The sequence below is a fragment of the Juglans regia genome, chromosome 15 (genome assembly GCF_001411555.2).
Source record: "Juglans regia cultivar Chandler chromosome 15, Walnut 2.0, whole genome shotgun sequence".
NCBI lineage: Eukaryota > Viridiplantae > Streptophyta > Magnoliopsida > Fagales > Juglandaceae > Juglans > Juglans regia.
In genome coordinates this window covers 13,308,858-13,380,946 of record NC_049915.1, presented here as the reverse complement: position 1 = coordinate 13,380,946, position 72,089 = coordinate 13,308,858, and the positions used below count along the sequence as shown (strand labels likewise).

The window sequence follows — 72,089 nt, the reverse complement described above, 5'->3', positions numbered from 1 at the left end:
AAACATAGCGTCTAACATATAATCATAATTCACACATTCATAAGCATGGTTATAGAGCAACTTACCTGAAATTGCTGTAGTTATTGAAGCGTTGTTTGATTTATTTTTTTGCAAGAGAGTACTATTCGGTTAGCCTAAACAATTGGTTGAAAATTTTTAAAGAAAATGTACAAGCAACATAAGAAGTTAACTAAGCATCACTTGACTCCTAATATCTTATTTTTACTTTCATCTATTTTTGCTAACTCAAGCCATCTCACTCAAGGAAGTTAAGGACTCTTACCATTTTAAGACCCTCCTTGGAACCCATTGGGATTAAACCGAGAGCCTCAAGGGTTCTATCCTCGGATCTCAAGTCCCACATTGCTTGTATTTTCGAACCTAAACCTCATCTAACCATAGAAATTCACTCGTAAGCTTTGTGGGGCTAAAACCGAGCACCATACACTATGGGACTAACTCCATTCCTTGATAACACAAGACCTCTCTTTTGCACTAATAAAAATCTCATTTGACTCATCTTAAACCACCATTCCTAGATCACATTTCTACGGTTGTTGATGGTAGAGGTCTATTCTTTGCTCGATTACCTCATATTTCTATATAATGCACACATATGCTCATATACTCTCACACATAAATACACACGTTAACAAACAATGTAAAACCTGAAACACTTCAAGTTCCTGAACTAGGCTCTTGACTTTTCAAACAAGATCAATACACTTATACACTTGAAGAGACTGATTTTACTTATTACTCAAAACATTTTGAAATCCTACTTTTCTAATTCATACTTAAACTGATATTCACTAACTTTATCGCTTATGAAGAAACCAAAACCACATTTTATAAGAATCAAGTTTTTCGCTGAAGTTCATCACTACATCCCTTGGTTTAATCAAGATCAAGCACATAACCTTTCCAAACATATATCCTTGCAAATATATCAAGTCAAATTTCAAGGAACTGAGACCTATAGCCATTTAACACTATGCATACTACACACTTCAAATTTTCAAAATCATACAAACTGAGAATATCATCATCATCATTGCCAAAAGCTTAATCTTTTTGCTTTTAAAAATATGATGATATAACTTACAGATTCGAACATGATCATGCCAACATAAAAATTTCCAAAACACCTTTTCTTTCATGATTTCATATTAAAGTTTAAGAACATTAAATTTAGATGAAAATGGATCTTGGTTCTCATGTCCGTTTCTTTTTTGGTTACTACATAAAGCTTAGACATGGTCTCATTTAATAAAAAATATAGATCAAAGAAAGAAAATATTGTTTGTTCACTACCATATCTCAAAGAAAATCAACACTTTTCCCATCAAAGCAACCCATCAATCATATTTTTATTTTGAAAACATAAAGGTTTTGAAATTTCCAAAAAATATGATGAGAATAACTCACCCTCAGGTGATAACATGAGCCTACATCATTGACACAATGGACTCCATAACTCAACCATCATTTCACATTTCAACACATACACTGAACAAAGTTATAAACTAAAACAAAAGAAGAGGTGTAGAGGAAATATCCATACCTTAAGCCTAGAACTGAACTCCAAGGGTACTCTAACTTTGATGGTGATGAGAGTTCATTGAAATGGTGAGAACTTGCACGGTTAGTTCAAGAGATAAGGAGTGTTGTGGAAAGTGATTTTCAGAGAATGAACAAGTGAGAGAATGCTTGAGAGAGAGAAAGAGAGTGTGAGAAAATGAAAGGGAAAGAACTAGGGAGAGGGTGGTGCTCAACGCCCAAGGGGGTGAGAGAGAGCTCCTAGAGTTCTCTTGCACGATCCTCCATTGTCTCTAAAGTTGGCTTCCATCCATGTGTACAAGTGTAAGACTTGAAACACGTGTAAGATGTGGGAATTCAAATAAATTTGGTGGCTCTTGGTGGTGGCAATCTTTACCAAAAGGAGGAGATGGAAGAGATGAGGGTTTGTTCTTTATGGTTAAACTTGTCTTTATGTAAATCACATGTCCAAAAACTCTCAAACTTAACTAGAGGTGAGTTGAGGTTGAGTTTTTGGGTGGTTAGAACAATGGTAAGTTATTGTTCATGCTTATGTGGATGATGACATGGCATGGTCAAGGTGATGTGCCATAGACTTGATGACGTGGAGGGCTATCAATCGGTCCAAGTAAATGCTACATGTCAAGCATCTAAGTGATGTGTTGTAAACACTTAAGGAGGTGGATCCTAGTCACTTCCTCTTAGGGTGCTCTAAGGTCGCCACGTGGTACTTTGGGATTTTCCATGTAGGTGACACATGACACGTGGCACCATTTTTTTTTTCTTGAGAGTGGGAGTCCTAAATGTGATAAATTCGTTCTTCCTTTGATCTTAAAAGGCTTCAAATAGAAGTTATGAATTTTCTAAATTTAGAAAGTTACAATGGGTCTTAATACCTAGGGTTTCCTATACGGATCTCACATATAAAATCTAAAATAAACTAATCTAGGTGGTGACATATTTGCTTGGAACTAGATTCTTTCATCTAAGTCTAGCCCTCCTATTCATGTTATTATTCTCAACATATGGGTGGTTACATAAAATCATACTAAAATGAGTAGAAGTAAATAACACCATACCATAAACATAATTCAAACATAGTTTTACTTGAAAACATATTACATCAACAAGCATATCAAATTAAATCAATTAATACATAACATAAGCAATATAACTTACAATTAGCTTATCAACATGATGATTACTAACATGTGCATAAGTGTGCAAGATTGTGCACATAGTTCTGCTATCTGTTGCCATAAGGGGGCTGCTTAACTTATCATAACTATGGTGGACCATACATTTACATAAATGTCATGAAGTGTGTCTTCACACTCATCTATAACTACATTGGTACCATGCATCTCTTATAGCCATTCTTAAAGTTTAAACATTCACTTTCAACTTATTTTTCATCTTTATCTTTTGAGAATTTCATGACATGCAATCGCAAACATAACATATGAAATGCATAGGCTATGAATTATACGTAATTGACACAACTAAAGTAAAAACATAGTTGGCATAATAACATATATAGCATGACAACATGGCATAACGATGTAGCCTAATGAAACAAATTTACAAAATTAAATAATATGTTCTAAGTAATACACTTATCATTGCGTTTTATACTAATAAAAGGACTTCCAAAGATAGACTTTATATACTAGTATAATTTAAAAGACCTAGTTTACGATATATGGAAGTGTATGATCATGTTATTACTTAGCTCTAGAAAATGCTTCATAATCACCTAAGTTTGAGCTATATCAAGGAGTTTGCAACTATGATAGTAGAAAATCTCTTATTGGATTCTTTTTAAAAGACACAATAAAAAGATTTCAAGATTGTAGATGAGGGCAAGCGGCATAGTGGGATTATTTTTTCTTAAAGAAAAAATATAGGACTTGTTGGTATTGAATGAAGTGGTAACCTTTGTGCTCCCATATTTATAAGCTAGAGTTAGCTAGAACACAGGATTCTATGTTAACATGTACTATGGCCAAGTTATAAGGCTTATTAGGATTAGGATTCTTGGTTTTTCTTTGAAAGGAATGACATGTTGTTACAAAAAGAGGGTTCCTGTATAATTCTTGCATCTTTCAATATATTTTAGATTATTCTCAATGGATTAGTCAAAGTTAAAGAACATTTTTTATGAATATAAGATAAATTTAACTTTTGGATATTCAATTTACATAAATCTCTACATTGAAATAACTATTTTTTTATTATATAACAATAAAATAATGTAAGATGAATTTGGTTTTGTTATTCACATCAAATGTCTACATTGGATTATCTATTTATTCATTATATAGTAATGAGTAACTAATAATTTCAAAAATATTTAATTTTTTTAATTATTAATTTATTTAATTTTATCATATTTTACTATTCTACTTATTATATATAAATTAATAATCATATTTTAATTAAATTAATATATCACTAACTCAAATTAATATATCAACTGTGATAAAATATGTGATAGAAAGAAATGGAAAGAGAAATAATTGATAAAATATGTATTTGATGTATATATAGTAACCTTCAAATTTGAAAAAACTTTTGAAAATCACTGTAGCTAAATTCTAAATAATTAGAATTTAGCTAATCCATTGTGAGAATATTTTGCTCTCTAATAGTTAAATACTCAATGGATTTAGTTTTTAGCCAATCCATTAAGGATACTTTAAGGAGAGTTATTGCTGGTCTAGGGGCTATTCTTGGATAGAAATTGTTATTGAGTTACATAAAAATTGTTATTGAGCTATTTTATTTATTATGTGATGATTAAGTTCATGGTCTTTTATGACCATGATTAAGTTATACTTAGTGAAATTATGTAGAGTATCTTAATTTTTAAAATTGATGCAATGATATAGATTATACATATTAAGTATGATGATTTGTCTTTATTATAAAAGTGATAACTAGTAAACTCTTAACTAATACATTGAGACATTAGAATGTGTTGAAATGGAACACCATAGGTTACATGTCCATTAAATACTTTTGGATGATTTTATTTCTCAAAAGTCACGCTTTGAAAAGTTATTGATTTTATTTAATTAACGAAATCAAATATTATAAGTAAGTCATTTTGATTTGTCAAAGAATTAATTATTTTATATCATTATCTCAATAATATTGGATGGTAACATTAAAGTATTGTACGAACACTAATTATATTAAGAAATTTCATAATCTTGAATGAAGACACTCATATCCCCTTGAAGGTTAGAAAATCTCATTTAACTAAGAGAAATCAAAATTTACTACTCCTATTGCACTATTTAAAAAATTGCCCCTTAACTCTTGAAAATTTACAAATAAGCTCCTAAACTTTCAATAATTGCAAACAGACCTCAAATTTTACCAAATTTCACAAATGTTGTGTATTTTCTATTCTAAATCCAATTATGAACTTAGAATTTAAGAAATTATTCATCCACTATGAGAGCTCTATCTTGGCCGAGACTCTTAAATCCTAATTTTCACTTGGTTTATTTTTTTGTCCTTTTTGCTATGGGTGCTACCCGTCCCTTACAGGGTGAGGTAGCCTCCACCCCGCGCCTGCATGGATGGGGTGGCGATTTTCATCCCCGCCCCTAGAGTGAGGGGGCGGGGGACCTCGTCCTGGATAACGGGGTGCTGGTGGAAGGGGTCCTCCGTTCGTCCCTCGCACCCTACTGGGCCAAAAAGCCCAGAAACCTCTGAAATGAGCTTAAAATGGCTCAGAAACAGCTTTTGGACCATTTTGCGCCCATAAAAATAGAAGTTTATTTTTTTTTCAAAAAAAAAAAAAAGAGTTTAAAAAAGAAAAAAAGTTACATGAATAAAAATAATATATACATTCACAATTTTATATAATTAAGACTCTAATGAAGTACTATTATAGTAGGGGTGCTACCCGCCCCGTAGACCCGCCCCCTACGGGGCTGGGGCACCCCTTTCCCGCACCCCGCCCAGCATGGGGTGCATTGGGAATCTGCCCCGCCTCTTTTCATTTTAAAAAAATATTACTTTTATTTGATTTAAAAATTATTTATAAGTGTAAAAGTAATTAAAAATACATTTTTAGATCCAAATTATAAATTTAAATTTTGTAAATATGACTATAATTTAAAAATTATGTAATTTTTAAATTTGCTAGTGCATATTTTGTGTAAATTGTAGTGTATTAATTTTTAAACTATGTAGTTTTTAAATGTCAATGCATATTTTGTGAACAAGTCTAACAAATTGTAATATATATTTATATATACACAATTTTTAAAATATAAATATATATGTAATAATATATATATATATATATAAATGGGGGCGGGGGCGGGGGAAATGTGGGACGGGGTTGGGCCCTCCCCGCCACCCGCCCACGCTAGGAGGCCTAGATGCGGGGTGAGGGGCCCCGCCCCCGCATGGACGAAGCGGGGCAGCTGGGGCGGGGCCCCGCTGCCCACCCCTATATTATAGACTACAAATCTACTACCCAATAAACTAATAAATAATAGTACTAACTAAGCTATTACAAAAATAAATTGGAAAGTCTAAACAATTACAAAATTACAAAGAAAAAAGTATCAAAGGAACATTATATCAACATTACAAAATTACAAATCAAATACATAATATGTACAACTGATTCAAATTTCAATATTCTAAGAAATTAATAATCTAAAAAAAGAGGTGAGTTGTTTGGGTCTTTGACTGTGACATTTGGGGCGGCCGGATGTGTAGTCTTTTGAGACTTGAGCACATATTCATATTGCAGTAGAGGTAGACATCGTCTGAGTCGTCTCATGTGTTGCTACAACAATCAATACTAAAATTAATATTGATAAAATTGAAATGAATATAAATAAATCAAATTAATAAAATAAAAACAACAATTTTCAGATGGTCTAGATCCAAACTGATCATCATCCTCTTCATCGGTCTCTTTAAAATTTAAAACATCCGGAAGATAAATATTGTTTCCTATCTTCCAACTCTGTGTGCATATCAATGCCTCCACAGTTGTAGGAGACAATGAACTACGAAAATGATCAAATATGCGTCCTTCGGTACTAAAGGCAGACTTCGAGGCAACGGTGCTAATATGGATGACCAACATACAATGGGCAATCTCAGAAAGGATGAGATATTTTTTTGATGCTGCCTTCCACCATCTTAATATGTCAAAATCATCACCATCTTGGATAAGATCCCCTAACAAATAATTGTCTAACTCTGAAACCACCTCCGTAGATTGATGGACCAGTGTGAGATTATGTGCGAGGATCTTAGTCCATGCCAATCTACGCTTCTTTGTTGCCCCGGTGTCTAGAGGAGATGTTAGGGTAGGTGTAGGTGTAGGTGTAGGTGTAGTAGATGCAGTAGAATCCTTAATTGCATTAAACTCATCAAAAAATTTATAAAGGGTATCTCGGGCTATCTCACCAATAAGATCTGTCCATGCCTGATCATGCGCAAGTCTCAAATCATATAACATGCTTGAAATTTTTAGACGGGGATCAAAAATAACAGCCACATCTAACAAAATATTTAGTCTAGTCAAATCTCCCTAATATTTGTCATATTTGACCCTTATGGTCAATGTCATCCCCCTCATCCTTAGATTGTAACCCCTACACATGTTGTCTAATTCTTTTTTTACCCTACATATTTGTTAACAAAATTCATGAGATGTAAAGTGCAAAGAAGCAGATAACTTCAACGTGACATCGTAAAAAAATACGAGAAAATCAAAAAAAGTAGCAACTACCTCCCAATCATCATCATTAGGCTTTCCTAAACCTCCGTGCTCATCAAAATATTTGACATATTGAATGTTTTCATCACCTAATAATTGAAATGCTGCCTTATATTCTTGGACAGCCTTCAACATCAAGAAGGTTGAGTTCTATCTAGTAGGAACATCAGTACAAAGACCCTTCTTTGATGTTATGCCCACAATCTTCGCAGTAATCTTGAATTTCTCCAATCTAGAAGGAAAAGACCTCACAAAATTTATAGCCAGTCTAACTCGTGCAACCGAGTCATCGACATCTTTAAACCCTTCAGTCAAAATTAGATTCAAGATATGTGCAGAACATCTAACATGCAAATATTCACAACCCAAGAATGTCTTATTTGCATCTCTAAGATAAGTTTTTAGATATTCCAAGGCGACATCATTAGACAAGGCATTGTCAACCGAAATTTGACAATCGTCTCACACTTGTGATCAGTAATTTGAAAAGACTTAATAATCTTTTTATGAAGAATCCAATCAGAATCAATGAAATGAACAATCAAAGACATATAATTAAAATTTTGGACAGAAGTCCAAGTATCTGTAGTGAGGCAAACTACAAAACCCGCCAATTGGCCCCTCAAAACATCTTTATCTTTCCAGTACATCTTTTTAATATCCTTTGCCACAATGTGGCGAGAATGAAGTGTAAATCTAGGTTCCAATTCTTGGACCAATTCTTGGAACCCTCTCCCATCCACAAACGGAAAATGTAGCTCGTCTATAATAACCATACGAGCTAACTTCCTTCTACACTCATCAGCATTATACTTTGTATATCCCTTTAACGTTGGAACCCCACTACTCCCATCTGCCATTTTTTTTATTCCAATTTCTAGTCTAGATTGACTCTTCTCCAGTAAGGATCTTAATATTGGACTCTTCTTGCATTGTTCCTCTAGATGAACCTTTAACTGGGATGTACCATGTTTCCTATAGTGATATCCATATATTTTTTCACAATAATTACATTTAGCTTGGGGGTTATTGGGGTCACTACCTCTAGTTTGGTAAAATGAGACCAAACTACGGAAACAGGTCTCTTACTTTGTGTGGGCTTGGGGGCGAGGCAAGGTGTATTCCCCCTCCCATGGGTTGGACTCGTTGGAGTAGGGTTAGGATCTGGGGTAGGAGTACTGGTAGGGGCAGGGGTACTGGTAGGGGTAGGAGAGCTATCAATGAAATCTCTTTGAGAAGACATTCCTAATTCCACAACACAATAAAAAATTATAAAATCAATCAACACACGACATAAGAAAATCATAATAATACCTAACACATGAAAAAACAAGATAAAGTGCAAAGCCAACACAATTTAGGGGTTTCGGATTGAACCCCTTAATTTTAAATTTAGGGGTTCAATCTGAAACTCCTAAATTGAGTTAAGGGTTTCAATTCCTAACTCAATTTAGGGTTTCGGATTGAACCCCTAATTGATTTAGGGGTTCAATCCGAAACCCATTCTTGAAATTTAGGGGTTTCAATTGAATCCCCTAAATTTCAAGAATGGGTTTCGGATTGAAACCCTAAATTGATTTAGGGTTCCAAATCTGAACACACAAAGGCCAGAAATAGGGAAATACAAACTACAAAAAAAAAAAAAAAACAAAACAAACACACAGCGAATCAAACACATGCACAAATTTCTCCACAACATACAAATTCACAATTATTCTCATCCTCCATCTCCGATTCAACCCATCCTTCCTCCAATCCAAAACTAAAAAAATAAAATCTAGGGTTTTAGATTTCTTACATTTGAGTGGCGGCGAATGCAAAGTTTCAAAATAAGTTTGCATGAGTCAACGACGGTGGAGTGACTGGAGTCCCGTTGGTACTGCTCTTGCAATTGTGCGAGACGGAGAGAGAGAATAGATCAAGCGAGAGAGACTGAGAGAGCGCGAGAGAGATCGAGACAGAGAGAGAGTGAGAGAGAAGAGAGAACAGAAGGAGGAGGACCGGGGAACCTTAGGTCCTTAACTAAAGTCTAAAAGTGAAACGGCACCTTTTTGTCATGGGCAAAATGGTGCCATTTCACTTACTTATGGTGTTTATATATATAATTTTAATTATATATATATTAAGCAGGGTGGGGGAAAAGTAGAGCGGGGCTTTGCCCCCTCCGTCCCCAGCTTGAGCGGGACGAAACCCCCACCCCACATGGGCGGGTCAGCAGGGTGCGGAGCCCCGTTGCCCACCCATACTTTTTGCATACCATTTATGTCTTAGTCCAATTTTAACATTTAGTCATCTCTTAGGCCCGAGCTTAGTAACTTGTTAAGACACTATATTCACAATCATCATGGTCATATATTTGTCACATTAAGCAATCAACACAACACAACAATAATCATACAATCTGAAACCCTAAACTGATATTCTTAGCATTTCTCTTGAATTGAACATTAAAAACCTCAACGAATCATAAATCCTAACTTTTAACATGCTAAGTACTCATTCCTAGATGATGAAACACATCACTGAGCAAAAAATTCTTTTTATTCAAAAGGTGAAAATTGAACTACACACAAAACCTAGAAACTGAAATAAATCATCCATGCTCACCATAGTTAAGCCTTAGCTAGGTCTTAGCATCATTTAGATCATATCACACCCAACTTCAAGATTAAGACAAGAAACAAGGTAAGAACCTCAAAGCTTGCATCAAAATCACCTGTTCATAAATATTCATCAAGGACTCAACTCAAACCCTAGTTTCATGGCTCGAAGCTTTGTATTAATGGGAGTTAATACATATATCTAACTCCCATTAACAACAGTTCATCGGTTCCAATCACCAAACCAAGACTTTAGAGCTCTAAAGAATCAATTTATCAAAAGAACTTCATGCTAGCTTTCGGTTTACTAAACCTAGTAGTGCATGCAATCTCTTGAAGTGCTACAAGTTCAATCCAATGGTTGATACACTATTCATGTCAAAACATTGGAATTGAAATCCTCCAAAGAAACCTAAGATTATATGGCATTTCAAAACAAAACTCTAAGACAAGCAATACATGCTAACTGAATGCATCAACTCCAATATCATCAAGATTTTACCATTTAATTTTAAGGAAAATATTCAAACACCCAAGCCATTAAGTCCCTAACTTGAAGTAACACAAAATAGAAGATATGAGGTTAAGAAGAATGTAACACCTTGCACCCCTACGGTTAATAACGACGTCATTTTTAGACATCTCAGGGACCAAAGTGTTACTACTTACCTTAACTTAAAAATTTAAATTTTCTTAAAGATGCGCCAGATACAAAGATTCCTTACAATAAATAAAGTCATTTTGTATTAAAATACTCAAATTATAAATGAGAGTGCATAGAAGTATTTATTAAATTTCTCGAAGTATGTGCTATAAAAATCATAACTTAAAATATCTGTATATGATCTAGGTCAGTGTCACACCTCCTTAGACCAAGTCCCGTCCTGCAGCTCTATCTTCATAAATATTCAGAGCTGGGTGGTTTATAAACCATAAAAAAAAAAAATCTAAAATGAGTCAATGACTCAGTAGAAAACCCACCATTACGTAAACGTACTTTAACATAAGGTTTTTCATCAAAATATTTCATGCTTAGAACTTAAAATCATGATTGTTCATACGTATGCTATGACATGCGTGACCTATCTGAATTAATTGACTTGTCTGACTGATATGAATTATCTGACTATTCTGACTGGCCAACACACTTAACCCTGTGTACAAGCAGACCTGTTCATCCAGGTTGAATTTTTTCCCGCCTCTGGGTTTCAGCCCGAAACAAATCTGGGCTAGTACCCATATAGACAAACCCGGGTACACTCAGTCCAACTCGGTACCCGATTTTTTTTTTTTTGGTTTGAATGTTTTAATTTTTTTTTTGTTCATTTCTAGCAATAAATGGATAGAAACTCAAAAGAAAAATTCATATTATGTCAAATGAATAATCCATATTATGGTTTTTTTTTTTTTTTACTCTCTTCTCCACTTGGCTTTTTATTGGTGGCCAATGAACATGTAGACTTTGATTTAAAAAACTAAATAAATAGAGTTTGAATGTTGCATCAATATTTTTCTTTTCATGAAAAAATATACATAATATTTAGGCTTTGATTTTTTAAAAAAAAGGGTGCCGGGTTCCGGGTTTTTAAAAACCGGTTTCAATCCAGGTTCTGATCCGGGTTTGACCCGAGCTAACCCATTCTGGTTTCCGACACGATTTTGAAACCTGGGTTCCGGTCTGGGTATACTCGGGATCTCGAGCTGGAACCCGGATGAACAGTTTAGCGTGCAAGGTTGTGCACCGATCCCACATCTTGTGGCCAAAAGGGGAACCGCTGATCTAATCTGATAAAAATATTATGGTGGACCATGCTTTAGCTCGTGACTTGAATATCCACCTTGACTGCATTGATACCATATATCTGAATGACTATTTGATTAATCTGATCTTTATCTTATACTTGATGTATAAAAATTTACGTGTTTTATGTACGTGATATGTATGGGATGTATAATACATACATAACTATAACGTGGAGAATGAAACATGATCATAAATTATGATAAATGGCATGCTTGCAGATATCATAACATGCGTGGTACATAAATATTGGCTTTCAAAGAATTGGCTTTAATTAATAATGATATAACTAATTAATATATGTTAATTCTAATTTATGATCAAACTACTTACCTCGTAGTGTTGCTTTTAAATTTTTTCTTTATAGTTCATCACCTATACGAAGTAGTGATGTCACTAACTTTCTAAGAATTCATGCTATAATAATCTATCTAATTAAATAGATACTATGGAAGTAATTTTTATAACATAAATAAACTTTATTAAATTATGAGATTTAAAACTAAGCCAATATTAAAATAAGCCCATAGTAAGGTAAGCTCAAATCTTAAAATCAATCCACTTCCTATCATGAATTACATGTCAAGGGAAATAACGTGTCACGTGGTTATGCTTTATTAAAATGTTGGATGACATTTAGTGTAATAACTTTAAATCCAACGTGCTTAATTCATGGAAAGGAAAAAACTACTTTGCCCACCAATTCTTACCGCTCTACTCGACCGCTTGGGAAAAAAAATTTATTTTTATTTGAACTTAATGATTAAGGAAGTAATTTTAAGTGCATTGGTGTATTTTTTTTTATTTTTTAAAAATATCTAAATATATTAAAAAAATGTGAATAGAAAAATGACAAAAAAAAAAAAAAAAATTGCAAAAGCAACTAGCTAGCGATCAAAGTGAGCAGGCTACTCTAAGCGGCAGAGTAGCCCGACTCTTATGAAAATAGCCAAGGCAAATTTCAACTTGAAACAATAAAGTATGGAAAAAGCTACTCGTCCCGCTGGTCTATCACTAGTGGCTTTCGTTGGAATTGTTTTTTATTTATTTTTTACTTTGTGATTAAGTAAGTATTTTTTAGTAATATTGTGAATTTTTTTATTTTTTTAAAAATTTAAAAGTATTAAAGGTTGTATGTAAAAAAACAAATATACAAAATATACTAGCAAGAGCCCCCAACAAGAACTCCCAACGATGATTGTAGAGCCACCCAACAGGTATTGAGTGAAGGAAGAGAAAGGGCATCACGGTAATTGAGCTTTCATTTTTCTTTTTATGTTGTACGAAAGAGTTGCCGACAATCGCATTGGGAAGGACAACCACCATTTAACACATCTATTTCTTGTGTAAGGTGTCTGATGTTAAAAGAAAATAGAGTACTGTTATATATAGTTGTAGAGTGCGTAAGCGTCGCATAATTTTTTTTTTAAAAGAGTGAGGTTTACTATTAAAAAAGTGTGATGTTTACTATTAAAAAATTCTAATTTTTTTCATGTGGGTCTCATATTTACTTACCTTTTACAAATGAATTGTGTGGCGCTTGTGCACTCTACGATTGCAAATATCATTTCTCAAAAAAATAATAGAGAAGGAAACATAGAGGTGTTCGGTTACGGGAGAAAAATCGACTGAAAGCTCGCCGAGAGGAGATCATGCGACAAGCTAGGCGCTGGCTAGAGAGGAATAGATTAACTAAAAGCTTGAGAGAAAAAAAACGTGAGAGAGAAGGAGAAAGAAATCATGAGGAATATTGTGAAAGGAAGGAGGTAGTCGACTATTGGTGTGGTGAACGTGGGACACACACAGTGTTAGACTGGGTATTTTGCATTCGACCGCTGCACATATGGAGGTTTATCATTTGTCAAAATAATGCAAGGAATGGAAGATATTTATAAAGAAATTTGGGAAAGGGTGCCGACAAGTTCGAGTTAGACTCGATTAATACATGTAGTAACATTAATTTGCTGAAAACTCGATCACATCGTTCAAGAAGAAAGTTTGAATTTAAAAACATGATGTAGCAGTTCTTCAATGTAGGATTGACAGTGACTAAGACTGCATCGATGACTTCAATTAGTGATTATTTTAAATTGAAATAAATTTCTAACGGTCGATCTACAAATTCCAAAAAGAGTCAATAAATAATAAATGAGATTTAAGCTAATTATTGAGCCTAATTAAAACTCCTAATCAACCTCAATAATTTATTGCTCTTGAGCTTATCCAATATATCTCATTAAATATAATTTAGGCTCAATAAAAATCATCAATATTTCGGCTTTAGAATTATTGGGTTGGGACGTTACAAAGAATGATCTTACCAAGCCAATCGCCAAGAGGAAATGCCTAGATTCTCCTTGCTTCTCTGTCACTCTCGGTTTGCTCTCAAAATGCTAAGTGAGATATGTGAACTTGTGTGCAAGTGAGGTAGGTAGGGTTCAAGTGGCGTGGGAAATAAAATTGGTGTAAGAGGAGGGGTAGCTTGAATTGATCATGGCATGGGATAGAGGTGATGGGAAGGTGGCTTGTTCAAGTGAGCAAAATCTTTGGTGGTTGAGGCTTTGATGTTGGTCGATTGAGTGGGGATGAGAGTGGGTAGTTCGTTTGAGTATGAGGGAAGCTTTTGGGGGCAGACATGGGGGTACAAGGCAGGGCATGGGGTTTGGGTTTGTGGTACTATGGGGTGTCTTGGTTGCTTGTAAATAGGATTAAGTTAAAAGGGAATGAGAAGGTGCAGAGTGGGTGGAGGGCTAGAGTGGGGTTTCAAGTTCAATTTCAATGCGGTTGGTCTAGGGTGGTACATGGTGTAGGTGAAAAGTAATGTATGTGTAAGAGAGGTACATGGAGGATGTGATGGTTGCTTGTAGAAATTCTTCAAGACTGTAAAGAAATTGCCTAATCTAATGCAGGGCATTTGTATTTACTTATATAGAAAATACAATGTGACATTTTACAGCTAAGATGACAACGAGACAAAGCTATTACATGGAAAGAAAAACTATACATGGAAGTAAAAACAGCTAGTGCTAACGATTAATATAGAATATGCAGGAATCTCGTAGATGAGGAAATCTTGACAATAACAGTGATGATAATCTTTACATTCCCCCTCAAGCTCAAGGCAAAACAAGTCCGACACAAAACTTGTTACGATTTGGTTCAAACTTTGGACCACACAGAGCTTTTGTGAAGATGTCAGCAATTTGTTCTTGACCAGAGATGTGAGCTAAAGAAATTTTACCACTTGCAAGTTGCTCTCGGACAAAATGAACATCTATCTCAATGTGTTTTGTACAGTGGTGAAAAATTGGGTTTTTAGCCATATTTATGGTACTGATATTATCAGAATACAAGGTGGGTGCAAGTATGGTGTAACCGAGATTAGAAAGGAGGTGCATGAACCACATCAATTCAGCTGTTGTGGTGGCTGGAGCTCTATACTTGGCTTTCGCAGTTGCGTGAGAAGCTTTTTTTTTTTTTTTTCTTCCCAAGAAAGTAAATTGTTGCCATGTAAACAACAAAGCCATTCGTACAGCGGCGGTCAGCTTTGGACCCAGCCCAATCAACATAACAAATCTTTGTAAGGCAGAAATCGGTGACTTGGTGAAGTGAAGACCAAGATGAAGTGTTCATGTTTGACAGCAAGCATGTGAAGATCGCTTGGACGTTACATGAATTTACAGAAAAAGTGGACAACATATGGAATGTCTGGTCACGTTAAGGTGAGATATTGGAGTGTCCCAACCATTTGTCTGGAAAGAGTGGAATCAAATAAGGGAATATCATCTGTAGCAGAGAGTTGACAGCCAGATACCAGAGGCATGGAGACAGCCTTTGCACCATCAAAGCCAAAACACTGAAGGATAGACATAAGGTACCGAGTTTGAGTGAGAGTTATTTCAGATTCACCACGAGCAACTTGTAGACCCAAAAAATAGGGCAACTCACCAAGGTCTTTCATATGAAAGACAATTGAGAGATGCTTGATATCATCAACGTAAATGAGAAGCATTCTTACCGGCAACTCACCAACCATGAGAGAGAGCCAAAGTGAGGACTAAACAAATAATAAAAGGTTTAACTACTGGACTAAACATTTCATCATAGTCAAAACCAGGAATTTGTGTGAAGCCACGAGCAACAAGGCGAGCCTTATACCTCTTAATGGAGCCATCAACTCTATTTTAACCTTGAAAATCCACTTGCAAGTTACAATATTCATATCAGGCAGATGATGAACCAAGGTCCACGTACGGTTTGCATGAAGAGCTTCCAGCTCATCTTGTATGGCTTGTTTCCAATTGGGGTCCTTTAGTGCTTGTTTGTATGATCTTGGTCCTTTGGCTGAGCTGCAAAATCAGCAACAAAACAAAGTGGAAGAGGATGTGGAGTTGAAAGTAAAACTTTAGGACATCTTGTGCCATCCTGGGTCCTTGTAATCATTGGATGAGTGCGAACTTGAGCAACATTTTCTGCTCGAGCAAGAGTGTTGGTTGGTGGAGAGGGAGACTGGATCTTAGATGAGTGTTGGGAGGAGGAGCTCAAATTAACTGATGAATTTTGGACAGAAGGCAGTGTGCTGGGAGAGTTGATGTTATGAGCAACAACATGCTACAGAGACTTTGGAAGAGATCGTAAGTGAAACATCTGTAAATTCTTTGAAAGAGAATCCTAACTATGAGCAAAAAGAAAGGTTAACACATCAAAAAGCACATGACGTGATATGTATACCCTCCCTGTTGACAAATTTAAGCACCGATAACCTTTATACTGAAGTGAATAGCTAAGAAAAATGCATCTGGTGGATTTGTACTTCAATTTATTTTGACCAAATGGTTGCAAATAGGGATAACATGCCCAATTGAATACTCTCAATTGATTGTATGTAGGGAGAGTACCAAAGACCATTTCATAAGGGGAAGTGAAGTGGGTAGTCGATTTATAAGAAAAGCTATAGTGGTGAAAGCAGCATACCATAACTTGGATGGGACAAAGGCATGTGCAACTAGAGTTAAGCCTGTTTCAACAATTTGTCGATGTTTTCATTCAGCTAAGCCATTTTGCTCTGGGGTGCTGGGACAAGACACGCGATGAAGAATTCCTTTGGAGACAAAATGAGTTTTTAAAACTTGATTTACAAATTCCCCTCCTCCATAACTTTGGACTATCTTGACACTTTTGTTAAATTGATTCTCCATTAATTTCAGAAAAGTTGGGAAGATAGTGGCTACATTAGATTTTCGGACTTTAGGATATAACCAAACTGTAACATATGGATCACAAAATAATAATAATAATAATAAATATATATATATAAATAAAACAATAAAATAATTTGATTTTAGTCTAGTGATTATTTAATTATTAAACACTTTATTTTCTAATAGTGTTATTATTAATTGATAAATGTAGTAAAATTCGGATTGGAATGTTCTTCTTTTAAATCATCAGTTTATTTCTTTTACAAAGTTTCAAATCCTACTCCGTTGACTGAGTCCCTGTCGAAGGAAACTCTTGATCTTCATATAGAGTTCTTCCGCTTATTAGAACCTTAGCCTCTGACCAAGTTTCATCCTCCAGTGATCGACTTCGAGTTGAACTCGTCCAACCATTTCTTCCGTCTATATATATCCCTTCTCCTTTCAAAATTGGAAACACAACATTGTAGTCTTTCCTTGCCTCAACCCAAGTTGCACCTCAAGCCAACATTCCCTACACATACAACCACTCCACCGTCGAGAGATCAATCTCCTATCTCGATTAGCCTCTTCTCTATCGCCCACATATTTCTATGCTTCTCATTTTTCTTCGTTCCTCCAGATGAGGCTTGTTTCTCTACAAAATAAAATGTTTCCTTAAGGCTTTTAGCCTTTGTCAGTTATACTCATTGGTAGCTTTTTAGTATTTACAGAAATTGCCACTAAAAGCTTGTTGTGTAACCCTCCTGTAAAAGCAACTTTTTAATTTTTTTTTTACCAAAAATGACCATAATCCTTTTTGGAATGGGTTGACTCGCATGAGCCGTGTTTTAATTGGGTTATTTAAGTCAGCCACCTCTTATTTTAATTATTTAGTTGGGCTTAACTAATATTATATGGATTTATGATGCTTTAGGTCCACGAAAGATTTAACTCTTTTAGAATTTAAAATGAGAAGACTTAGATTATTTGGAAAAACAGGTCACTTAGTATTTTAGAGCTAAATTTCTTAATATGTATTTAATTAGAAATTTACATAAGTCGCATATTTTATATGTATTCAGTTTCGATCCAGAAATATTGGATTTAGCTCTACGAGGTATGTACCTTGATCATAAATTAGGATTAGCATACGTTAGCTAGTTATATATATTATTATTAAAGCCAGTTCTTTCGAAGTCAGCGTTTAGATACCACACATGTCATGATACTTGCAAGTACGTTATTCATCATATTTCATTCCGCATATTATAGTTATCTATGTATTAGGCATCTCATGCATCTCACATTGCATAAGACACGTAAGCTAATCTTAAGTTCAAGTACAAGATAAAATAAGATCAGTTAATAAGATGATCACTCAGATGCATGGTACCAATGCGATTTCAGGGTGAATGTGCAAGCTACGGACTCAAGTGTGGTCCATCGTAATACGCCAGAGTATTGCACAATTGGCCTCCTTTGATACAGCAAGGGAAATTACTGCACAACCTTGCACACAGTGTTAAGTGTGTTGGTCAGCCAGATAAGTCAGTCATATGAATAGTATAAGCATCAACATGAATTATCATGATTTTAAGTTCTCAGCATAAAATATTTTATGAAAAATCTTATGTTAAGTATGTTTACATTATGATGGATTTTTTCTGAGTCATCAACTCATTTTAGTTTCTTTTATGTTTTTAAATCACCCCAAGTAAGAATGATGATGAGAACGAGCAGACAGGCTAAGCTTAGATGAAGCAATTGATTAAATTTCAGACTTTGTAGAATAAATTTGTTTTTATGACATACATTTTATTCAGTTTATTTTATTTAATATTGTTCGGAGACATGTTTTTATTAAATAAATATAAATTTTTATTTTATTAGAAAAATGAGATCTTTTGCCAGGATATTTTTATGAAAACACGGAACATCTCCATCTCTACAGGAAGGGGGTGTTACACAAACATACCTTGAATATTCATCAATAATAACAAGATAAAAAAGTTGGTTATCATAAGAAGAAATTGGGGCCAGTCCCCATACATCTGTATGAATTGTATGTAAGAAAGTAGAGGCATAAACTGTCTGAGAAGAAAAATGAAGCTTCTTTGATTTTCCTAAAGAACAACTTTCACAAAATTCAAGTGTCTTATTCGAAATAGGCAAACAAGAAGAGAGGGTTGCTAGTATTTGAGAACTTGGGTGGCCCATACGAGCATGCCACAAAGCTGGCAGAACATTTTGCAGATGTGAATCCAACAAGAGAAAAAAAAAATGCATTGAGGATGGATCGGATATAAGCCATTTATCACTGATCCTTTAAGAAGCAATTGATTCTTCCTTAGGTCCTTGACAATAAAACCCCACGAATAAAACATAAAATAACAGTTATTATCTTTGTAAATTGAGAAACTGAAAGTAGATTTTTTTGAATGGAGGGAACAATGAGAACATTATCCAATTGAAAAGAGGTTTTTCAAAAATTAAATCAACCAATTGCAGAGATTGGAAGGCCAACACTATTGAAAACCATAACTATCTCAGTACCTAAATAAGGGTGAGTACCTTAGGCATCATTGGAGGTAGAGGTTATATGTTGATTTGCTCCCGTATCTGGATACCAAGAAGTCTCATCAACCGTGTCACCCACTTGGAGAGCAAGAAAAGCTTTATACTGCTCAACTTCACCATCAGAAGCACAACAAGCATCTGCTTTATGATTTGGACCCCCACAGCGATAACAGGTGATTCGAGAAGCGTCATTGCGGCTATGGGTAGGAGTGCGAACTCCACGAGAAGGAGGCTGTGGAGAACGACCACCAGAGGAACATCCTTAAGACCATGTATTTGGGCGAGTGTCTTTTGTCTGTTGAGAAGAAGATTGAGAATTGTTGTATCCACGACCACGAGTTTGACATCCCTCTTGAACCACCTCGATTTGTATAAAAATCCATTGCAGGAGAGGCTTCTCTCACAGATGTAATGCGCATCTCGAAGTCACAGAGCTTGCTAATGACACTTTCAAGAGGACGGAAGGTGTCTCGGGCATTGATTGCAGCAACAATGGAATCAAACTCTAATCCTAAGCCACATAGAATACAAATGATGAAGTCATCTTCATCCATCGATTTTCCAGCACCTCGAAGAGAAAGAGCCAAATACTTGGCTTTTTGCAAGTAGTCTTCCAACGAAGACGTTCCTTTGGTGAGTGTTTAAAGCTCACATTTGATCTGTTGAATTCGATCGCGTGTATGGCTCCCATACAATGTCTCTAACACTTCACATGCCTCATGGGAAGATTTATTGTTGATCAACTGGGAAAGAGGTGCATCTTATAGAGAACTATTGAGCTAGCCAAGAATGAGCTGGTCAATGAGCAACCAACGTGCAGCAGCAGGATTCGAATGTGAAGTACCATCCTCACCTAGGATGGTTGCAGGTGGGCAATGTATTTCCTTTTTGACATAGCCAACTAAGCCACGGCCATGCAAGATAGGAATAATTAATAATTGGTGGAGGCAAGCTTGGTAGAGAAATCAGGCAAACTCATGTTTGCAGGGGAAAATTCAAGAGAGGCAGAGTCAATCATAGGTGAGATCGAGGAGGTTGAAGAAGAATCCATTTTCTACAACCTTAGTGGCAGTCTGACACCATGTAAAGAAATGGCCTAATCTAATACAGGGCCTTTGTATTTACTTATATAGAAAATACAATGTGACATTTTACAGCTAAGATGACAACGAGACAAAGCTATACATGGAAAGAAAAACTATACATGGAAGTAAAGTATACATGGGAGTAAAAATACCTGGTGCTAACGATTATTACAAAATATGCAGGAATCTTGTAGAGGAGGAAATCTAGATGATAACAGTGATGATAATCTTTACAGAGACAAGCGGGAATGGAGGGGCAAAACTCGATGGGCATGGAGGGCTTTGTGTGTGGCGGTTTAGGGTTTGAATTTCAAATTAAAAATTTGATCAAGAAGGTACTAGGGGCAAGTGGAAGGGCATGGTGGTGTAAGTGGTATAAGACCTTTGTGAGAAGGCATGGGCCTTGCTTGTTTCACACATAATCTCCTTACACATGTGCACAAGGCTTGACATGTGTAAAGTGAGATAAAAAATGGAGGGTGGTGATGGTACTATGTGTCCATGAGGTTCTCTAGTATTCATAGGCTGACTCGGATGTCCTAAAAGATGATGTGATAGCTGGTTGGTGATGTGGTGCGCTAGACGCCACGTGTCGCTCTCCGATTGGCCCATTTGGCACCCGAAAATCACAAAACTTTTTATTACACCATAAAATCTTATAAATTCATACGAATCTAACAGTGCAAATTATGATCCTAAGTGCCTCAAAAGAATCCAAAAGAAATTTCATTCCCTTAGCAGATCGTAATATGCTATTCTAACAAACTGAAATCTAACTAGTTTTTATTCCATAAACTTCTCTTAAGGTCCCGTTTGAATGTTGAGCTGAGTTGAGTTCTTTATGAATAATAGTGAGTTGAGATGGTGGAGTGAGATTTGTGGAGCCCATCTAAGATGAGTTTAGATGTATTTGAATGTTAATATGAGTTTAGATATTTTTATGGGAAGTTGAAAAAGATTGTGGGTTCCACATGCAAAGAGGCTGAGTTGAGTGATGCTTAATGATTTGGGGGTTGTGTGTTTGGATGTTGGAATAAGTCTAAAATAAAATCCAACTGAGATAAGCTGAGCTCATTTAAGTATCCAAACGAAGTCTAAGTTTTCAGGCATATTGGGTCTTCCTGTCTTCGCACACATTGTTGGAAAGGTCAAATCTGGAATCGTAAGCTAAAAAACAATCTCCCATTTAGGGCATACCACTCTTATCAAAACCATAGCCAGTGCTATCCTTGCATATAACATGGCCTCCGCAAGAACACATGCTCAAAGCTCTAGGCTATGTTTTCTAGAAATAAAACCAAGTAACAATTGAGTCCAATTCACAAAAATATGGTACTATAAGTGCATTTATAAGGAAGGTGGAGGCCTAGGTTTGAGAAGAATGTATGATGTCATTGTCAACAGAGGCTATATCGAAAAATTGTGCCAGCGTTTGAGCACACAAATGTTATTACTCTCAGCTAGATTCAAGTAAAAAAGAGAAAATACTCGAGTAACACAAGAGGTTGTTGCTATAGAATTAGCAATGGTAAAAGAGCTAGCGTATAGGATGGTCCATGGATTCTTAATATCTAAGATTATAGGCAGAATAACAAAATGAACAATAACAATGCCATAAATTGGGTTTCTGAGCTCATCTTGGACAATCCAAGAAGATGAGATTAATATAAGATCAATCAATCATTTGACAAAGGATCATTTGATAATAATCAAAGTTCATCTTCGTTGAGATAATAACTTGAAAAATGGACATGGGCACCCACGGGATTGATAACCAAGATTTAGTAACATTGGACACCAATCACAAAAAGAGTGGCCAACCCTTTAGTCTACCAATATCCACAAGAGACTAAGCTCCTCATTTGTAATCTTTCATTTTTATTATCACCTCTTCATATTATTCTTACTTAAAGTCGAGTGTAGTGAGTATTGTCAATAGTTTGTGTTGCTTGGTTTTCTCATCTTGGGGTAGAAAAGTTAAAATCTAACTAGACCGTGTAATTTGTCTTGAGTTTGAAAGGTCAATATGTAGCAGCACAGTAATTTCAAAGGAATTGTGCCATGATTCAGTGAGAAAAAGTTGATTTTGGTGCAAAGAGTCTATCTAATCAATTGGGCAATATGTAGCTGCATAATAATTTCCAAATAACTGTACCATGATTTAGAGAGAAAACATGCTCTTGGTGCAAAGAGCCCATCTAAGTCGATTGATTTGTCGATTTATGCTCTTCTACTTTTACCTTTCATTGGTTTACATTAGATGCCGAGATAGGGTTTTTGTCTCGAGAGACAATGGTAGTCTCTCAAAACTTTGATGTTGATTTTATTGGCGAAACAAGATTGAAAGGTTTCAAGTTTTTTTAAGCCGTGTGCGCTTAATGTGCGAAACAAGATTGATGGTTATTTTCTTGCTCTATTAGGTTATCCTTAGTAGTGTGTTGGTCAGACTAGCCTTACTTGGAAATTCCGAGTAGGGGTTATCTTCTTGCTATGCTAGGTTATCTCGAGCATTGTTTTGACCAAACTGGCGTTGCTCAATGATTCTGAGCAAGGGTTATTTTCTTGCTCTGCTTGGTTATCAAGAGTAGTATTTTGACCAAATGGCATGCTTGGTGATCCCAAGCAAGAGCTATTTTCTTGCTTTGCTTGGTTATCCTTAGCAATGTGTTGGTCAGACTGGCCTTGTTCAGAGATCCCGAGAAAAAGTTATTTTCTTGCTCTACTTGGTTATTATCCTGAGTAATGTGTTGGCAGAACTGGTCTTGCTTTGTGATCCCAAGTAAGGGTTATTTTCTTATGTTGCACAGTTATCACGAGCAGTATTTTGATTGGACTAGTCGTGCTTGGTCATCTTGAGAAAATGTTATTTTCTTGCTCTATTTGGGTATTCTGAGAAGTGTTTTGGTCAAACTAGCTTTTCTCGAAATAACTTTGCCAATAGATTTCTCAGAAATATAATGTTGTTCAGCCTTGCTCGACAATTGCTCGGTGGTCTTGCATAGATTGACCTTGCTCGATCATTTCAAGAAAGGGTTATTTTTTTATTTTGCTCAGTTATCATGAGCAATGTTTTGACAGGACTGGCCTTACTCGTTGATCTTGAGCAATGATTATTTTTTTAGCTTAGCTCAACTATTACGAGTAGTGTTTTGATCGAACTGGCATGTTTCGTTATCTCGAGCGAAAGTTATTTTTTACTCTACTCGGTTAATACGAGCAATATTTTAACCGAATTTATCTTGCTTGAAATAACTTTGCCAATAGGTTGCTCGTGAATAGAAAGTTGCTTGGCCTTGCTCAGTATTCATTAGGACGTCTTGCAAAGATTAATCTTTATCGATGATCTGGAGCAACCGAGTTGCAATAGTATTGCTTGTTGCAACTCAGTTAAAAGTGACGAAAGCAATTAGTTATCAAAATCTAATACTAATATAATTCAATTTTCTTCATATTTAAATAATAAAGTAGTGTCGAATGGACACTTCTCCTGTAGTGCTTGCCTCGGGGACACTTCTCCTGTAGTGCTTGCCTTGGGGTAAACACTGTTACGCTTTTGGATGCTAGCCTCGGGTTGCGAACACTCTTTACTCGCCCTAGTGTGTGCACTCGATGCACAATCATTCATAAAAATATTTTTTTTATATTTGTTTTTAGATTTAAAAATATGATGATTATTCATATATAATTTTATTTGGAAAAAAATAGCAATTCTTATTTTTAGATTTCAACTTTTGCATTATTTCATAATTGGTTTTGAATTTATCATATCCACTTCTTTATTTTCTATGGTAACAGATTTTAGATTGATCTATTTATAATGCATTTATTTTAATTTTTATTTATAAAAAATTATTATCATTATGTTGTACATGTTTAATTGGTCTTATAACAAGTGGAACAATGCATATTTTTCCATATAAAAAAAAGTTGATGGGAAATCAATTTTTTTGTTTTATTTAAATTAAAATATATAATATGATTAATTCAATATACTACAAGTACAAACTTATACTTGAATTTTTATGTTTTTATAAATCAAAATCTTAAATTTTCAATTTTTATAAAATGAGATTTACTATGCATCAGCCACTATTCACTCTCACACCCCACACCTATATTTTTTTCATAGGGTGTAGGATGGTGAATAGTGGGTGATGAAAAATTTTTTCTTATTAAATATTTAGCTTAATTATACAAAACTACCCCTTTCAATCATCCGTTAGAAATTGATGTGGCATACTCATGCCTAGGGGTGTAAATTCAAACCGGTAAACCGGTCCGAACCAGACCGGACCGGTTCTTAGAATGTGAAAACCGGTCAATTTTGGTCCAGTTCCGGATTATGAATTTTTTGGACCGGACCAGACCGAATCGGACCGGTTGATAAAAAAAATATAAAAAAAAATATTTTTATATATAAGTTTTATACAAAATATTATATATATATATATATATATTAAATATTAATATATATAAGTTTTATATATAATGTATAATTATAAATTTATACATTAAATGTTAATTTATAATTTCATATATATATATATATTCATATATGAAATAGTTTCATATTATAATTTATAAATTATTACATTAAATGTTAATACAATATATAAGTTTATAAATAATACTAATAGTCTAATATAGACTATAGACTATAGTTATACTTATAATTAATACTAAAAGTTTATAACTAATACTAATATTAAATATATAATTTATAACTAATACTAATATATAACTTATAACTATATACCAATAGTCTTAAAAAAATCAGAAAACAGGACCGGACCGGACCGGACTGGAAACCGGTAAAACTGGAAGTACCGGTTTAGGAAAGTAACCAGTGCGTAATCGGTTTTGAAAAATACAAAACCGGTACATAACGATTCGGTCTTAGATTTTATCCAAAACCGGACTGGATCAGACCGGTTACACCCCTACTCATGCCTTGTGCCAGCCAATCAAAATCTACATGGCTTATACCAACTGACAATACTCGGCTGGTTTTCAAATAAAAAGATTGACGAAAGTATTTCATTACAAAATTTTCAAATTTCAAGTATTAATTTTCCAAAAGTTGATAATCTAGACCACAACCTGTAAAAACGTAAAATGTAATTAACCTATTTTTAACGAAGGTGCAAATCTAATACGAGCATTAGTAGTAAACTCAATAAAATTTGGCTAGAGAATTTATTTTTATAAATTTAGTTAGCCACTTTTTAACAACATCAAATAACAGACTCTTCAAATCTATCACTATTCTATTAAAATATTGATTTTAACATTTTCATTTATTTTAATTCTAATTGTAATTTAAAAATTTATTCGTTATTAAAAAAATACACATTAGTTTTCTAACGTTCATATTATTCCTAACTGATTTAATTTTCTAACAATTTTTTTTACAACGGTCAAACTCTTTCAACTAACATATTTTTTCAACAGTCATATATTCACAACGGATATATTTTTTCTGCAGTATTTTGCACGGGAGGAACAACAGGCAGTGGGAAGAAAATTTTTTATGGTGAAAATAATATTTGGAGCACTAGTAGTTGACTCAACAAAGTTAAAGTTTAGCCAAATCCTCCAATCAGTCTACTCTTGAAGTTTATAGTGGTATCGTGGTTTGCTTTTTGACTTCTAATATTATATATTAAGTATTCAAGTTTATAGTGGTATCCTTACAAAGCATCTGCTACTTCAGAACCATAGTAATGCTACTTAAAGCATCCACTCGAAAAAGTGCCAATCGCAAAGGCATCTTTATTTTATATTTTCTTTCACCTACCTATCTGGTAAACAAGGGAAATGGTAATGTTATTTTCACATGTTTGAAAAATATGATGTTGGATTCTCATCTGTTTAGTTATTCAGATTCTCATTCTTATGTAGAATAAAAATTCTATATACAGTCATTTTTGCGTATTCCTTACACACTCTACTAATATAATTGGCTGCGTCACTTTTTTTAATATAAAATAACGGAAATGTCTAAACGCAGGCATGAGTTGGGCCTCCCCGCGGACGACATCCTATGTGGAAACAAAACGCACAGTTTTGAGTAAATAAAACGGTGCGGTTTGTTTCCACTCTTATGGCTGCCTGCGTGAACCAAAACACGGCGTTTTGGATTTCTTCTACGATCCGTCTCCCTCCCTCCCTCCCACGAACTCTCTACTCTCCTAGGGCGATTTCGAATCCCTCTTCCTTTCGTTGCCCATACTCATCGAATCTCCTCTTCGTTTCTCAAATTTTTTTCCCCTTTCTTATTCTTCGTTTCCCCTTTCTTCCCCTAACGAGTCCCTACCCGATCTCGCTCCCAAAGATAAACCTAACCCTAACGCACCTGTGCGACGCCGAGGAAGATTCACGCTCCAGCGATCCACCAAGCGGCGCCATCCGAGGTTACTTTCATTTCTCCTTATGATTTCGTGGTGCTTTATAAGTTCTAATTGTTGTTTCGCTGTTAGCCCTGAATCATTGTATGTATTTTATAGTATATTGTATGTGTTTTTATAGTATAAGTTCTAATTGTTGTTTCGCTGTTAGCTATTTATTTTGGATATAAGGAGATTATTGAGCCTGTACTTCTGCTAGCAACAAGGCAGGCGTAGATTGGTATGAATAGCTATTTATTTTGGATTGAAGTGGGTTCCTGATTAGTTTGATTCGAGGGAGATTGGGTTTCCTAAATGGTTGGTTCCATTTAATTAGTTTGCATTCCACGTCTTACATACAGGCATGAACATCATATTATAGGAAACAGAAAGCAAAATTACTTGCCAATGTATATGTACATCATGTAGTAACAAAAGCAGGATGGGCATTCCATCAACCATCACCCTGTATTTTCCCTGACTATCCATTTCATTCTTCTTTTTCATATATAATGGAAATATATCCACCAAGCGGCGCCATCCGAGGTTACTTTCGCTTCTCCTTATGATTTCGTGGTGCTTAGAGTCCTGCTACCCAGCAGTTTGGGCGTTGTTTAAATAGTTGATTATTTTTTCTTATACTAATTTTCTTATACTAATTGATATAATTAGTTGTTCTTGTATGCATGCTTATGATGTTCATGATCTTATTTATGAGTATTATATCATGATCATGTGGATGTACGTACGTTGAGAGATTGATTTGCTCATCATGTTTCGAAATTAGATGATGAAGAAATTTGAAACTATATTCTTATTTCTTCTTCTTTTTCTGGTTCAGATTTTCAACTTTATTCTTAAATAGATTTATAGATTTTGTTCTTATTTTATTTTGTGGTGTACATGATCAAGACATACAAATTATACAAATTAATTAAGCAAATAGCTAAATTAGGTCTAAAGATGAGGCCAATTACTTCCAAACACCTTAAAGTCTTGTGGGAGATTCCCTTCATACATGATAGCAATTTCCATTGGGGTGACAAGAATCTAGCTTGCAAGAGTGGAGTACTATCTTTTCCATTTTGTACAAAGGTGGATGCAACTACTCATGTTGTTGATAAATAATACAATATATATATATATATATATATATATATATATTTATATATATGTAGTTGCTTATACAGAATAGAAAGAATATAATCACCATGAAAGAATTCAATGATACAGAACTGAATGGGAACTTGCTTAAAACTCTCTCTCTCTCTCTCTCTCTCTCTCTCTCTCTCTCTCTCTCTCTCTCTCTCTCTCTCTCTCTCTCTAGGTCCACCCTAATCCTATTTAACTTGATGATAATTATTTCTTATACTAATTTCATGATTATTTTTTATGGTCATATGTATGATTATTTTTTTTGTATACTAATTTCAAGTTTAAATAGTTGATAAATTCAGCCCATTTTATATAAGTATAAGAATGAAGATTTTGATGTTATTGAAGCAAGGACCATTATTTGATAAGAATGAAGATTTTGATGAGGCCATTTTATATAGTTGATAAATTCAGACCATTATTTGATGAATATCATCAAATTGCTTCTTTAGCAAGGACTTCTATAAATTTACATTATGAAGCACAAGATGTTTCTAATAGTACGCTGTAGAATTGTAAGAAGAGACTTAAAAGGTTTCAGCACTCCTCTTTGCAAACATAAGTGTCAAGAACACAGGAACCATAGCAGCACACAAATGCTTGAGCGTGTGCCCACTGACAATATGATGAGTCCATTCGTAAATCACTTTATCCGCTGCTTCTTCCACTTTAGCTAGGAGATAAAATCCTGTGTTTAACAACTTAGTGTCATGCTCGGCATGGCATAAGCAGGGACATGTTTTAGGCACATAAAAAAGGGAAACTTGGAAAATCACAAACCTGCAGCCCAAAGCCAGTATGCAGAATGTGTGTACAAGTTTTGCCTTCTCACCTGATCCAAATAAATGGTATTGCATTTCAACTTCTCATGGATTTTGCAAATACATTCGATCAATAACATACAAATATACCCTTTCTGCTAAACTGTGACTAACATGAGCCAAGTGTGATATGCTAAACTGTGACTAACATGAATGACTTCCTCTTGTTTTTCCTCTTCATCCTTGCTGCTCTTTTTCTTCCATTTCCCTATGCTCTGCAAACATCGATTTATGTGTTATAAACTCAACTCTGCCATAGTTATCTTTTTTGCAACTCAACTCGATTTAGAAAGAAACTCACATTCTTTTTTAAAAACAAATGTTTCTTCTGCAGATTTTAGTGTTCTAATTTATCAATCTCTGTGCTGGTTGGTTGTGTATGTTTTAAGTGTTTCAGTCAAGTAAATTATTGAGGGTTTTCCATGTGGAAAGTGTCAAAAACTGGGTCAGGTGCATGCATGAAACAAATCCATGCAGAATGATGCCCTAAAAGCACGTGTACACATGCAATTAATTAAGAGCCTGGTTCTGCAATATTAATAATACAGACTAATGACTTCCTCTTGTTTTTCCTCTTCATCCTTACTGCTCTTTTTCTTCCATTTCCCTATGCTCTGTAAATTATTGAGCTGCTTGTTGACAGCTCCAGTACTTTCCTCTTCTTGCTTTCCTGGAAAACGTCATTTCTGTATCTTCAGGTATGAAGGCTTGGCAATTCATTTTGGCAATTCATTTTGGCATTTGAGGTGTGAAAGATTCTTGTCTGTCTGATTTTTTTTTTTAAAGATAGCACTAGAAATTGCTCTTAGTTAAACATGGGGCTAAGTCTCCAAGGCCTAGTTAAGTTGATGTGGTGTTAATGTTATCAAATGGGTTAAGAGAACATGTTCAAAATCCAAAAACTGATTCATATCAGTATAGTGCTACATAATAGTATATTTTCATGTAAAACACATATGAAGTCTCACAGTGACATATTTCACATCTCTTTCAGATTTAGAATGTCGTCATCAGTTGATTCAACATCGTTGCTTAATCGTACATCGAGTAACGTCCCAATGTGTAGTTGTGGGAATCAAGCTGTACTTAGAATATCAAATACTCGAAGAAATCCAAGGCGACCTTTCTTTGGGTGTCCACTCTACAACAAAGAGGTAGACGCAATTAATAGTAGTTGCAAGTTTATGTTTTCATATTACTATAATAATGACAAAAATTTTGACCTCAAGTTGTCTGCACTATTTATTTATAATCAGGGGTTACCACAGTGCAACTTTTTCAAGTGGTCTGATAGTAGTGAATACAAAGAGCAAGCCCTTGTAAAGAGAGAAGCAGAAGTATTAGAGAAAGAGGAAGAACTTAAAAAGAGAGAAGCAGAAGTATTAAGGCAAGATGAAGAACTTAAAAAGAGAGAAGCAGAAGTATTAAGGCAAGATGAAGAACTTAAAAAAAGAGAAGCAGAGTTCGACAAGAGGGAGTTGGCACTCCATAATGATCACGCCCAATTTCGCAGTCAAGAAGCCGACATGCTACATGCACGCAAACTATTTCTTGTACTTTGGCTAATAGCCATAGTTATTTACTTATATTTGATACTGTCACTGCGTTGACGAGTTTGTATTTGTATTTTATAGAAATTTATCGTTTGTAAGTCGAGACTTTCAAATTATGTATTTGAGACGTTATTCTGATTTGTATAAAATCTTCATTCCTAAGACTTTATTTTGTCTGAACATGTCAGGAGTGGTTTAAAAAATTAGACATATGCGTGAAAATATTTGACAGGACTAAAGTACAGGTTTATTGAGTTACTTTTTTCCATGTGGACATAAGAGGTAATATCAAACACAATATAATCTCAACTCATAACCAATCAAACATTCACATTCAATCAAAACCACATAAATTGAGTACTTGGATAGAAACTCAAATTTACATATATAGCGTACTTGGATACAAAATGTGCAAAGCGTGACCTCAAATACTACACCACATATACAAAACGTACACTTTCACTACTAATACATAACATACTCCAATATACCAACACCAACACTCAAATTCCATCAAAATCACCCCTAACACACACATGCCAACAAACCCACAAACAACCCAAATTCCATCAACACTCAAGCCAAGTAAACATAATGGATCTCTAAAATCTTGCTACTAGAAACTGCAGGGTTGCGTTCCAAATTCCGTCTCCGGCTGCGTTCCATCCATTCCTAGTTGTATCTGTGAACATAATAGCAAACAAAATAAGACCCACATAATAAAAACCACTAACTATACAAAAAAATGACCTCAAGAAGAAAGTGTACACTTTCTTGTGTCCCCATCACTGGATGTTGTCCACTTTCTTCATTGACCATTATGGGAGTTTGTACATTTTCTTCCATCCTCATTTCCGATAGGCCGAGTTGGTTTTCAGTGCTTTCCAATGGTTCGGTGTCCAATCTACGCCTCTGACATGCATGTAGAAAATAAATAAAGTTCAGAAGTAAGTAGAAGTAACATTAGGTAATAATGATAATAAATATGTAATAATGACAATAAATATGCTCCTACCACAGTGCAACTTTGTCCTTTATCTTTTCTCTTATTTGCAGTCTTAGTTTTAATTTTCTTCACTCTTTCCTCCATCTTGGACATCCTCCTCTTACACGGGGGTCTTCCCTTGCCTCTGACAACATGGGGACTTAGCACCTTCTTGGAACTTCCTTCTGTGAATGCATTCACGGTACTTCCTCCAACATTGGAATCCGTGTTGGAGGGCTTCGATGTGCGCCAAACCTCATTCATTGCATACAAGTTTGAAATCATTTCCTCAGTATGCCTATCGCACGAAACTGCATTTGTTATTACCTCATTGAAAGTTCTCAAAATACGTTTATACCTAACAGTTTCAGGTCTCTGATCAACAGCGTCATAACTGGTCGGAATAATAGTAAGCCCGTTTTATGTCTTTCCACCACCGGTCTAATATGTACTTCTCTGGCAACTCACGGACTTTCTTAGCTGAAAAGATTGCAAGAATATGTCTACATATTACCCCTCGCATCTCAAACAACCCACAAACACACTTCGCCTCACACTCGGCCTCATTAAAGTAAAGAGTATACGTAACCTCCTTGATGAAATCTTCAGCCTTTACTTGATCATCGACCGAGTAAATTGCAATTACTCCCTCCATTTTCTCGAAACGACAATGACAATATATCATTCCCATTATCTCTTGTTGAACCTCCTTAAATTTTGCAGAGGTGTAGACATTTTGAAACTTCTTCTCAAGAGCCAAGTGTGATATGCAAGGAATGGTGAAGTTAAATGAATTGAAGTCAGCTTGGTTTTCGTTCTCAACTTTTTTCTTGAGAGCATTGTCGAACTGATCAACAAACTCTTTAAGGTTTGTTCTGGCATGCACGTAGCCATCGAAGAAAGCATTCATGCTCTCACTGCGTTGAGTTGTACTCATTCCAGCCCAGAACGAGTTCTTTAAATATACCGGCACCCAAAACTCTTTTTCTGCATATAAGCTTTGCAACCATGCATTTTCATGCAAGTTGAAAGTATCATTGAGGCTTTTCCAAGAATTCTCAAACTCCTCAATTGTAAGGGAGTCATATACACAAGATAGCAACTTACTTTTCAGGCCACATTTGTATTGACCATGTGAACCAAGTTTCTCAGGGACCTTTCGCAATATGTGCCACAAGCAATATCTATGCCGCGTGTGCGGGAAGACAATGGCGATCGCATTTTTCATTGCGCGATCTTGATCTGTAATAATAGCATTCGGCGCTTTTCCATCCATGCAATCAAGCCAAGTTTTAAATAACCAAATAAACGATTCTGTATCCTCACTTGAAATAAGGCCTGCACCCAAAAGGATTGACTGTCCATGATGGTTTACACCCACAAAAGGTGCAAATGGCATTCCATACCTATTTGTCAAGTATGTGGTATCGAATGTTACCACATCTCCAAAATAGTTGTATGCCCCTCTACTACGGGCGTCTGCCCAAAACACACTTTTCAGTCTATCATCATCATCTAATTCCATGAGGCTGAAAAAACCATCATTCTTGTTTTACATCCTTCTAAAATACTCAAACAGCGCTTGAGCACCACCTTTACCAAGACGCAGGTGTCGTGCCTTGTCAATATAGTTACGACAATCTTTTTCTCCAAATGGTACGTTCTCATACCCACCCGCTTCAGTCACAAGAGCATGGAAACTCTTATTCATCCGTATGCCAGCCTCATCATTAGTATCCAACACCCTCCTAACAGACTCGTTAACTTCTCTGTTGCATCTGAAAAACCTAGCTTTTCTTGGACTGAGCCCATGATTGTGTGTGTTAAATACGGATGTAACACACAGCTTCCCATCCTTTAACATGACATTCATCCTTACCTTGCAGTCTGTCTTGCTTGTTGGCCGAGGCTTGGAGACGTTTGACAACCTATTTCGTGCCTTGCCACCCCGAGCACATCCCACAGTGACATATTTCACAGTCCCATCTTTCTCTCTTTTACTCCTTTGTGTCATTATCGGAAAACCACATTGCTTTCCGTATTGTTTATAGTAATTCATTAACTCATCCTCCGACTCGAAGTGCATCCCTGGCTTTGGCTCCTCAGTGATATCATCCCCATCAATGCCAGCCTCTTTGGTATCAACCGTATTACCCAAAGAGGCAGTAGATTGCGCTTCAACCTCTATCGAGTCTAATGTGGCCTCACTAATTTCTTCAACAGAGTTACTTTGCTGCACTTTATTTTCCTGTAAAATAGAAGAAAAAAGTATTATATGTAAAAATATGTTATGGATATATATACAAGACAGACAGTGCATGTGGAGAATCTAAGACATCACCTCACTGCCACATGGATATGGGTTGGTAGAAGTTGGAGGAATAAATGTTGGTAAAGCCGAACAAGAGCTAGCAGCGACACTAGCGCTGGTTTGTACACTAGAACTGACAGCTACACTAGAGCTGACACTACTTGCGGAGCTAGACATGGGAGCGGAAGTAGAGATCCATGGGTGTTGCTATAGTTTTCGGAAAAAAAAAATGTAAACATAAATAGTTAGACCAATATTCAAGTCTAACATTAACTACAATAAATACTCTAAAAAATGATCACCTGGTTGCTCCATTGATATGGGTAGGCAGTTGGAGGAGGTCCCATCATTGGTATGGAGGAACTATACAAGGCAGCAGTGCTTGACGCGGGAGCGGAACTACTCAAGATAGCAGTACTTGACGCGGTAGCTGAGGTAGTGTTCCATTGGTGTTGCTGCAGTTTTCCATAAAAAAATTAAAGATAAATAATTAGACGAAATATTCAAGTTCAGAAAATTAAAGCACACTGACTGTAATAAATATTCCAAGACATTATCACCTGGTTGCTCCATGGATATGGGTAGGCAGTTGGAGGAGGTCCCATCATTGGTATGGCGGCACTTGACGTGGCAGCTACAGTAGAGCTCCATGGGTCTTGCTGCAGTTCTCCCAAAGATAATTAAAAATAAATAATTAGACCAAATATAAAAGTTCATAACATAAAACCCATAAACTACTTTACCATCCAAAGATTACCTGGTTGCTCCATGGATATGGACTGGCACTTGGAAGAGGCACAAAAGGTGGTAACCACGCATGAGGCACTGGACCGTAGTAACTTGGCATGTAATTTGGATGTAGTGGTCTTGATATGTCCTAACATATAGCAACATAATGTTAATCAACCCAAGTGGACAATGACTACAAATAAAATAAACACATGACAACTGTTGAAAGATGTTTACAATACCTGCGTTGATGGATTGGTGATAGGAGTTGTTATGCGGGATGCATCTTCTATTTCTTTCTCCATTTACCTCAACAATGAAACCAAGTGGGTCTTACTTTCAGTTCCTGTTTTACAAGTTCTATCACTATGAATGTTGTATTAATTATGGAGATCAGTACTATCAAGTTTGATTAAAAAAAGAGATATATTTAATAGCAAGACAGTGCGTATCAATAGCCCCAGTGGCTTTCTTCTTTAATATGAATCTCAAATCTTGCAATACCTTGTTCCTGTAAATGATTAAAAAAATGAAAAAGAAAAAAGGTCGACTAGCACTACGGTATGAGTTGATCGAATATGTCAAATAAATCTGAATATTTGATATGAGTTGATCGACACCACTCATTTCTACTCACCTCAAATTCATACATGATGTCAAACTGGACTATGAAAAAAATGCATGCATAATTGCACTTCCAAGTATCAAAGATCCCTATTTAGGTCATTAATTTTCAACATTAATCATTCACGTAGTGTACAAACAATGTGGCCAAAACTGCTACAGGAATTGCCTCAAACGACAATTTGCAAACGCCTACCCTTCTTCTCTTATGGACCCAAAATCACACTAAATGCAGCAACTTGTACACATGCACATTCTACAAAACTGCTTCAACTACCGACAGATAGCAAAATAAGATGAAATCTCAAGAAAACAAGATGAAATCTCAGCAAAACAAGATGAAATCTCAAGAAAACAAGATGAAATCTCAGCAAAACAAGATGAAATCTCAGCAAAACAAGATGGAATCTCAAGAAAACAAGATGAAATCTCAGCAAAACAATAACAATAAAAATTCGAACCAAGTTGAAAAAAAAAAAAAAAAAAAGGGTTCTTACTTTGACAATGAAATCTCAGCTTGTTCTATTCGAAATCTCCCACTTGTTCTGTTCGAAATTTATGGCTTTGAAAATGAGAAAATAAAAGTTCTGCAGCCCGCTTGACCTCTTCGAACTCTTCCTTTTGTTTCTGTTCTCCCGCTTTCTTCTGTCCTGTTTTGCCTTTTTTTTTTTTAAATTAATTAATTGCTGACGTGGCAAAATGCCACGTCAGTGGAGTCCGCGCGCAGGCACAACGCTGTGCCTGCCTGTAGCAGGACTCTAAAATAACTGTTTTGGCCAATCATATCAGTAGAGTGTACAATAAGTACGCAAAAGTGACTGTTTGTAGCAAAACTCTATTTAAAATATGGGTAAAATATGGCCCCTTTGCCTAATTGGCCCAATCATCATAGGTCATAAACAGTATCCTCTTGGATTGAACGCACGGAATGTTTTCAAAATTCGCAATGTTTGAAAATACCTTTATGTTGGGTGGGCTCCTTCCCAAACACCACAACTTTTCTCTCTAAACCAAGCATCTTTCAGACCGGCTAGAGGGGGTGGGAGCTTCGGCTACTTCCCCCTTCACTCCTTCCCTCCCCCTTTCTGGGATCCTTTGTGTGTATATATATATATATATATATATTTTTTTTTTCAGGCCAAGTAAAGGGAGAATCACCGTTCGTGATCTTCCGGGTCCCTATAGCCAACACCCGCCCCATCAGGAGGTTGCCTAGCCGCTGATCTACATGTCCGCTGAACACAGCCCCAATCGGAGTGGAGCATAGCCTGCACGCGCGGGACGAAAATTCTGGAGCTCGTCGGCGCGTGCCCCTCACGCGCCACCAAGGAGCTCTTTGCTGTTGCAACGCGCAGCAGCTCCCGAACCGGCGACTCTGGATCTTCCAAGACCGACCGTCGGTTTTCCCTTCTGAGGCATTTTTGTGCACTGTTTTTCTATTTTTACACTGTTTTTAATGTAATTTATTTATGCATTGTCTTTATTTTCAAGAAAACAAAAAACCCAAAAATATTTGTCCCTTCGGACTTAGGTCCAAAGGAAGTTGTCCCCCCTCCGCTTAGTCGGTGATGTTGGGGTTTGGTTTCTCCATACCCCGTCCAGTTGGGTATGGAGTTTTGTGTTTGGTTACTGCAAACTCTGTCAGGAACAGAGTTGTGCTATCTCTTAGACTTCGGTCTTTAGAGATAAGCCGTCTGGACTAGATCATGTCAGTCACAATAGTGTACTGGGATTCTACTAACGTTTATAATTGATTTGTTGTTTGAAGTCAAATTGGTATGTCCTCTTTAAATGAATGGAAGGAGATCCGTTATTATAAAAAAAAAAAATTCACAATGTTTGAACACACATTCTTGATCTTGGATGACTACTTACCGCTATTTCTAAAAGTCTCATTGAAGTGATGAATGCTCTATGTGATTACCTAACTATTATTATTGTGTTGGTGAAATGTCAATGACAACATCAATATATTTCTTGCTTTTTTCTTTCTTTTCTTTCCTTTTTTTTTTATTTCTTTACTTATCGCAATATATATGATTGCTTATACTATTTTGAATTCTTAAGTCTAGAAATCTCTATCTTGTAGGAAGAATTGAAAAAGTCCATACCTGATGAGGCTGATATAATGTGTCATTCTCGTCATCTCATCTCTCAATAGTTCAAACCGTTCATTTAAAATCCTCAAATCTCTTATTAGGAAATAGATCCATACACTCACCGTGATGCTACTTCACAAATCTTTTTAAATAACAATGACTTTTTGATGGGTGCCACAAATGAGATTAATGAACAGCAACTCTCTCCACCCCGAATTGAGGTTATTGTGGTTGAACCAAGTAGACGAAAATCACAACGAGGTAATAATTTTAGTAACAAGGAAGATTTGATGCTTGTGGAGGGATGGCTTGAAGTTTCTTTAGATGCGATGCAATGAAAAGATCAAAAGCACATGATGTTATGAAAAAGAATCTATACTTATTTTGATGAAAACAAGAAATTTTATTGTACACGTAACTACACATCTCTAATGAATCAGTGGTCGACGATTCAACAAGCGGTAAATAAGTTGTGTGCTTTCCACCTTTTAAGCTTTTGACTTAATTATGTAAAGTGAGTTTCTTAGTGACCTTCATGGTGCTTTATGCATGTAGGTTGGCAAGACAAATGTCATATACCTAAAATTAGAGAAGAAAACTTTTCACTTTGATCATTATTGGCGCATGTTGAGATTCCATCCAAAGTGGGTGGAACATATGGAAATAGTGAAGCCAAAGAAAAAACCAAGTTCAAATGTTTGACACCAAATTCAGTAAATTTAGGAAAAGATGAGGATTTTCATGCAGCATTTTCAAATTTGGATCGACCAATTGGTCGTAAAGCTAAAAAGGGGAAACGAAAGAGAAAAGAATGAATGGACTCACTCTCTTGTGGTACTAAATGAGATAAAGGAAGATAGAAAGAGTAAACTCGTACTTATGCAAGAAGCACTTGATCATGACAACAAGATGTTATGTCTTAGGGAAGGGGAAGTGAGTCTTAGGCAAGATGAAGTGAGGTCTAGGCAAGATGAAGTGCGTATTCAGAAAGAGAATGTGCTACTTGAGCAAGAGAAAATACGGATTGAAGAAAAGATAGAAGAGAAAAGAGTTATGCGATAAATACAAGTATCATGCCTACAATGCTACAACAATACTATATTCAACGTCAAATGGAAATACTTGCAAGTTATGCTAAGAAAAACTAGCTATCATGTATTTTATGGAGTATTGTTTTATTTGTGGTTTGTTGCATTTTTTAGAATTATGGAGTAGCGTTTATTTGATATTTTGAATCTCGGATTGTATTTGATATTTTAAGGGTCTTTAACTAGTTGTTTATGTTTTATGGAGTAACGTTTATTTGATGTGTTAGGAGAACTTTATATTTGTTGGCTTCTTTAATACAACCATACACCATAAAAATTAATACAATAATAAACATTAATACAACAATAAAACATTAAGAGCACCATTACAACCATAAACATTAATACAACAATAAACATTAATACAACCATAAACTTTAATACAACCATAAAGCATTATGCAGCACTATATTATTGCCATAAGTGCTTGATGAGGTCTGTTTGGAGTGGACAATGCATTTTCTTATCCCTAAGAGCATGATGGCGTTGAATGAACTCGCTACATTCAGGTGTAGGGCCTATAAACACTGGATCGTGTGTGTTTTCTGCCAACTGTTTATATTCGAACTCTTCTTCTCCGTCATCAGCCTGTTCATCTTTAATGATTATATTATGTAAAATCACGCATGCCATCATAATATCGTTGAGTGTTTCAATGTGAAAAAATATTGCAGGTACACGAATTATAGCAAATCATGTTTGAAGCACATCAAAAGCACACCCCACATCCTTCCTTGCGGACTCTTGGGTTGTAACAAAGTATTTTTTTTATATTTCCTTGGGGAGCTGAGAGGGTTTTAATAAATGTTGCCCATTGCGGATAAATGCCATCAGCAAGATAGTACCCCATAGTTATGACCATTAATGGTGTAGGAGTAAGTCGAAGTACGCCCTTGAGTAAGGTTAGGAGATATAAATGATCTATCAAGCACATTTATATCATTATAAGATCCCGGTAATAAAAAAAAAATGTCAAATCCATAGATCGTAAGAAACCACTACTTCTAAAATAATTGTCGATTCATGGATATGACTAGAGTACATACCATGCTAAACAATTGAGCAGTTCTTCCATTTCCAGTGCATACAATTGATGCTCCCTAACATACTTGGAAATCCATGTTTCTCACCAACTATAAGCAACCTAACAATGTCATTATTGTTGGGTTTCCTTAAGTACTCTTTAGAAAAAATTGAAACAACTGCTTTGACAAAATGTTTTAGGCTCTTACTGCAGTAGTCTCTCCAATATTCAAATATTCATCCATAAAATCAGTCATGACACCATACACAAGCATCCTCAGAGCAACTGTTTTTTTAAGGGAAGAAAAACCAAACCTTCCGCTCTATCTCTTATTTGGACAAAATAAAGTTTATGGGATTCTATTGCAGCTTGGATATAAAGAAATAGAGAACGACTAATTTGAAACCTCATTCGAAAGTATTTGTGAGAATAGATTGGAGGATTAGCAAAATAGTCACGTAAAAGATTTTGGTGGGCTTGCAATTGATCACTCCTGATGAATCTATGTGATTATTTAGAAGAATCACGTGAGCTTAATCTTTCTTCTTCCAAAACAAGTGTCTTGCTATCTCAAATTATTCGTCAGAATTTGAATCGATAAGTGTCATTTTGTAAAAAAAACAAACGATTCATTGAGAGAAAATGAAAATAAAAGATTTTACAGAGATACTGAAGTAAATGAAATTGTTGATTAAATGTTATGTTTTATAGTGAAAAATATAACTATTGGAGAAATATAACTATTACAAAATATGTCCATTGGAGAAATATAGCCGTTGCAAAATTATATCCGTTGGAGAAATATAGCTGTTAAAAATATATCTGTTAGAAATATATAACCATTGGAAAAATATGACCGTTGAAAAAAATATAACTGTTGGAAAAATATAGCCGTTAAAAAATATATCGGTTGGAAAAATATGACCGTTAAAAAAATATATCAGTTGAAAGAATATGACCATTGTAAAAGAAGACTGTTAGGAAATTATATCTATTAGGAATAATTTGAACATTAGAAAATTAATGTGTATTTTTTAATAATAAATAAATATTCAAATTACAATTAGAATTAAAATAAATGAAAATGTCAAAATCAATATTTTAATAAAATAATGATAGATTTGTTGAGTCTGTTATTTTATGTTGTTGAAAAGTGACTAGCTAAATTTATAAAAGTGAATTCTCTAGCCAAATGTTGGCCAAACTCTGTTGATTCCACTACTAGTACTCTTAGTCAGCTCAGATTTGGCCAGTAAATAAATCTTGGACTAAAATTACTATTAATTTATTGAGTCCATTATAGTGAATTTTTATACAATCTAGTTAAACTTTGACTAAAATTTAACTAAATTGAATCCCATAATAGTGCTCTTAATAATTTATTTTTTAAAAAACACAGTTTAAAAGCCTTGGTTGAAGACACTTTGTTTCCACATTGATGGTCTAGTATAGGGGTGAAAGGCGGCCAGTCTGGACCTAACTGAAAAAAATAGTGGTTGGTTTCGGTCCAGGGGGTTGAAATTTTCAATCTTTAGTCCAGTCCCGGGGCTGGGGGTTCTCAGAGCAGACTGACCAAATAGGGAAAATGTATTTTAAATTTTTATATATATTATTTTATATAATAATTGTATAATAAATTATGTCATTTTCATATAACAATATAAAACTTTAAATATGTAATTACAAATTTACAAATTAATATTCTATTAATTGTATATTATCAATTAACCTATCACCAATTCACTATTAATTAATTACTAACAGATATATCTATCATCTAATTAAAGTTATTAGATAACTTTTTTGTAAAATATCTAAGTTGTAAGTAAATATAAAACAATTAAAAATAACTAATGTAAATTGTAATTAACTAATGTATGATATCAATTAACTAACCTATCACCAATTTACCATTAACTAATTACTAACATCTACATCTATGACCTAAGTTGCAAGTAAATATAAAACATTTGCGGATGTATGGATAATTAAATTATTTATGCTTATTGATTCATATGCAAAATGTAAAAAGTTGTATATAGCTCATTATGTATTAACTTATAACTATCATAAATTATAATACATTGACATACTCTAAGTTAGTAACAAAGTAACAATTAACATCATCAATATAATTATAACAATTTTAAAATAAATTTATTTTTTTGTAGTAAAATCTAATGTCTATAGACATTTTCTTTTTATCATTATTTTTATTTTCCATTCAAGTTCTTTTTAAGTATTTTTTGACTTAAAATTGAATAAAATGTTAGTGGACTTTCCTTGTTAGGCCGAAAAATATAGGATATAAAGATTGGGCCCTTGGCCCATTTGGTACAAGGTTGGACCGACCGGACTGGACGGTCCCAAATATGGGATTGGACCGACCGATCCTTATGTATATTCGGTTTGATCCAGGGTGGAAAAATCCTGAACTAAATAGGTCCGGTCCAGTCCACAAAATCTCCTTGGGACCTACTGGACTGAATTGAATTCACCCCTAATATAGTACATTTTAATTCTATACGAAAAAGTAAAAAAAAACTTATACCTTGTTTGGATAGTGTGTTAGTGAAATATAAAATAATGTAATAAAAATTATAATGAAATTAACATTCAAACGAAACCAGTTTGGACTGAGACACGAAAATATCGCTCTCTTTAAAAAGATTCAAGCTTTCTGCGGTGTACAAAGTCTCAAATTAACCGGTGCAGCAGAACTCTTCTTGACTTGACTCCTCCAGAATACAACAGTCCAACTGATCGTCGTATAGCCCGAACCAACTATATACAAGAGGTTGAGCTCAAAGCTTTACCAAAAAAACACTTTTCTTTTATCTAGAAATATACTAAAAAATATATACTTTCTAAACTTATTTTTCTTATCTCACTTTTTTTTCAAGTAAAACGCCACCCCCATATCGAAAGACCAGACAAATATATAGACCGGACAAAGAGAGACTCTGGACGTAATGGACATAACGGGAAGAAAAAATAATAGAGCCAACGTCCAAGATTTAATGAGGTCTTAACGATAAAAAACAATAAAGTGAGGGCTTAACGATCTAAAACAAGAAAGAAAAACAGTAAAGTAAACTAAAGACCATTGCAAATGACTCAATTAAGAAAGCCCGTTAACCAACGACTATTAAAACCAATGCAAATAAAAATTATTATTAAAAATACTAAAATTTCACCCACTATTTTTAATAATAATAAAATATATATATAAGAGAGATACTTCTAGATAAAGAATGATTATTATGCATCATAAAGATATGCTTTGCATTTAATCCTCACTTAATGAAATAAAAACATTTACTCTAGAGTCAATAATAGTCTCAGACTTGAACTATGACTGTTTAAGAGAAATAAAGAATTATTACTCACACACAATAACCCAGGTGTTGACGTGCGCTTTATTAGCCAGCACCTTACGACCTTGTGCTAATCCAGATTTTATGAGTGTATTTTAGAATAAACCCAAATCTCATAGAGAGCGGCTCCATTCTCACACTCATATAAGTGAAAACTGTCAAGAGTGCTCCTGTAATTCTTACACCCTACTCATAAGAGTTACAAAATTTCATTAACAGTTTCTCCAAAAACTCACCCTCCACAATATTACAGGATAATGCACCCACATCATAGGAAAGAGAAATAAAATAAATAGTGCATTTCTTATGACCATCATATGATTCTTTTTTTCCATTGAACTCGATTTTCAGGATCTCTGGTCCACAAGTTGGGTATTCTAATATATGGCTCATGAATTTATGGGTTTTAATCACATTCTTCTCGATGTATTCCAGACCATTTTTCTTGTAAAGGCCTTTGTAAATGGATCTGTAAAATTATCACAAGACTTAACATAATCCACGTTAATAACATCATCAGTCAAATAAGATCTCACAGTATTGTGTTTTCTTCTTATGGATCTGGATTTACCATTATAGTAACGGTTTTGTACTCTATTAATAGTAGTAGTACTATCATAATGAATTAAAATTAGTGGAACTAGTTTTTTCCATAAGGAAATCTCATGTAATAAATCTTTCAACCAGTTTGCTTCTTTATTTGCTGAAGCTAAAGCTATAAGCTCAGCTTCCATGGTTGAGTTAGCAATAATCATTTATTTTTTAGACTTCCAACATACAGCACCACCACCCAAGGTAAAAATATAACCAGTAGTTGAAAGAGAATCACCTGACAATGTATTCCAATCAGCATCACAAAAACCTTCAAGTACACCATGATACCTTTTATAAAACAAGCCATAATATTTTATACTGGATAAATATTTCATTATCCGATCCATTGCAAATCAATGGTCTCTTCCAAGCTTGGTAGTAAATTTACTAAATACTCCTATCGCATAACCAATGTTAGGTCTAGTATAATCAGTCGCATAACGTAAACTCTCAATCATGCTAGCATATTTCTCTTGATTAATCATATCATCATCATTTTTAACAGAAAATAAATGAACACTATAATCAAAAGGAGTATCAACATGCTTGCATCCAACATAATTATATTTTTTCAATAATTTTTCTACATAATGGGATTGATCAAGAAAAATACCATCACATGTTTGGTGATTTTCATACCCAAAATAAAATTAGCCTCACCAAGATGTTTTATATCAATACGGTTACTAAGCATGTTTTTTGTTTCATCTATGACATGCAAATTAGAACCAAATATCAATAAATCATAAATATATAGGCTAATAATAACATGTGAATTTTCTCAAGATTTATGATAAATACATTTTTTACTTTCATTTGGCTTATAGCCATTTTCAATCATGCAAGAGTCAAATTTCTCATGCCATTGTTTAGGGGCCTGTTTTAAGCCATATAGAAATTTTGTCAACTTACACTTTTCTTTCTTGGCCAGGCTCTACAAAGCCTTCTGGTTGATCCATATAAATTTCTTCATCTAGGTCCCCATTTAAAATAGTTGTTTTAACATCCATTTGATGAATCCTTAAATTAAAAATTGATGCAATGACAATCAATAATCTAATGGATTTTATTCATGTAACTGGAAAAAAAGTGTCCAAAAAATCAATGTCGACTTTTTGTTTAAAACCTTTTGCAACTAGCCTAGCCTTGAATTTTTCAACTATTTCATTTGGTCTAAATTTTTTTCTAAAGACCTATTTACACCCTATGGATTTGCAATCCAGTAGTAATTCAATTAATTTCCAAGTTTTTTTTAGAAATTAGTGAATCCATCTCATCATCCACAGCCTCTTTCCAAAATACAAAATTAGGTGATGCTAAAACTTCTTATAAATTCTTTGGATTTTCCTCAATATTGTAAATATAATAATCGGGACCAAAATCTTTTTCAATTCTAGCTCTCTTACTCCTTAACTCAAAAATTTCTTCACTTTTTAAAGGAGTAGAAGAACTAGCTTCAGAAAAATTATTTTTTCTAAGTACTTGACCCCACTATTTTTTGATTTGAAAGGAAATTTTTCTTCATGAAAAATTGCATCGTCTGATTCAAAAATAACTTTAGTTCCAATGTCAAAAAATTTAGGTTGTGCTATTTTTTGCATATGCAAGAAAGACATAAATGATAGTTCTAACACCCAATTTGAGCCTTTTAGGATCAATTAGCCTTATAAAAGCCAAACAACCTCAAAATTTTGCTTATACCCTCTCCATAATTCAATAGGTGTATTTTTTGACTTTTTATAAGGCACTCTATTTAAAATATGACAAACAATCAAAACTGTTTTACCACAAAAACTTGAAGGAGCACCTGAATCAATAAGCATAACATTCATCAACTCAATCAACATTCTATTTTTTCTTTACACCGTTAGATGCAAGTAAGTATGATGCAGTAGTTTCATGAATAATTTTCAATGACTGAACAAAAGTATTAAACTCATACTCTCGGCCTCTATCACTTCTAAATCTTTTAATTTTTCTACCAAATTGATTTTCAATTTCATGGAGGAATTCTTTGAATTTTTCAAAAGCATCACTTTTATTTTTTTTAATAAATAAACATATGCATATTTTGAAAAATCATCAATAAAAGTAATAAAATATCTATTTCCTCCACGAGTTAAAATTCCTTCAAATTCATAAAAATCGGTGTGAATTAAATCTAACAATTTGGTATTTTTTTCAACACTTCTATGAGGCCGTTTTGTAATTTTTGCTTGACTACAAACTTCACATTTTTAAAATCCTTTGTCAGTTTGGGAATTAATCCTAAACTACTTATGATAGCAACATATCTACTATTGATATGACATAAACGTGCATGCCAAAAATCTAAAGAAGAAAGCATGTAAATAGAAACATTCAATACTTTATGCTCAACATTTAATTTAAACATATCATTACAAACATAGCCATTGCCCACAAAAACTCAATTTTTCGTTATAACAAAATTATCGGATTCAATAGTTTGTTTGAGACCCGCTTTGTTGAGTAAAAAACTTGACATCAAATTCTTCTTTATATACAATGTATAAAGCATATCTTTAAGCGTCAAAATACACCCAAAGATAAATTTCAGTTCAACCTTGGCACTCCTAACAACCTTGGTTTTACTAGAATCACCAAGTGTAATATCTTTCTCTACTTTAAAAGGAGTATAATTTTTAAACAAACCTTTATCATAACATATATGCCTATTGATACCAGAATCTGCTCACTACCCTTCAACAAATTAAAATGGCTTATTGAGACGTCCACCGCTTTCCGTGCACTTTTCGATTGTAGGTTCCATTTGAATTCTCCTTAAAATTTTTAGTGAAATATACAATAATATAATAAAAATTACAATGAAATTAACATTCAAACGAAACTAGTTTGGACTGAGGTACATAATATCGCTCTCTTTAAGGAGATTCAAGCCCTCTGTAGTATACAAAATCTCAAATTAACTGGTGCAACTAAACTCTTCTTGACTTGACTCTTCTAAAATACAATAGTCTAACTAGTTGTCGTATAGACCGAACCAACTCTGCACAAGAGGTTTAGCTCAAAGCTCTACCAAAAGAACACATTTCTTTTATTTAGAAATACTCTAAAAAATATATACTCTCTAAACTTATTTTTCTTATCTCATTTTTTTTCTCAAGTAAAACGCCACTCCCATATCTAAAGACCAAACAAATAAATAGACCGGACAAAGAGAGGCTCTGGACTTAATGGACATAACGGGAAGAAAAAATAATTGAGCCAACGTCCAAGATTTAATGAGGTCTTAACGATAAAAAACAAGAAAGTAAGGGCTTAACGATAAAAAACAATAAAGAAAAACAGTAAAGTAAACTAAAGGCCATTACAAACGACTCAACTAAAAAAGCCAGTTAATCAACGGCTACTAAAACCAAAGCCAGTTAATCAACGGATACTAAAACCAACGGAAATAAAAATTATTATTAAAAATAATAATATAGTGAAAATGTTCTATTTAATCTCATGTCATCTTATTATTATAATTTTTTTAAATTTTCACGCAAAATAAAATAAACAATTCAAAATTTTCAAATTTCAAAATAAGAATAATATTAAAAAATAATATTATAACAATATTTTATTCAATTTTTAACTTTGATCTCAATTTATTTTATCTCAACTAACTTCTACACAGCATATTAATATTTTATATCAAATCTTATCATGTTAGGCCCGGTTTGGTTACTCAATACATATGAAAATATCTCATTCGGAGTTGTATTATACAGTAGTTTTGGCTATTCAAACTCAATATTTGATCTCATAAGTTTTGAAAACATCTACTTAAATGAACAGTAAATAAACAATATAAAACAGTGAAAAATAACATGAATATTGCGTAAACAGTGAAAACTGACATGAATAGTGCGTGAACAGTGTCAAAATTGACGTGAACAATATATTAACAATACACAATTCGGGTACTCTATAAAACAGTGGGATCCACACTTTTTTTGAAATCTCAAAAATTAAAAATTATCTCATCTCATTTCACTATCAAAAACGTATTTTTTTTTATAAATTATTTCACCTCATTTTAACTCAAAAATTTCACTATTATTAAAAATATTTTATCTCATGTGATTTGAATTGTGTATCCAAATGAGTTAGACTACGTTTGGGTAGTGAGAATACTTGAGAAGTGTTGAGAATGTTTGTGAATAGTTATGAGTAGAGATTGTAATGAGTTTGTGGGTCCCATTGAGAGTATTTTGAGTTGTTTGAATATGTGAAGTATGTTGAGTTGTTGACTTTTAGATATGTAGTTGAAAAAGGTGTGGGTCCCATAAATATTATAGTAATTTTATTTTTAGTAATAAATATTATAATGATTTTATTATAGTGATTTTTTAATATTAATAAATATTATAGTGATTTTATTTTATTTTTATATATAATCATGATAAATATTATAATGATTTTATTTTTAATTTATATATAATAGTGATAAATATTATAATGATTTTATTTATATATATAATTGTGATAAATATTATAGTAATGTTATTTTTTATTTATATATTATAGTGATTTTATATTTTATTTATATTTAATAGTGGTAAATATTATAGTGATGTTATTTTTTATTTATATTTAATAGTGATAAATATTGTAATGATTTTATTTTTTATTTATATATAATAGTGATAAATATTATTGATTTTAATTTTAATTTATATATAATAGTGATAAATATTATTGTGATTTTATTTTTTATTTATATATAATAGTAATAAATATTGTAGTGATTTTATTTTTTATTTATATTTAATAGTGATAAATATTATAGTGATTTCATTTTTTATTTATATTTAATAGTGATAAATATTATTGTGATTTTATTTTTTATTTATATATAATAGTGATAAATATTATTGTGATTTTATTTTTTATTTATGTATAATAGTGATAAATATTATTGTGATTTTATTTTTTATTTATATATAATAGTGATAAATATTATAATTATTTTATTTATATTTAATAGTGATAAATATTATAGTGATTTTATTTTTATTTATATATAATAATGATAAATATTATAGAATATTTGTGAATAGTTATAAGTAGAGATTAAAGTAAGTTTGTGGGTCTCTTGAAGAATATTTTAAATTATTTATCATATAAAATATTTCTGATAGTACGAAAATCTTTAAAAAGTATTGAGATATGTTGGTTACCCAAACATAATCTTAGGGTGGATAAGATTTTTATTTTTATATATATTTATTATTATTATTTTAAACTTTTCAGTCCAATTTTAACGAATTGAAAGGGTAGACCCGTAGAGAGTGTGAGGTTGGCGTGGCGTTTTCTGGATCGACCAAAAATAATTTATTCCCATCATCGCAGTAGAAGATAATTGATCTCTCACGTATGTGTCTCTTCATCTCTTGGAATAACAACGAGGGGAATGAAAATGGAACCACAACCACCCTCAAACATCCCCCGAACGACGCTAAGACGGCATCCTATATGTCTCCGATGATTTGTTTCGAAACCGAGGAGGTCAATGCATAGCGCCAACAACGACAGAAACTGTCCAAAATAGTAACTTCCCACACAGAGAGCAATACCCAGAATAGTAATGGAAGTCGTACAGACACATGTGCACAGTGTCTCCATCTGCAATACCTACAAATACCACTATCAGCTATCCTGTCCTGTAAAAGCTCACGTCTGCTTTCTCTCTAAGCATTCTTCAATCATGCCCACTCTTGTTGCTACCTATGTTAGGCCTCGCCGGAGGAGGAGGAGGAGGATGACGAGCATTGTCGCCAGCACCAAATCTTCACCCCCAGACTCTCCCTCAACTTTAACTTCAGCTTCGAACCCAGATGAGAAGGATGTGAAAAGGGGTGGCCCCGATGCGCAAACTACGCTTTTGGGGAGATTGTGGAAGGTGGCAGCCCCATATTGGTATTCTGACGACAAAGTCCAAGCTAGATGGCAGCTGGCCGCTGTCTTTGCTCTCACTTTAGGAACCACCGGAATCAGTGTCGGATTCAATTTCCTTGGCCGCGACTTCTACAATTCTCTTGCCAGTAATTTCTTTCCCTTTTTCCCCTCTTCTGCTAACTCTATCTTGTTACTCTACTACTTTAGTTTGGTAATGACAAGTTTAATGTTGCAAAAAAAGACAAGGACCAACAACAGTTCACGAAGCAACTTCTATATTACCTTGGTGCCTTTGCTGGTGGAATCCCGGTGAGCACATTTGCTCCACTTTCTGTATTAGGTATTCCTCTGCTAGCTTTATCTTCTCTTCATTCTTCCTCACACTCTCGTTTTGTGAGATAGACGAGGAAAGAGGTTCGCCTAACTTATAATTTCGCTGGCAAATAATGTGGGATTGCTCGTCAGGACATCAGATCTATGTTTTTCTTTGGTTGGCGCTTTGAGCTTTTCGAATATATTAAAAAAGGAAAATAAACAAGCTTTAAAAATAAGAACCTTGTTTCTTAACAAAGTTGTGCTCTATATTTCTTCGTAAGAAATCTCCACTTCTTTTTTTGAACAAAGTCTGAATTTTGACTTAATAATCTTTATAGAAATATTAACTGAATAAAAGGAAAAAAACCCCTCGTACGCGGATGCTTCAGGAACTAGTTAGTTATTAAGTCCAGGCATCGTGCTGGAAAGTACTTTTGGATCATGAGAATATGAGATTTGTCCATGTTAAAGATAATTATCCATAATATACACATACAAGTATTGTCACTTGTCTTATGAAAAATGCAAATGAGCATATTGTTTCCTGGGTTTCCTTCCAATTAGTAGCCACTTCTATCCATTTGGCCCAGTAGTCCAGTACTATAGGCTTCATAAGCAGTATCTTGCTCTGTTGATGCTATTGTTTTCATTAATTACCATTGATAGTCAAATTTATGTGAATTGTCCCGATACTTATTGTTGCTTTGCAGTTTTTTGTTTTGAGAGATTATGCAAGAGACACTCTTGCTTTGAGATGGAGGTCTTGGATGACAAGATATTACATGGAACGCTATCTGAAGGATCAGACATTTTACAAAATCCAGTCACAATCAATTATTGATAACCCAGATCAGCGGATTGTTGATGATCTTAGTTCCTTCACTGGGACGGCCCTTTCCTTCTCCTTGATACTTTTCAATGCTGCTGTAGACTTGATATCCTTTAGTAACATCTTGTATGGCATCTATCCTCCACTGTTTGTTATTCTTCTTGTATACTCGATTGGTGGAACAGCTATTAGTGTGTTTCTTGGAAAGGTAAGTACCATATTTTCTTGGACTTAAATTTTTCGAGAAAAGATACTACCAGTTCAATTGACTGGCAACGGTTTTACTTCTAATTTCAGGGTTTGGTGACTTTAAACTTCTTGCAAGAGAAAAAAGAAGCAGATTTTCGTTATGGACTTGTTCGTGTTAGAGAAAATGCTGAATCAATTGCTTTCTATGGTGGTGAAGAAAACGAAATACAACTTCTGCTGCAGTACTTCAGAAGTGCTTTTGAAAATTTTACTGTATGGATCATTTTGGTCTTCTGCTTCTGCTGTTACACTTCATATTTTTAACTACATTATCGTCATTTGCTTTTGCTCTGAAAACTGCTTGTTCCCTCACACCTTGAGCAATTTCCCGCATTTTGCTTATAGGATTTTACGACATGTATTCTTTTATGAGGTTGTGGAAGGTATCATGCTATTATTAGAATGCCAATACCTAAGGGTATTTCTCTGGTCAGGTCATGATTGAAAACACCACGTATGTTAATAGTTATTATGGCAACAACACCCCCCGCCCGGGGGACATAGCTTCTAGTTAATATTTATGTCCTAAGATTTGGCCATGTTTTTGTGAAACCATTAAGTTGGTATTGGTTGCCTTTCCCCTCAGCATGGGAAGATTAATTTTTGAGTCTTTGAGCTCAATGATACTAGTTGGTGTTTTCAGCCTGCAAAGGTCTTTGGGAAGAGAAACTTATATGTTCACTTCTTTGAAACTTATATGTTCACTTCTTTGACACCCAACTTTATAGACCTTTTCAGCAAATACCACAACACCACTATGTTATATATTTTGCATATGGTTTTATATTCATTATTGCTCAAAACTAAACAATCTCTTTTGAATTTCTAGATTTGTAGTGACTGAGAACAAGCATTGTTACCAACTTTACACACCCATGGGACACTCAATGGATCAAAACGTCTTTGTTTTTTTTTCTAGAAGTATGAATTCTTTATTTAAAGGCACAACCCAAATATAGTATGCAAAAGAGACCTATCTAGAAGGAAAAAAGGATACAAGAAAATCATGTAAGTCATAGAAGCAGTCCAAGAGAAAAAGGGTATTTGATTAAAAAACCTTTTGATTTCCTTCAACATTCTTTTGCAATATTAAAAAATTTTGTTGTTTCTTTCCTTCCAAATGCACAACATGAGGTAAGTAGGAATTATCTTCCACACTGCAGTTTGTAATCTCACTATAAAATCGAAGATGATTAATAGGATCCCCATTCCTCTTACACATACAACACCAATCGATCACGATGATTTGTCAGTTCCTTATATTATCCATGGTGAGAATGTTCCCTAAAGAGGCCAACTAAGTAAAGTCAGCAACTTTCAAGGGAATCATCGTCCGTCAAATATTGTTTCATGGAAATGGGCTATTATCATGAGGAATAAGGATACGATAGAAAGAACAAATGCTAATCCCCCTTTTGGAAGAGGTCCACATAATTTTTTCTTCATCTCATCTTCTCAATCTAGTGAATACAAGAGATAACTTGTTCAGAATACTGCTATTCTAAAGCCTCTACACCACACACTGTTTACGTGACATAATTTGATTTGAAATATAAATTTTAAATTTAAATCTTACAAATAAAATCTTACCATTTAAGTGATGTGGATGGTGTGCTTTACACACTGATTTGAAAATAGAATAACTCATTAACTAAAGGTATCCACCTGATCTTAAGCTGCTTTGATGAAGGATTATATTCCATTGAGGTAAACTTTCTTGAAGGTCCTGTAATCACGACACAGATTGTGCCAAAATTTAATCCTGTATCCATCTACCACCTCAAATTTGAAATTTTTGAAAACTTATACCGAATTTTCCTTATATTCTTCTATAATCCCACCCAATGAGCCCCTTGGAATTCATTCAAACAACACCCACTCCACAGGCATTCATACATAGAACCCCACTACTGCTCTCCACAGCCTCTCTCTTTTTGGCAATGCCAAAGCCACTTCCCTAGTAATGCATTGTTAAAATTGAGCATATTCCGAACCCCTAGGGGAGGTTAAGGATTTTTGACCCGTTAGTCTTGTGAATGGGGTGTATAAGATCATTTCCAAGGTGCTTGCAAATCGCCTAGGAGAGGTTTTGGGAAAGATCATTACAAAACCCCAAAATGCATTTGTAAGGGGTAGGCAAATATTGGACTCAGTTCTCATTGCCAATGAATCCCTAGATAGTAGACTAAAAGCTGGCAATGCAGTGATCCTATGTAAGTTGAATACGGAGAAGGCCTATGATCATGTTAATTGAGATTTCTTACTTTACGTACTTGGGAGATGTGGATTTAACAAAAGATGTTTTTCGTGGGTCAAATGGTGTATAGCAAAGGCGAAGTTTTCATTTTTTATGAATGGCAATCCAATTGATTTCTTTAACAGCTCCCGAGGCCTAAGACAAGGATAGTCATTGTTCCCACTCGTTTTTGTCATTGTCATGGAGGCGCTTAGCAGAATGATAATATGGCTTTGGTTAATAATGGATTTGTGGCTGGATTCTCGGTTGGTGACCCCAATAGGGGTACTCTTAACATTTCTCTTTTACTGTTTGTAGATGATACACTAATAATATTTTGTGAAGCAGACCAAATCCAAATTTGAGCATTGAGAACACTTCTACTCTGTTTTGAAGTGGCATCAGGTTTAAAAGTGAATTTTGACCAATCAGAACTAGTGCCAGTTGGCAATGTTCGTAATATCCAACAACTAGCTAACATCTTGGATGTAAGGTTTCCTCTCTTCCCATGATTTACCTTGGCCTTTCCGTTAGGAGTTGCCTCAAGGGCTAAATCAATCTGGGATATAGTGATCGAGAAGATAGAACGTAGATTGGCAGGTAGGAAGAGATTGTACTTGTTGAAAGGTGGCAGAGTCACCTTAATCAAGAGTACCTTATCTAATTTACTAATGTACTTTCTATCTCTATTCTCAATTCCAGCAAGTGTGGCGGATTTAGAAACTTCATCCTGATTTCCTTTGGAGCGGCATGGGGGGATGACTTCAAATCCATCTAGTTAGTAGTTAGTTGGGACAAGGTATGGTCTCCATTATCCTCCGGAGGGCTGGGAATTAGAAATCTAAGGATTTTCAATCTGGCTTTACTCGGAAAATGGTTGTGGCGAAAAAATATGGAACCGGAAGTCCTATGGAAATTGGTGATTGACTGTAAATATGGAGGTAGAGGGGTTGGTGCACTAGAGAGATAAGTGGGGCTAATGGGGTGGGAGTTTGGAAGCACATTAGACGAGGGTGGGGGGTTTTTAATCATCATAAAAGACTCGTATTGGGAGATGGCTCTAGAATAAAATTCTAGAGCGACCTATGGTGTGAGAATAATGCCTTAAAAGACTTGTTCCCTTTAGTTTTATGGGTTACATGTGAGAAAGAAGTTTCAGTGGCTAATCTTATAGCGATATATGGGGATCAAGTTCAATGGAACATCAACTTCACTAGGGCGGCCCAAGATTGGGAAGTTGGCAGTTTTGAGGACTTTTTTAGGCCCTGTTTGGATAGTGAAAGTGTCTCATCTCATCTCATTTCATCATTACAACTTTCCCAAATTTCCATACAATATAATAAACAATTCAACATTTTCTAATCCCAAAACTATAATAATATTTAAAAATAATATTCTAATAATATTTTATTCAATTTTTATCTCAACTCATCTCATCTCAACTCACTATCCAAATGACACCTTAGTCTCTTGTATTCCATGAAACCGAGCACTCAAGGAGCTAACACGCTGTGATAGATACCCGCAAGCAAATATATATTCTCGGTTCGCTCTTTCTATAAGTCTCTCACACAACTGTAGAATAATCAGTTTCCATGGAGAAGGATTTGGCAAAATAAGGCATCTCTCAAAGCTGCATTCTTTGCTTGGACAGCTTTTTTGGGTAAGATTTTGACGACGGATAACTTGCGGAAACGCAGGGTGATCATAGTAAATTGGTGTTGCATGTGTAAGAAAAATGACAAGACTGTGGATTATCTCTTACTGCATTGTGAGCTTGCTAGAGCATTATGGGATTAAGTGTTTTGCAGATTAGGGCTAGCTTGGGTAATGCCTGCCACAGTGGCTGCGTTGTTGGCCAGTTGGACAAACTTAGGAGGTATTCCACAAATCAAAGTTGTGTGGAAGATGGCTCCTATCTGTATTCTGTGGTGTTTGTGGTAGGAGCAAAATGACCGAACGTTCGAAGACAAGAAGCGCATGATAGAGAAACTTAGATCTCTTTTTATTAGGACTTTATTTCTATGGGCCATAGCTATAGATTTTAATGGCCTTGATGTTCATGAATTTCTTGTTTTCATTGCTTCTTCCTAGATAGGTGTTACCTTTTGTATACCATCTTGTGTACTTGGGCTATGCTTATTTTTATCAATACAATCGTTTACATATAAAAAAAATATTCCGAACACCTATCCTCCCTTAGAGATTGAAGAACATATCCTGGTCCAGCTCACCATGTGATATTTTACCTCTTCCCCTAAAACTCCTGAAAGAAAGTTCCACTTCAGCTTCCTGGTGCAATTAGCCACGCTAGATGGAGGGGGAAAAGGGATATAAAATATGTAGGCAAGTTAGAAAGAGTTCTTTTAATCAATGTAATCCTACAACCTTTGGACAAATACATCCACTTTCAACCATCCAACCGACACTCAATCTTTGCTATAACTTCATCCCAAAATCCCTTTGCCTTGAAAATGGCTCCTAAAGGGATGCCAAGATACTTCATATGTAAGGAAGACATCTTGCATTCCAAGTAACCCACCAAACTCACCGCATTGTCAACTTGATCCACTGGAACTAGTTCTTGATAAGATTGATAGGCAAAACCCAAGTAAACAAAACATAGACAAGAGTGACATCTAGGCATGATTGCCTAGTGATGCAAGAAAATCATTGATATTTAGGCCATCAAAATCTATTAAAATCAACAATGGAATAAAGTGTTAAAAAGACTGTTAAAAAAATAAAATTCTAAGCTCTTCCATTGACCACTCGCGATCTTCAAAGCTTCTTTCATTCTTCACCATCCAAAGACACCACCACAGATGAATGGGGACCATCTTCCATAGTGTTGCGATTTGCAAATTACTGTCCAGGCCTCTCCAATTTGCTAGGAGATTAACCACTCTTCTTGGCATCACCCAAGATAATCCCACTCTAGCAAAAAATCATTCCATAGAGTCATGGCAACCTCATAGTGAAGTAGTAATTGATCAACAATTCCCCGCACTTTTTGCACATGCAACACGAATCCATTATAATAATCTAGTGGTTCCTTAGCTTGTCTAAGGTGAGGATATTCCTTAAAGAAGCTGCCAATATGAAGAAAGCTGCTTTTAGGGGTGCCTTAGTCTTCCAAATACTCTTCCATGGGAATGAGTTTGTGTTGTGCGTGATAAGAGAGACTTGTAGAACGAGCGGACGGTGAATTTCCCTTTCTTTGAAGGACGCCAAACGATCTTATCTTCTTCTCACACCCTCACTTTCATAGGCTTTCTTGGAACTAGTTCTAATTTAGCCAAATTGATCTTCAATCTAGAAACTGCTTCGAAGCATAGGAATAAAGCTCGCAAACACGAGAAGTGATTTGTGTTAGGCACACAACACCAAAGTATCGTTTGCATAAACAAGATGAGATACATTAAGTACGCCAGCATTTCCAGCCTCACAGGAAAACCTGAAATAAAATTCCCTTCAACTGACACCAATGACATCTTGCTTAGTGTCTCCATGACTATGACAAAGAGCAAAGAAGACACTGGATCTCCTTGTCATAAACCATGAGAGCTGCTAAAGAAACTGGAGAAAGTATCATTCACAAACACTGAGAACTGCACCATATTTCTATGGTGTGGAGTCCAAGATCACCATTTTCCCCGTGGCCACACCATTTAAGTAAATATATAATGAATTCCCAGTTCACATGATCATATGCTTTCTCGATGTCCACTTTGCACAATACACCATGCTCTCTATATCTAAGCCTAATATCCAAGCACTATTAGCAATATGAACAGACTCTAATATGGGATTAGCAACTAATATTGAACTTGTAATGCCTTATCATGTTGTAATACTTATGTGTTAAAACTTTTTTTTCATTTAATAACACACTACCCTCTGGATAAAATCTGCTTGAGAATATGCACTTCAATTACCATACACATATACTAGCCACATGAGCATTTTTATTATTATTAGCCATTTTCATAATATTTTCAAATTGATGAAAGCATGTCCTTAAATTTCATATCTTGATATTTCCATTGATATTGATACTTTCTAATCATAATTGATTATGACCAAACCAGTTTAATCTAATCATATTGATACTTTCTAATCAATGATATTAGCATTATTGAGACTTCCAATTACTTACAATGATATTCATGGTCCACTTGAAAGAGTGAATTACATTCGGTTCTTTGCAGCAATTGTTGATATCTTCTAGAAATCTAGAGTTCTTCACCAGTGGCTACCGCTACCTCATTCAAATTCTTCCTGCTGCTGTTGTTGCTCCCATGTATTTCTCAGGAAAAATTGAGTTTGGTGTCATTAATCAGTCAGTATCTGCTTTCAATCATATCCTTGGAGATTTTTCTCTCATTGTTTACCAATTTCAGGCTATTAGTGCATTTTCAGCTGTCATTGATCGACTAGGTACTGTACATTTTCCCTTTTCTCTCCTTGTATAATTAATCTGTGTTAAATCTCTGAGCAGTTATAACTTTGTATAATGGCATGAACATCCTGCACATCCTTCAATGGAATCTTCATTGTGATTTTAGGAGGTTGAAATAAAAGCTGATGAATGTCTGTTTGAAACTGTATTTGAACATAGCTTTGAAAGCAATTATGGTGGCCCCATTCAAATGCAGTTTTGATCGAAACTCTGAAGTTCTATGGATGGTCTCTGTTTAAGTCTTCTTTCGAATGCATTTCAAACATGACTCTCTAGACCTGTTTGGATGGCCTCTGTTTGAGTCCTATTCAAACTTTGCTTTGAATACCTCTAGAACTCTTTGGACAACCTCCATTCAAAGCAGTATTAAAATATTGTTTATGGCTTTATTCGTTTTTTGGTAATTTCATTTATTTTAGGGTTTTTTTTATCACATTGCTTCCAAAATAACTTTGTTTTTTAGCTTGAATCATAATTTTGGAAGAATTCTCTCTTTCCAACTCTTTTTATTCTTTGGAATTAACAAGAAGCCGACACCCTTATTCCTGGTATTCTTGGCAAATCAACAAGTCTGAGGAAGACTTTACAGTATTTATTATGAGGTTGCTGTAATTTCCTAGCATCTTTGTCCTGTACACTCGCTGAAATTTGAAAACATCTTCTTTGTCCTATACACTTCATGCATCAATCTCCCTGAAAGTGGATAAGATACAAGATTGGAGGAAACTTGGATGCATTTTTTGCTTTTCTTTAGAGTTACCATTCCTGGAAAGCTGAAGGATGTTTCTTCTGTAGTTGTTCTTATTCATTTGCCTTCCTGGATCCATGGATATCAGCTGTGGTGTAAATATTGTATCTCATTGTTTATGAGGTACCTGCAGATCTGTTTTTCCTTGACGCTTCTTATAATCAATCTAGTCATATGTATCAAGGAGATTTGAAATAACGAGAGTGTTGCTCGAGTATTTTGTTGTTAGTATATACTTATTGGACATTCTGTGTGTGTTCATATGGTTCTCCTTTTTATTCTATTTTGTTGTTAGAAATATGCATGACTAGTGAAAGCAAGGGAGTCCGTGATGGTAGATGTTTTCAAGTTTGAACGCTTATTTACCTTATGATAACAACTTTGCCTCTCCCCCAACTCTATGCAGGTGAATTTGATGACATTTTAGATAGAAGCTCTAAATTAGTTTCTGAACCCTCAGAAGAGATACAACTTGTGTACCATAGTGTTAGTTCACATGTACTGGAGTCCAATGGATCCATGCCCAAAGGCAAGCATCAAAGATTACTGGATATAGAGAATTTAACCGTACAGACACCAAGTAAAGCTACACTGGTTAGAGACTTAAAATTGGTGGTCAATGAGATGGATCACTTACTGGTTAGTGAATTATTCCTTTATTTATTTGTGGATTTTTATTATGGCAAGTCTGTCGGGGCTGAAAAGTATTTACTGGTTAGTAATTTAACTAACAGGTAACAGGACCTAGCGGGAGTGGTAAGACTTCCTTGCTAAGAGCTATGGCTGGCCTTTGGAGTACTGGAAGAGGAAAAATCACCTTCTATGTGAAAGATGGAGAAAATCCTCCTGAAGTAAGAACTACGTCTGATATGAAAGGAGAACATGAACGAGCCATAAATAGAAATGCTAGAGGCATATTTTTCCTCCCTCAAAGACCGTATATGGTTTTAGGAACTCTACGTCAGCAGTTGCTTTATCCAACATGGGCAGAAGATGCAATTACCAACTCCGATGGTGCTGAACCAAATGGTACATATTTAAATTATTTTCCCCACGTACTAAAATAGTTTTAAAAGGCACTCTGCATTTACATTAATTGAAAGTGGTATGCTCGAGAATACTGCTTCTGCTTATCACATTTGTCATTTGAAGGACAAATGGTTCGAATGACAAATTTCTATTCTAGGAATCTTAGAAGATGTTTTGGACTAGAAAAGAGTAAATTGGCAAATATCTTAGGAAGTGGGCCATAATGTATATGAAGTCCTCCATACATAAACATACGAACAGAACTTAAGGGCTAAGATAGAGCTGCCCTATCAACGTTACCTTATCAAGTTCATCTGATGATTACATTGAGTAGTGATGATATTTGGCTGCTCATTTTTTCCATGTATCAAGTTCTTCTTTTTACTTGGTATATTCCGTTTGATGTCTAATTGTGATATTTATTTCATAGGTCCACTTCCTTTCCTGACACGGGTACCAAAGGCAGGAAATTTGAGCGAGAACCAGATTAAGCCTACAACAGATGAGTTAATACAAGTCTTAGAGGATGTCCGCCTTGAATATATATTGTCTCGTGTCGGCAGTCTGGATTCGATGTGTGAATGGTCCAGTGTTCTTTCCCTTGGAGAGCAGCAACGCCTTGCTTTTGCACGCCTTTTGCTTTCAAAACCGAAATTGGTTCTGTTGGATGAATGTACCAGTGCTCTAGATGAAGCCAACGAGGTATCACCAACTTTTGATCTTCTTTGTATTTATTCTATAATGTAAGTTTTGTTTCTAGACTTAGATTAGACTAGGGAATGCATAAAATGTGGGCATTGAAAGATGGATTGGTGCAAATTAATGTTCCTTTCCGGTCCTTCACGTTTGAATCCTGTGGACTTCTGGTCAAGTGATTTCCATCCGACATGGTTCAGTAACAGTCCATCTGCTGTGGGCCCTACTACTATTTTTGGACACATCATCCTATAAAATCATATGCGGTGAGGTTTCAGGGAAGAAAGGCTTGCCAAGTTCTGAACTGGCGTCAAATATCTCTGTTTCTCTACCCATTATCAGATCTATCTTCTATAATGTGTCTTCTTCTTCTATGATAAACTTGGTTATTTTCTGCCAGAATACAATCTCCTGTAATGACTGCTCTTAGGCTGAATCTGTTAAAGAAATTGCTACAGCTGGTTTGGGTTAACTAGAAAATTTTTCAAGCAGCCAAGGGGTGGATGAGTTAGTTGAGATGACATAATAAAATCTTTGACATGAAGTTTTACAAGTTGTGCTTCTGTTTGCAGGCTCATTTATACCAGCGGATTGGAGCAGCAGGCATCACATACATTAGCATTGGCCATCGGCGGACCCTGTTTGATCACCACAACAGTGTCTTACATATATCCACGACAGATCCCAGCGATACTCAACGTAATTGGCACCTCGATTCGATTAATCGCGACACTGTATGACATATTAAAGCTGTAATTGTTGTGGACATTTATTCTCTGCCGATTGCTGCTTTGCATAAGGTGACATTCACGCTCCAAGGTGGGAAAGAGCACTCCAATTGGAATTTTTATTTCACAATGGCAATTTGATTGCTTGGTCATATACACCATGGCTATGTGTTTCAAGCTGTTCACATTTTGCTCTTTCATATTATTCACTCTTTTCTACAATAGATATCAACTACGGTATGACATGCTGTACTTTTGTATATCTGCAGCATTCGTTTGGTTCACCTACTCGTATAGAATGCTAAAACTAGGTGGGAACTAATCGCTCTGCTTTTGAAATCTGTAGGGGAAATGTACATAGAACTTGCTGGAGTCCCACCTTTACGATATGGCTGAAAAAAATAGTAGAGGTGGGGATCCAGTATTGCTTCAAGATAAAAAAAATAATAATAAAAATTAATTCGCGTGTCACGAATTTTGCATACATGAGTGCAATATAAATGGCAAATTATTCCAATCTGTGAACTTTCTAACATTAATTACTAACTTTCTAACATTAATAACTATAGAATGGGGTTTAAAAATTATTTATTAAATAAAAATAACGCAACCAATCACATTAGTGGAGTGTGTAAAGAGTATGTAAAAGTGATTGCACATAGAGTTATTGTTATTAATGGTAAAGGTCAAGAAATTATAGGGAATAGCAACAGTATGTTAGTGGTTGAATTATAATTTGAAACATAAGTTATAATTTATTTTTTTAAAATAAATTATCTTATCCTCAAAATTTGATCGTTGTAATGAAAAGAAAATGGAGTGATCAAATCTATATGGAAATGAAAATTGTAGCTTAAATTTTAAATAAAGAAACTAAAGGTAATTGATAAATTTAAGAGAGAACTCTATGTATTAGTCACTATTCACTTTCACGTCCCACACCTTAAAAAAAAAAAAAAAGAGCTATAAGTGTGGGGTATGAAAGTGAATAGTGATTGATAAAAATAATTTTTCTAAATTTAATAGTTTAGACTTGCATTGACACATTGAAAATAATTGATAATACAGAATATAAAATATAATTTTCCCTTATCAATTTTTTTCAATGTGTAATCATGTCTCTTGGAGGGCCTTTAGGATCAAGTTCAAAGTTGACATGGATTCTTGAAGTACAGAAACTCATTTTTCAACTCTCTCTTTCCAAACTGGAGAAAACAAAAGTGGCCTTTTCCTTCACAATTATGCCTCTAACATTGATGGTTTGGTGCCTGCTTGACTTTTCATCTAACTTTCATGTGTATAGGATTTTAATACCAGCATTTCCACTAACATAAGCATAAAGCAACCTAAGATTATTGTAACTGAGTTTACATTATATGACCAACAGCTCGTCCGGATAAGAATATTTGGTGGGAATGGAATGAAAACGAAGATTTGGAACTTTTTTGAAGGTAAAAGAAAGAATACAACTCAATATATCACTGGCACTGTTTCTATGCTCGGTACACCTGCAGATTACAAGTCAAGATGCGTGCCATGAAATTGAAGTTGCAAAAGGTAAAGTCTTGCGAGGAAAAAGCAGAATGATTTGCTTTTACATTTCAAAATTCAAAGTGGTTGATATCTCTTTCAAAGGCCAAGAAAGTCCAGTACTAGAAAAAAAGAGGAAACTCAGTCTAACAAAGTAGTAACTTTCAGCTTCGGGGTATACTTCTTGGAAGTACAAGGTATCATTCAAAGAAACCACCATCTTCATGCTGAAGACATGTCCCCCAAGCTATCACATCTACCCATACTCAACGGCTGTACAGACAAACCGGACGCAGACGGCTACCAAAAAGCTCTTTGAGTGAAAACTGTGGAACAAATGCCATGAGGATCACCAATTTCGTTCCAAGTGCATGCCATTTCCATTGCTATACACACCATTTACCGTCCCATTGGACGACTTAATTGTGCCATCATTTTTGTAGGCTCTCACTGGTGAGTGTCCATTAGCCATCCCATTAGTCACCGATTTTCTTAAAAGGCCGGGGTCATGTAGGACAGTCTCCAACTGCTGGCAAGCTGCTGCTATTAGTCCTGTAAACCAAGAAATTATGTCCGCCTATCAATATAGATCCAAATTCATGAAGTATTGCCATTGAAATTCTGACCATTTAGAGAATCTGGCAAATGTTTACCACTCAACTGAATCGATTGAGAAATATTTTCTTCTATATAAATAATTTTTGAAGTAGCATCTAGAATATACTCTATGTACAATGATTTCCTTTCAATGGAAAAGACGGGAAATAATCTATGGATTGATGTATTATTAACATACAAGTACCGAGTCGATATTTTACTGATGGTAACCAGCATAACATCAAATTATTGGTTAATTTGTACTTCTTTCACCAAGCAACTGATTCCAAGTGTGAAAAGTGCCAATGAAAACAACAAAATAAGGTTCTAGAAGTACCTAAGAACAGTGCAGAAGGTTTCCCGGGTCTTGACTTGAATTCAGGATGAAACTGAACACCAACAAAGTAGGGATGACCAGGCAACTCAACAATCTGCATTCGTTACACCAATAATATGCTCCAAATTACCAAAAGATTGATGAATTTGAAGAACTGAATATTCTTTGGTTCAACCTCATATAGCTAATATTCATAGAATCCAGTATCACCTATCCTGCTACAAAATACTTACCTCCATGCGCTGACCAGTTTCGTCTCTACCAACAAATAATAGACCAGCATTTTCAAGTTGTAATATCATATTTGGATTGACCTGTACAACAGAAATTTCAGTAACTACTCAACTCAATAGTACGTACTGCTTCTTTCATAAAGAGCAATGATATGCATGCACGGATGTGAGCCAAAGCACACATGTACCTCGTATCTATGCCGATGTCGCTCATCAACAAAACTTACATTGCCATACCTAAACATAATTTCAAATCATATTTCCAGGTTAGCCGAGCTGAGCTGAGATGCTAGACGAGTATCCACTGAATAAAATTATTACATTTTATTTCACAAGATGTTATCATAAGTTCCTATATGGAGATAAATTATCAAGTGCAAAGCATATTTATCATCGCTGTAGTATATGCTGAAGTCGTGAAGTGTGTGTGTGGTATAAGTATGCAAGCTTAAGTTGGTCTGAGTCCTTACAACTTTGCAGAGGTGCAATCAGCAACATTGAAGTAAGTCCTCCTTGATCCCAGACGCATAGTACCTCCCATATGAGTTTTTGAACCCTACTAAGTAGAACAGAAACTAGCTTAACCAGATTAAACATTGATTACTCCATAAAAAAGTTTGACATTGACTTCACTAAAACTCGATAAAATACCTCTGGCATAAATATTACACAAGGATTTGGAGTATCAGGATCAAACTCTGTGCTGTTAGCATCGTGCAAACCAAGGACAGATCGTGCAAACTCAATGACAGCAATTTGCATCCCCATGCAAATCCCCAAGAATGGAACATTATTCTCCCGAGCATACTTTGCTGCAAGAATTTTCCCCTGCACTCCTCTATCACCAAACCCTCCTGGAACAAGAACACCATCAGCACCCTGCAACACAATAATATTTAGAAGATCAATGGGAAAAATAACTCCATATTAAATAACGTACAACCAAAAGACACTAGAATTACCTTTAAACAATCCCATGCTGCTTTATAAACATCAGGGGTCTGCAAGTAGTAGTGAATGGTAGTCAGTTTTTCAATAACATATATGATAAATAAATGTCTAAATCACCCTCTCCCTTGAGATATTGCAAACTGAGAAATACCACCCTTATTGTTTCTGTAATGACTCTAACCCTTACTATATCATCTCTCTTTCACTGCAATGCCCCATACTGAGTGAGTATAAGTGGTGAATGGGATCCCACATTGCTTGGGAGGAGAAGTTCTTGCTCTTTATAATGATTCCAAAGGGCTCCAATTGTACCATTGACTAGTCCCTTTGGAGTATGAGCTCAAGTGGGGCTTGGGCCTTCCTTGAGGTTCATTTGTAGTGAGAAATTCAGAGAGGTGCACTTCAACTGGAACGATCCCCACCCCCTTCAAAGAAAAACCTAACAGTGAAGATAGAACTCTAGCTAAGATACATCAAAATAGGTGCCTCTCATGAGCTCATTATTGTCAAAACTTTATCACACTTCCAAATAACCTCAAAGCCAGATCAATATGACATCTTCAAACAACCTGGACCTACCTCCATTCCTTCAATTAACCCCAATCAAAACCCAACTAACCATACATGGAAATACTTATTTTCGTACAAATCCCATTAACTGTCACCACGGTAATCCATCAACAAATTTCACCACAAAACCATCATATTCCATCACAGCAAGAAATTTTCAACTGTAATAGAATGTTGAGCCTATGGGAGATAAGAGTTTATAACATCCCAAGGTGTTACAAATATAGGGCTGTATGCTTAATGGATTCCCCATAAATAAAATTTTTTTAAGTTACCTACATGCAAAGTTTATATCTTAATGGATAAAAAGAATGAGGATGAATGAGAACCATAAGGGAAAAAAAGGAGATGAAATGGAACACATGCAGTGGAGAGATTTGTATATTGGAAAAAATAACTACAAAAAGGGGAAGAAATCAGTGGAAAATGGTAGAGCAGGAGTCACTTCATATGCGCCTTCCATTTCTCTTTTCCTCTGATTGTTCAAATTTAAATAGAGAGAGAGCTTGAGAAGAAAAACAATGCTCAGATTTGTGTTGTGGTGAGCACAACAGTGAAATAAGCAGGCTTCAAGCATAACCATCGTCAGCTTCTTCCCCACTGGCCCTTCGTTTGTCTACAAATTTCATAAACTATTTTCCAGGCATTTTCAGTGTATAAAGCATATTTTATGGTGTGACCTTTAAAATAATTTTAGGAAATCTTTTAATTTTTTTAATGGGTTTCTTTGGTACTTAATTGTGCACCACCTCCCCTGAGAAGAAAGATATTCTAGTGCAGCCGGCATCCTCTAAGTTCAATTCCTAGCTTCATCCCTGAGTAAAGTGTCATTTCTAAAAGAGGTGGTCTGTGCAATATTATATCTCTTGAGGGAGGGAAGGTGATTGTCTAAATAGATATTAGTAAGGCAAGTAGAAAATGGTACCAACCTCTTCAGCAGTCATGTCTTCAAGGTCACAAGCTGCAACCCATTCTAAAATAAGCTTCCGGTGGCAAGCGACAGAAGCATGCAAAAGAGCCTGCAAAAGAACCCAAATGAAAGGATCTGATCTACTAAAACCTTAAAAGCATGCTGTGTAGGAGACTTGACAATGGATATTTATAGATTGCAGACAAGAACTATGATAAAAGGTTTAAGTGTGTTTTTGAGTGGGGAGGGGGCCAGTTATCCTCCCCGTGTTCTAGTGGATAGTGCAAGCCCTCACCGCCCCAATCTTAATCAGACAAAAGACATCATGGTATTTACACAAGCATTCTTTCTCTTTCTGTTTCAACCAGGACTCTATTGACCAATTGACTGTCTCTCCTTAGGCATTTGATTCCCTGCTGGAATCTTCCACTGCACAAACCACCATTATCATCAAAATCCTTTTTTTTTTTTTTATAATTAAAAATATTATATATATATATATCAATAGGAGTAACCAAGTATACTGGATGTATACAAGAAAACACCTAGCCCATACTAGAGAGCTCCTAATGACCCAAAAAGCCCGTGTAAAACTACCCAAAATACATCAAGCCCGAGTTGGAATAAAACACACCTCCCCAACCCCAACCCATTATCATCAAAATCCTAATATGCAATTCAAACTCTTTCTTACTGACCAGGAGTTTATATGGTATAAATTCCACTCACCATCATTTATGAGACCTTGATCATTTCTCTCATCAACCCATCTGGGTTATTAGTTGCTCTGGAAGTCAGTTTTTCAATTTAACGTGCAATTTTTGGGCAAGTCCATAACAAACACAACATCAATGCAGAATCAAGGGAACACCCATTCAGAACAAAGAGAGCTTTTCAATTCTCAAAATAACCGTGTGAGAAAATTGGTAGGACAAAGATTAAAATGCAAATTTCTATTTTGTTTCAGTAGGTATTTCTACTTTTTCTCTCTGTCATTCAATCTTGTTGGCTGAAAACTGAATGGAGGTTGCAAAGGAAGAATGAAGTGCTCCCCTTGCAATCTTTTGTTTTTCAGATTTTTGTTCTTCTAATGAAATTACTAGCATACCCCTATTTTAGGTGTAAACTGCAGGATAAATTTCTCAAATTAAAAATGGGGAGTTCTTGTCATCAGGATTATGTGGTCAGTTCAAAATAATGTTGTTGGTATGCAGGGTATATATATAAATATTGCAACTCCTATGGTGATAATTTGAAGAATAATGATATAAATATAACCATTTTACAACCCATTTTTATAACCATCAAATGTGATAGTGCCACTCTTCAAATTAGAGTATCATGGGGTCATGCCATGCTGGCACACATGCTGATAGATGATACAATATTTCGAATTGTATGAGTACTAATTGGAAGTTTCAAGAAATGCAACACCTATTTCTCTACATCAATTAGATCATACAAATAAACAAAGTAAAAGCAGATAAATGTAAGCAAAGTTCAGTGGCATACAAAGATAAGAAAGTCAGCATAGATAATAAAATGTAACACATATGTTACCTAGAAAGAGATAGTTATTATTATTATGAAAATTGGATTTGCATATCTCTGAACAAAAAGGCAACTCACCTTTAAAACAGAGAGGTAAGAATCTGAAAGGCCAGTGTATTTTCCAACCATGGCAATTCTAACCTGTCAAGTAGATGGCAGATAAGAACATTATTGTTGATATTAGAGAAATAAAAATGTCTCAACTTAAACATGAGATGCCTTTGACCCACTGGATCATGCAACTTGTCAAAAACTATTGTCCTCGCAGTCCATTCCTTTAAATCAGGCTCCCTAGTGACACTGCAAATTATGGAAACGTTAATGGTCCACTGGAAAAACAATAGCCTCTTGCAGCAGCATAAATATTATTCATACAGTCAAACCCTCTGTGTGTGTGTGAGTGAGAGAGAGAGATAGAGAGAACAAAAAGGAAAAAGAGTTAGTAAGACAAACCCAAGGTTCAGCCCTTTCAGGATAGCTTCATGTGCCTTCTGATCCTGTTCAGAATATTGGGGGATGGATAATAGGCAGAAACAATCATTTTCAATTCCATCTGTGCATTAATTGTAAACATAAACGGTTTCAAATTTGATAACAAAACTGCTTACTCTTAATAACAGAGGAACATGCCATATGTTTGGAACATCATAGAGAGTGACAATGTTTTCGGCCTGTAAATAAACAAGTCAACTTTTCTTAGAAATCATAAGCACGAGTGTACATACACATGCATATGGGTACGTATGAGATGATACCGGCACATGGCAAAATTGAGCAAGTTTTGCCTTAACATTCTCCTCAAGTGCCTGTAAAAAAAATTAGGAACTTGAGATTGTCCTTGCACAAAGTGGAAAGAGAAATAGCATAAGGGAAAGAAGGGGACCTTTGTACTCCGACAGGCTAGAATATTTGGCGTCAAGCCAAGTCCTCTAAGTCCCCGAACGCTATGCTGCGTAGGTTTTGTTTTCTACAAGTTGAAATTTGAGCACACTACTAATTAGAGCCATGATATTTTTTGAGCATATAAGACAACAAGATGAATAAGCTATACTTCATTGCAATTCATATTCATACAATTAAGAACTAGTATGCCCCATTGAATACAAGTGTTGAATTCGATACCTGCTCACCAACGACATTGAGAACAGGGACAAGGCTGACGTGAATTAAGCAGAAATTACCAGGGCCTAATATAATAAATAGTTGGGTAAAACCAGTTTATATAAACCAAAGAGAATAAATTTACTTGCAATAATCTGTAAAATAAGACGATCTTACCTACACGGTATGAAAATTGGCCAAGCGCCTCAATAAATGGCATAGATTCAATATCTCCTGCATCAAGACAAATTTATTCAATGTTTAATAATGAAAAGGATATAGGCAGCCCTAATACACATGAAAGATGTATATGTACCTATTGTTCCGCCCAATTCGATGACACAAACATCTGCTGGACCTTCTTGTCCATCCACTGGTATTTTTGCTACACGCTCTATCCACTCTTGAATGGCATCCGTAATGTGTGGAACAACCTAGAGTAAAGCAAAGGTAGAAACAAATTCATGAACCATATCATATTATCAAAAGCTTAAGAAAAAAGTTGGATGTTGAAAAAGACCTGGACTGTCTTTCCAAGGTAATCTCCTTTTCTCTCCTTGTCAATAACAGACTGTTAAATATCAAATCAAAGAATTAAAGACAGAAACAGCTCTATTTCATTTCAGACATACACATCCAGACAAGACTAAAGACGGGAAAAAACTCAATATACCTGATATATTTTTCCAGTTGTAATATTGTTGTCACGGGTTAACTTGATGTCTAAAAATCGTTCATAGTTTCCAAGGTCAAGGTCCACCTTCAAAAAGAAAAGGCAGGTCATCCTTTGATTCTATAACACGAAGTATCACATCCAACCTTTTGAAACAAATCAAGTCACCAAAATAAATTTATATTCAAGGATAAAATAGATTAACACAGAAACCCAAATAAAACTAGTGAAAGTGTTGTTTAATAGAGTCAGAACCCTCTTCAACTTGCAGTTACTCTATTTAGGAAAAGCCGAAATTTCTTGCACAAATGTTCTTTCCCACCATATGTGAAAATGAAGGGACAGCAAAGTGACAACAGTCTTTTAACTTAGTTTACCTCACCACCATCATCTAAGACAAATACTTCCCCGTGCTCAAAAGGAGACATTGTCCCCGCATCTGTGTTTAGGTAAGGATCTGCACGTACGGAACAAAATAATCATAAGGATAAACAATACAAAAACTAGTTTCAATGAATAGGCATCCAAGATGGTAAATTGAAACCATGCAGCAGGATTTGAACAAGCTAATGGAGACAATTCTGAAAGGCTAATGGAAATTATACCTCTTTATTACACGGCTGGAAACTACACCGTCCCATGTTTCATATTTTTAGCAACACCTAATTGATTAAAAAATGCCGCCATGTCGTGTGAAAGAGTTTATCATCCTTATTAGAAAATTACCAATTTTGTTTCATACAACAGAAACCATGCATTAAGATGAAAGATGCTCAAGTTGATCTTCCAGACAATCCACTAATTAATTACTTTATTAGTAATAAAATAAAACTAAAAAGTAAACAAACAAGAAGGTAAAAACAAACAAGAAAATCGCAATCTGTCCAATTCTTATAGTTGACTTCTAAACTATCAGAAAACCCAAGTTGTTTAAAATCTAAACGCACCAATCTCTCTAAATGAGAAAACCAACTGAGAGAGAGAGAGAGAGAGAGAGAGAGAGAGAGAGAGAACATAGTAACAGAAAAATACCAATCTTAATGGAAGTAACACGAAGTCCACAGGCTTTAAGGAGGAGTCCTATACTGCTAGCAGTAACACCTTTGCCGAGACCGCTTACTACACCACCCGTCACCAAAACGTATTTCATTTTCGCTATTTTATTTCCTTCCATAAAAATCCAATTTCAGATGAAACCAAACAACCCAACATCAAAACTAACTTATAAACAAACGCAAAGCACAATTTAAAGAGCTTGTACCAGAAGCACTGGTTATAGTCGCCCACTAAGAGACCCGGTTCCTCTTTGGTCCTGATGGTATCAAAAGAATGGTTGTCACAATGTAAACGCAAAAGTGGGATTTTTTATATTACCAATAAAAAGGTGCAAGTTTGAACGGAGAGAAAAATGAGGGAAGCTAACCTTGTTCACAATGGCGGTCTTTACAAAGCTTTTGCCTTTTCTTCTTTTGCTTTCTCTTCCTAGGATTTTCAATGGTGGGCTTTCTGACTCTCAAAAGTCTAGTCTAATCTTCTTCGAACGGAGCCAAAACCAAAAGGCAAATACAGAAGGAAAGAAAGAAGATTTGATTTTCCCTTTACATGAGAAACATATGTAAATAAAGAAAAAAAGTCCTGACGATATACGTAGAAAAAGATAACTAGGGGACTCTGGGTAAACGCAAAAGATTCCTCTTGTTTCTTCTCCCAAGCCGTGCTCTATGAAAGATTTCCTCAGTTCCAACCCAGCTTTGTGCTTTGTTTCGGTTTCAGGCTCTTGAGGCGGCGGGTGTCTCTTTGCTCTTTCTTTTATTCTTGCTCCTTTCTCTTTCTCTTTCTTTTTCCTTTTTTTATTTTTTTTTTAAAAAAAGAAAATAATATATATATATAATATATATATATATATATATAGTCTATAGTATGTAAATTTTGTGATTTTGTGTAATTTATTTTAAAAAAATGAAATTTATTATTAAAAAATTAAGTTTAAAATTCACATAAAAAAATATACGAAATTTTTATAATTTTAAATATCATTATATATATATATATATTATTGACTTCTTAGGGTTTCTTTTCCACTTTTGGCTTCTTTTCACACCACACCACGAAGGAAAAAAAATCTTTTTCCCCATTGATAGTTCCCAAAAGATTTCGTGACCCCATAGAATCAAAAAGGAAAAGGTATATTAATATCAAAAATCTATTTCATATATTAATCTATTTCATATATAAATCTATTTCGTCTCTATATGGCTACATTGGCTGTTTAATGATTGGAAAATTTTTACTTTCAAATTAGTACGAAGATGCATAATCTACGTATTATTGATATGACAGAATTTAATTTATAAAAAATAATTAAAAATTAAAAATCTTTTAAATTAAAATTTATCATATCAATAATATAAAAGATAAAATCATTTTTTATTTTAATCACTTGCATATTTTCATCATATTTATATACAGTTAATATTTGTGACTTTTGTTTATATGAAAGACAATGATCCCACCAGCCTTTTAATTGGCCAATAAATCATGTAATAATAATATGTACTACTTAGTGATTAGTTTTTCTATTATTTTTAAAAACATTAGTAACTATAATTATTTCTTAAAAATAATTTCATATTTCATATTCATATAACTAATACATAGAATTGATATATAAATTGATTTAAAAGAATAACAGTTAAAAGTGCATCTCTATCTTTCAACAACATATTAACTTTCTCAAGATTTACCATTTATAATGATACTAGTCCTACTTAATTTTAGTTTTGAACTAAATTATAAATTAAATTAATTTATAAATATATAAAATATTTTTTATTTTTTATATAAATTTAATATTAAATTATTCAATAAATATAATAAATTCTAAATCATTTTTCCTAAATTTCGATTAAAACATCATTACAAATTAGATGACAAGTTAGTCATTCATTCACGGTAGCCGACAAAGAGGTTCTTTTGTTTGTTCTTCCTCCTCACGAGAGCTAAAAAGAAACCAAGACAGAAATTAACAAAAGACAAAACAAAAGCACACGTGGCATCCACTCAGCAAGCATCGGTAAGAGCATTGAGCAAACCTAAAAAACCAATGAGGGAAAAGGCCACGTCCCTTTGC

The 72,089-nt window shown here is 34.8% G+C and overlaps 3 protein-coding genes across 3 annotated transcripts; 1 reads left to right on the top strand and 2 right to left on the bottom strand.

Moving 5' to 3' along the window:
* Positions 1-31,074: 31,074 nt before the first annotated feature.
* LOC109021400 (protein FAR-RED IMPAIRED RESPONSE 1-like) lies at positions 31,075-32,968 on the bottom strand. The gene is made up of 5 exons (XM_035685800.1): positions 32,411-32,968; positions 31,958-32,290; positions 31,474-31,818; positions 31,227-31,370; positions 31,075-31,140 (listed from the first exon to the last, which is right to left on the bottom strand). The coding sequence occupies exons 1-5, from the start codon at positions 32,966-32,968 to the stop codon at positions 31,075-31,077; spliced, it is 1,446 nt and encodes a 481-aa protein (XP_035541693.1).
* A 15,720-nt stretch (positions 32,969-48,688) lies between these two features.
* Positions 48,689-60,691, top strand: LOC109021476 (ABC transporter D family member 2, chloroplastic). The gene is made up of 9 exons (XM_019004112.2): positions 48,689-49,360; positions 49,456-49,523; positions 50,240-50,566; positions 50,656-50,820; positions 57,055-57,283; positions 58,460-58,692; positions 58,788-59,082; positions 59,513-59,784; positions 60,351-60,691. Exons 1-9 carry the CDS (start codon positions 48,904-48,906, stop codon positions 60,516-60,518), a joined length of 2,214 nt encoding a protein of 737 aa, XP_018859657.2. The 5' UTR covers positions 48,689-48,903; the 3' UTR covers positions 60,519-60,691.
* A 1,236-nt stretch (positions 60,692-61,927) lies between these two features.
* Positions 61,928-70,758, bottom strand: LOC109021467 (CTP synthase-like). The gene is made up of 23 exons (XM_019004094.2): positions 70,383-70,758; positions 70,221-70,271; positions 69,992-70,126; positions 69,337-69,416; positions 68,960-69,046; positions 68,807-68,857; positions 68,603-68,720; positions 68,464-68,520; positions 68,308-68,372; positions 68,069-68,152; positions 67,941-67,991; positions 67,794-67,856; positions 67,639-67,682; positions 67,416-67,485; positions 67,264-67,326; positions 65,654-65,743; positions 64,166-64,204; positions 63,855-64,082; positions 63,674-63,759; positions 63,392-63,440; positions 63,204-63,284; positions 62,971-63,064; positions 61,928-62,588 (listed from the first exon to the last, which is right to left on the bottom strand). Exons 3-23 carry the CDS (start codon positions 70,107-70,109, stop codon positions 62,386-62,388), a joined length of 1,821 nt encoding a protein of 606 aa, XP_018859639.1. The 5' UTR covers positions 70,110-70,126; positions 70,221-70,271; positions 70,383-70,758; the 3' UTR covers positions 61,928-62,385.
* Between the last annotated feature and the right edge of the window lie 1,331 nt (positions 70,759-72,089).

Bases quoted from the DNA above. Each gene is read 5' to 3' on its own strand.
- LOC109021400 (XM_035685800.1), bottom strand. From the start codon at position 32,968: ATGGAATTAGATGATGATGATAGACTGAAAAGTGTGTTTTGGGCAGAC. The intron at 31,371-31,473 runs GTAGGAGCATAT...CATGCATGTCAG, and splicing joins AAGGACAAAGTTGCACTGTG to AGGCGTAGATTGGACACCGA. The intron at 31,141-31,226 runs GTACACTTTCTT...TTATGTTCACAG, and splicing joins TGATGGGGACACAAGAAAGT to ATACAACTAGGAATGGATGG.
- LOC109021476 (XM_019004112.2), top strand. From the start codon at position 48,904: ATGGAAGTCGTACAGACACATGTGCACAGTGTCTCCATCTGCAATACC. The intron at 50,567-50,655 runs GTAAGTACCATA...TTCTAATTTCAG, and splicing joins TTAGTGTGTTTCTTGGAAAG to GGTTTGGTGACTTTAAACTT. The intron at 57,284-58,459 runs GTACTGTACATT...AACTCTATGCAG, and splicing joins AGCTGTCATTGATCGACTAG to GTGAATTTGATGACATTTTA.
- LOC109021467 (XM_019004094.2), bottom strand. From the start codon at position 70,109: ATGAAATACGTTTTGGTGACGGGTGGTGTAGTAAGCGGTCTCGGCAAA. The intron at 68,153-68,307 runs GTATCGAATTCA...TTCAACTTGTAG, and splicing joins TCAATGTCGTTGGTGAGCAG to AAAACAAAACCTACGCAGCA. The intron at 67,486-67,638 runs GTTTGTCTTACT...CATAATTTGCAG, and splicing joins CTGAAAGGGCTGAACCTTGG to TGTCACTAGGGAGCCTGATT.